The 72,089-nt window shown below is 39.0% G+C and overlaps 1 protein-coding gene across 1 annotated transcript; it reads left to right on the plus strand.

The window, feature by feature from the left end:
- The first annotated feature begins 16,358 nt into the window (after nucleotides 1–16,358).
- LOC113301882 (probable receptor-like protein kinase At1g33260) lies at nucleotides 16,359–18,348 on the plus strand. Its single transcript, XM_026550724.1, has 2 exons — nucleotides 16,359–17,403; nucleotides 17,498–18,348. The coding sequence occupies exons 1-2, from the start codon at nucleotides 16,947–16,949 to the stop codon at nucleotides 18,127–18,129; spliced, it is 1,089 nt and encodes a 362-aa protein (XP_026406509.1). The 5' UTR covers nucleotides 16,359–16,946; the 3' UTR covers nucleotides 18,130–18,348.
- The last annotated feature ends 53,741 nt before the right edge of the window (nucleotides 18,349–72,089 follow it).

The raw sequence follows: 72,089 nt of genomic DNA on the forward strand, positions 1-72,089 counted from the left end.
TGCAATCAATGTTAGCTTAGTAACAAAGCATTCAATATTCACCGTTAGATGAAAACCTGATTAGATTCAAGCTAATATCTTTCAACCGTTGGATCGAAAACTTAGCTTGTTACACACAAATGAAATGCACGATTTTAGGGTTGTGTAACCGTACCCAAACATGTACATTTGTTGTTTCAACAGTAGTAAACCAAATGGTTAGCCATGTGAGCACTTTCATATCAACTATATTCTTCTTCACCATAACTAGTTCAAATGACTCAAATAAACTAGTTAGAGAGTTGTTCAATTGTATAAATCTTATATAACTATACAAGACACAATCGAAGCAAAAACGATTTGATTCACTCGAATCGATTCATGAACTTTATAGTCACAGTTTGCAATTTGCATTCCTTAGTTAATATAAATATAAGTTCACAAATAATCGTCTTTAGATATGACCAACTCAATTACGCGGACTTAAGTTCCCGGAAAGAGTTCACAAACTCCAGCAGATATTCTCGGGATGAGAACCTCCGCCAGTTCCGGACTGGGTTCGTGGACTGAGTTCACAGCTCTTGTTCAGGTTTTCCTGATCAACAAAGTACACATACTTTGGTTCAAGGAATAAGGACTTATACATATATGTGTTGCCACATAATGCTTATATCCAACATTGATTATATAATATAAACTCTCATTTCAATCACAACATTCTTAGAGGATGTTATATAGTTGTTACTCACAAACCATTTTTCGTCAAAGCCATTTTCAAAGTGATTGAAACATAACATGACTTTCGTCACTAGGTAAAGATGAACTTGGCCAAAGCGAAATCTTACCAACACATATTTCGAGAAATAGATAACCGAGATAAACTCGGCTCTAAATAGCAAATGTGTATAATCAAAGTCTAAATAGCAAAATGACTTTTGTCTCAAGATAGGAGATAGAGTAGATAGACTTTTGAGTGATATATAAGTTCAAGTCTCCACATACCTTTTAGTCGATGAAGTTCCACCAGTTCCTTGAGTAGTTCTTCGTCTTGTATGATGATCGCCATGGATTTCTTGATCTCAACTACACTTTCTATCCTAGTCCAAGACTTAGCTATAGTAGATTATGTTAGAGCATTGCTCGGTCGAACTCGCATGCATTGCTATCTCAAGCATGTTTGTCAATGTTAGTGATCAAAACTATAATTCTTGATTTATAGTCTACTATATCTAAGGACTCAGACTAGGATAGAAAGTGTGGTTGAGCTCAAGAACTCCATGACAATCATCATACAAGACGAAAGACTACTCAAGGAACTGGTGGATGTTCATCGACTAAAAGGTATATGGAGACTTGAACTTCTCTATCACTCAAAAGTCTATTTATCTCCTATTTTGAGACAAAAGTCTTTTTGCTATATAGACTTAGATTATACACATTTGGTATTTCGAGCCGAGTTTACCTCGCCTATCTATTTCTCGAAATATGTGTTGGTAAAGCTTTCGTTTTAGCCAAGTTCAGCTTTACCTAGTGATGAAAGTCATGTTATGTTTCAATCACTTTGAAAATTGCTCTGACGAGAAATGGTTTGTGAATAACAACTATATAACGTCCTCTGAGAATGTTTCAATGATTGAAATGAGAGTTTAGACTATATAACCATTTGGAGGATATGAGAATTGTTGTGGAAACACATATATGTATAAGTCCTTATAGCTTGAACCGAAGTTTGCGAACTTTTTGATAAAGGAAACCGGAGAAGTACGTGAGCTAAGTCCGCGAACTCAGTCCACGAACCCAGTCCGTGAACTGGCGAAGTTCTCAAACCCGAGAATTTCTGCTGGAGTTTGTGAACTCCATCCGCGAACTTAAGTCCGTGAACTTGAGTTGGTTATGTCTAAAAACGATGTTTAGTGAAATTATATTTATAAACTAAGGAATGCAATTGCAAACCATGGATATAGAGTTCATGAACCGATTCATATGAATCAAATCTTTTTTGCTTCAATTATGTCTTGTGTAGTACATAAGATTTTTTTGCAATTGAACAACTCTCTAACTAGTTCATTTGAGTCATTTGAACTAGCTTGGTGAAGAAGAATATGGTTGATATGAAAGTGATCATATGACTAACCATTTTGTTAACTATTGTTGAACCAACTAATGTACAAGTTTGGGTACGGTTACACAAGCCCAGGAACGTGCATTTCATTTGTGTATAAAAATCTATGTTTTCGATCTAACGGTTGATAAATATTAGCTTGAATCTAATCAAGTTTTCATCTAACGATGAATATTGAATGCTTTGTTACTAAGCTAACATTGATTGCAAACCCTGATTTGAAAAACTATATAAGGGAGAACTCTAGCAACTGGGAAACCTAATCCCCACACACTCTGTGTGATACTAGTTGTGCTAAGCTAGAGTCAATTTTCCTTTAACCTTTGGTTTCTTCTTCTAAACAAGGTTAACAACTTAAAGACTTCATTGGGATTGTGAAGCCAGACCGATACTACTTTTCTTGTAGTTGTGTGATCTGATCTTGCTATTTATATCGTACGAGTACAATTGTAATAATTGCCTTGAGATTTATATCTCCGATAGGCAAGAAAAAAGTAATCACAAACATCTTCGTCTCATCGTTTGTGATACCACAATATCTTTTTTCGCTGCGTCGATTAAGACTATTGTGAGGTGATTGATAATACTAGGCTGTTCTTCGGGAATATAAGTCCGGATTATCAATTGGTCCCTGTTCACCTTGATTTATCAAAAGACGGAACAAAACTCATAGGTATATTCGTGGGACACGGGGATATTCCAAAGGCCATGATAAAATTAAGGCCAAACTCTAATTCTCGTATAATTGGCTATGGCCAAGTGATAGACATATTTTTGTGTCTAAGTTGTCCTCAATTTCTTTGTACTTATTATGGTGTTTTGTGTGTTTGTAGGTGTTTTTTTTGGAAAATTCGGCTCGAAAATCACTAGGAGCACCCCCGGAGGACATTTGATATACGGACCCCGGATTTGGCTAAGGTCACCCACGGCTATATGTAGCCAATTTTATCCACGACACCCATCTCCATCTTTTGAATTCTGAAAAAAGGCGGGAAAACATGGTTCTCACCTGAAGAATTTTCGTTCGAAATTGGAAGGCATTGTAGAGAGACTCAATGGCTCAGATTGATGGGGGGGGGGGGGGGGACTCTATTAAGGTTAACAGGCAGGATATGGTTGATTTCGTCGGTTGAAATTGACTAGATAACTCGCAAGAAGAAGTCAGAGCAACACGTACACCGTAAGAGATATTCACGTGATTACAACAAATTTTACGTGTGCTTCTCGTGTTTGGATACCACTTGGTCTCTGAAGAAGCGTGGAGAAGTCAAATAAGGAAATTTCAGAGGCAGCAGACCTGTAGGAGAAGGATTTTTGAAAAAAAAATATTCCAAAAATATTACCCTTCACTGCCGAATAAAGAGATATTACTGTGAGTTATTACAGAGGATTTTCTTCGCCTATTGGGTATAAATATCATCCTGGGGTAGCAGAGAAGGAGCACAGAGAGTTTGGGAGAGTTTAGAACACCACAGTGCAAAGAAAAATCGAGTTGCAGAGCTACCATTTCTGCTGCTGCGTAGCTGAAGAACACGAAGAACAGACCAACCAAGACAGTCGTTTATCAACAGTGTTAATGACACAGAGGCGTGGGTCTTAGAAGCTACAACAACAACGACAGTTTCCTTTTATCATTCTCTGTAACAGTGTTTTGCAACAATTAAAAACCTTGCAAACACCCGATTTTCATCATTTTCTCTCCATTTCATCTTTGTAAACAATTTTTGAAGCGATGAACAAATATTTTGAGTGTATTTACACAATTATAAGCTAAACCCATCCTCTGGGGCGAAGGAGGAAGCTATTTCACCAATGAAAAGTGGTAATCTCTAATTTATGCAATTATTATATGATTATTTGCCTTGATAAATAAATTGATAAAATGGTTTTTGTTAAACAAATGTCATTTCAATTGATGGAGCATGCTAGCCTAGGGTTTTGATGTCCCATACTTCTACAATTTTTATTTCTAAAAAATCAACTATTGCAATATTAAGAATCAATTTGAATGCATGATTTGCATGATTATAATTAGAGAATATAAATCACTTTGATATTGTTAAATAGTGGAATCCATAGCCCCAGTCTTCTCCATATTTTTCATATCACTTTTATTTAAGTTTGCTATATTTTTAGTCTTAAAATTAAATCTAGAATCTTTTTCTTTCACAATTCTCAACGAACCTATTACTACAACATCATTGAAAAATACCATCAATTTTTGGTGCCGCTGCCGGGGACTTGTCTTTAGGCTAGAGTTTTTAGATTTTTTTTTTAAGGTTTTTATTTGTTCTTCTTTACGTTTTTGGGTTTTTGTCTTTTCCTTACAGATTTTGGAATTTGGAGCGAAAGAAAAATTTGCCAAAGCTTTTGGTGAATACTTAAAGATTTAGAGTAAAAGCAAAGCGAAAGGAGCGAAAGAAAAGAAGAAAAAAATTAATTAAAAAAAGAAAAAGATAGAGAGAGATAATTTTATTTTGTTTTTATTCTTTAGAGTTATTTATTTATTTATTTCATTTTTTCAGACTTTCCTTTTCTTTTGCACTATGTTTTTGGACTTTGGACTGTGGACATTTGGGACCTTTTTTTGTTTAACCCTACGGAAGGGTAGTTTAAACATAAATTGTTTGCAGAGAAGGACGACGATTACGATATCGCCTCGGCCCCTCGGGTTCGTACATCACATAGGAGTCATGGCCCGAGTCGATTTCAGCGGTTCATCCCCCGTCTGGAACGGGAGGTAAGTTTATCTAAACACCCGCGAATCCCCTGTCAGCGGGTTTACAATATTACTTCGTTTGCATATATGCTGAGGAATTGAAAACGGCTGCTTTAATTTCCTAGTAAAGGGAAAGCACTGGCCATACAAGATAAGGGTTCGATTTCATCACCGTTCTCTTCTTGCCCGCTTTAGGAAAACGAAACCAAACGCGAACCTAAGCTTAAAATACTGACTAGAACGAGACCGATAGGGTAACGAGCTTAATAGGGAAGTCATTCGAAAAATATTGGTTACTATTTTAAGCATACTTCGAAGTTCATGATAGGTTCTGTGAGTTGAATGCGCCGCCTTGTAACGCCGATGAGGCCTTGGGTATCAAAGCTCCACTGATCTTCCCTCGTCTCTATTCAACTTACTTTAACTCAGACTGATTCCAGAGAGTTTTCTTAAATTGTAACGAATCCCATTTCGAAGGATTAGAAGCTGGTCTAGAAAGAATCTAAGTAGATCCATCATGCTTTTTGTTTGCTAGAAATCAGTAGGTTTGCTGTGGTGGAGTCAGCCTTGTTTGTGTTTGCATAGAAACCCTTCCTTTTAGGACTTTTCTTTTTCTTTTTGTTTTTTCTAGTGTATTCCCGAGGTCATTAGAGAGCGGGCTTGGAAAAGAAACACTCTAGGTTGTTTGATTAGCGACAAACCTAGTAGTTCTTCTTGTGAAGGAGGAGAGCTCGAAGACTCTTCTTTTGAGAGCCCTGTCTTTGGAAATTTCAGCTTTGAAAACTTGACAATTAGTGAAGAAAGTACTCCTAGTCCTTTGGTAGTGCCAGAAATGGCAACTTTGAAAGCTTATTAAACCCAACTAGGACCTCTCTTCCGTCTTGTATCAAGTTAGCTGAAACCGAGGCAAATTATGAACTCAAACCTGGGACTTTACATACGCTCCCGATCTTTTTAGGAAAAGAAAATGAGAACCCCTATTTTCATGTTAGGGAATTTGAGGAAGTTTGTAGTACTCTGAAAATTAAAAACCTTATTGATGATGCGTTGAAACTTAGGTTATTCCCCTTTTCCTTAAAAGATAAAGCCAAATCTTGGCTGTATAGTTTGGATTCTGAGTCAATTGAAACCTATTATCAACTTACATCTGCCTTTATACAGAATTTTTTCCCAAGGCACAAAACATCGTCTATTAGGACACAAATCTGTACTTTTGCTCAACAAGAGTGAGAATCTTTATATAGGTATTTAGAAAGGTTCAATGACTTAATATCTCAATGTCCTCATCATGGTTTAGAGAAGGTTAGGTTAGTTCAGATCCTCTACAAGGGTTTAGATTATTCAACAACAACCATGGTTGAGTCCTTATGCACATGTGGGTTTGAGAATAAAACTGTTGATGAGGCGATAACATTTTTGAATGTAATTGCCGATAAGACCCAACAATGGGAAAATAGTAGGGAACCCCAGAAAACAATTCTCCTAAGTAGAGGAAATGTCAATAGGGTAGAAGGATCTTACGAGTCAGATGCTAAAATAGCATCCATATACAAAATGTTATAAGCCTTAGAATTAGGTCATTATAGTGGTAATAGTGGTAGAATAGAGCCTTTTTGGGAAGGCCATACTGTTGAGGAGCAAGCCAATGCTCTTTATAACAACACCTAGATTCGATAACCGTCAGAAGTTTGACCCATATTCAGAAACATATAACCCTGGCTGGAGAAACCATCCCAACCTTTCTTGGTATAAGGGCCAGAATCAAGGTCAGTCTAGTAACTCTCAGGTTCCCCCAGGTTTTGGCTATACTAAGAATCCTTCAGCTCCGACACAATTTCAGAACCCTTCGGATAAGAAGATTATGAGTTTAGAAGAGTCTCTTGCTTTGTTAACTCGTAACACTGTGCAGTTTCAGCAATCTATTGCTCAAGGTTTAGAAGAAAATAAGAGAATAGGTCAGGCTAACTCTCAGGCTATTTCCGAGTTGAAAACCCAGGTTAGTCAGATAAATGAGTCTTTAAGAGAAAGAGGTAAGTTTTCTAGTCAAACTCAACCCAACCCTAGAGGAATTAATGAAATAGGTGAAAGACCATCCGGTCATGTAAATGCTATTAAAACCCTTAAGAGTGGTAGAGTGATAGACAACAAGGTTTCCATGCCTGATAGTGAACATGTTGTAGTTCACCCTTCTGAACCAGAAACCGAGGAGACTGATAGAGTCTCTAAAGAGACCAATGAGGGTCATATTGAGCCCGGCTTTGTTCCTAGAGCCCCATTCCCACAGCTCCTAGTTCCAACTAAGAGGGATTCCACCTTTAATGATATATTGGAGGTTTTTAAGAAGGTAACTATCAACCTTCCATTATTAGATGCAATTAAGCAGATTCCCGCTTATGCCAAGTTCCTTAAGAATATATGTACGCGAAAGCGAAAGCTTAGTGTCCAGAAGAAAGCCTTTCTAGCTAGTCCAAGTTTCTCATTTCGAGGAAAAGTTTCGGTAGGAGAAGGAAACAACTGAGGGATCCGAATCGAACCTAAATGGGAATGACATGAAAAGTATTTTTCAAAACCTATCATTAAGGGCATGATGATGATATACGAGAGCACTTCACTCGAGGAAGCGTAAAAAAGCGCTAAGCAGCCCCGTCCAATCTGGCCAACCTTTCGACTTGGGACATAGACCGCAAGATCAGCAGAAGGGGCCTGCTGATAGAGCTAGGTGGAGAGGCGATACCAATTATCAGGTCAGAGAGACGCCTGGCCCAGATTAGGCAGGAACATAACTTAGTGAGACACTTCCTTTATCATTTTACTTTATGTCCCCGCGTATGGAATAACCTTCTTTATATTCATCGGCAAGCTAGAAAAACCCTTTTAATTTATTAAGGAAACGGAAAGTTCCACACTTATTACCGTGACATCCTCGCCACCATAAGCTAGAGCATTAAGAGCATAGTCACAACAGGTACAATTTCCCATATTAAGTAACGGTAGCAATGGCTCTCTGCTAGTGCTTATAATTGGTATTTCCATTATTCAGAACACCACTACTCCTAAGTATAAAGACCCAGGGTCCCCTACCATTTCTTGCACAATAGGTAAATACCGTGTTGAGAAAGCCTTGCTTGACTTAGGATCCAGTGTGAACTTACTTCCATACCATGTGCACTTTAAGATAGGACTTGGTGAGATGAAACCTACCCAGATAACACTTCAGTTAGCTGATAGGTCCGTTAAAATTCCTCGTGGTGTAATCGAGGATGTTCTTATAGAGGTCGACAATTTTATATATCCAGTGGATTTTGTTATCCTAGATACCCAACCTGTCCCCGACCCAGAGAACCAAATACCAGTGATTTTAGGTCGCCCATTTTAAGCTACATCCAATGCGATCATTAACTGTCGAAATGGTATTATGAATTTGTCTTTTGGTAATATGACTATTGAGCTGAACATTTTTAATAATAGTAAGCTACCCTCTGAACTAGATGACTCGAACATAGAAGATGTGAACATGATAGGAACATTAGTCGAGGAGTCATTACCAAACACTTTGTTAGAAGACCCATTAGAGAAATGCCTAGATCAGTTTGGGATTGATTTTGATGACGATAATGTGATTAATGAGGTGAATGATTTGTTAGACACTAATAATGGATGGAAATATAAGTTCGAACCACTACCAATTTCTAAGTCTACCCTAGTTCCTTCGTTAGAAGAGCCTCCTAAGTTGGACCTAAAACCATTACCAGATATCCTGAAATATGTGTTTTTAGGCACGTCTGAGACTTTACCTGTGATTGTAGCATCCGACTTGGATAGTGATCAGGAAAGTAGGCTAGTAACCGTCCTTCAGAATAACAAGGAAGCTTTAGGATGGACCATAGCATATATTAAGGGTATAAGTCCTACTGATTGCGTGCATCATATCTATTTAGAAAGTGACACCAAACCTTCTAGGGGATGCAACGTAGACTAAACCCTAATATGAAAGAATTAGTTCGAACCGAGGTTCTTAAGCTGTTAGATGCAGGCATTATCTACCCTATTTCAGACAGTAAGTGGGTCAGCCCCGTTCAGGTTGTTCCCAAGAAATCCGGTATTACTGTAGTCCTGAATGATAACAATGAGTTAATTCCAACCCGAGTGACCACGGGTTGGCGTGTCTGTATTGACTATAGGAAATTGAACAAGGTCACTATGAAGGACCACTTTCCCCTTACCTTCATCGACCAAATGCTATACAGATTAGCTGGACGTAGCCATTACTGCTTTTTAGATGGATACTGCGGTTATAATTAGGTTGTCATAGCCCCAGAAGACCAAGAGAAAACCAATTTTACATGTCCCTTTGGTACCTTTGCGTATAGACGCATGACTTTCGGGCTATGTAATGCCCCTGCGACCTTTCAGCGTTGTATGCTGAGCATATTTTCTGACATGGTAGAACGGTTCTTAGAGGTCTTTATGGATGATTTTTCAGTGTTTGGTTCGTCTTTCGATGAGTGCTTGCATCATTTGTCATTAGTTTTGACTAGGTGTAAGGAAAAGAATTTAGTGCTTAATTGGGAGAAATGTCACTTCATGGTTCGTTCAGGAATTGTTCTAGGGCATATCGTATCTTCGAAGGGTACAGAGTTAGATAGAGCCAAAGTTGACCTTATTAAAACTTTACAGGTCCCAAAAATCGTAAGAGATATTAGGTCATTCTTTGGGCATGCAGGTTTTTATCGTCGATTCATTAAGGATTTTAGCTTGATTTCTAGACCTCTCTGCAATTTGCTTGCAAAAGATGTTAAGTTTGTCTTTGATGATGCTTGTTTAGAGGTTTTTGAGAAGCTTAATACGTTACTTACTACCGCCCCCATAGTCCAGGCACCCAACTGGAACCTACCCTTTGAGATCATGTGTGATGCTTCAGATTATGCTATTGGTATTGTGCTAGGTCAGCGAAAAAACAAATTACTTCATGTGATTTACTATGCTAGCAAAACTCTGAATGATGCCCAGTTGAACTATACCACTACCGAGAAGGAACTGTTAGCCATTGTGTTTGACTTAGACAAGTTTAGACCCTATCTCTTACGTTCTAAGATCGTAATATATACTGATTATGCTGCTTTGAAATATATTCTATCTAAAAAGCATACGAAACCTATATTGATTAGGTGGATCCTTTTGTTGCAATATTTTTCTCCAGACATTAGAGACAAAAAAGGTGTCGAAAATGTAGTAGCAGACCACTTGTCTAGGCTAGTTGTTGATTCCCCTCCTATAAGGGATGGCTTTCCTGATGAACAACTGTTCTTTGTTACCCAATTACCTTGGTATGCAAATATAGTGAACTATCTTATTACTGGTCGAATGCCCCAACATTGGGGTAAACAAGATCGTTCTAGGTTTTTAGCCGAGGTGAAGCACTTCTTTTGGGATGATCCTTATTTGTTTAAGTATTGTCCAGACCAGATTATTAGGAGATGTATACCTGAGGACCAGTCCAATATTATTTCCTTTTGTCATGATCATTCTTGTGGGGGTCACTTTAGTGCTAAGAAGACCGCTGCTAAGATATTGCAGTGTGGATTCTATTGGCCTTCGTTGTTTAAAGACTCCCATAGTCACTGTGTTACTTGTGAGCGTTGCCAAAAATTAGGAATCATTTCCCGTAGGAACATGATGCCCTTGAACCCTATTTTAGTTGTTGAGGTCTTTGATGTGTGGGGTATTGACTTTATGGGTCCGTTTCCTAATTCTTTTGGTAACTTATACATCCCTGTTGCTGTAGACTATGTCTCTAAGTGGATTGAGGCGGTTGCGTGTAAAACCAAATACCATAGGGTTGTGGTTGAGTTCTTGAAAGATAATATACTTACACGTTTTGGTACACCGCGTGCTATAATTAGCGATGGAGGGTCGCACTTTTGTAATGGACCTTTTAGGCTTTTGATGAAGAAATATGGTATTAAACATAAGGTAGCTACCTCGTATCATCCACAAACTAGTGGTCAAGTAGAGGTTTCCAATAGGGAGATAAAACGTATATTAGAGAAAACAGTTAATCCTAATCGGAAAGACTGGTCGTCTAGGCTTACTGATGCCTTATGGGCTTACTGTACTGCGTTTAAGACCCTCATTGGAATGTCACCTTATCGACTTGTGTATGGAAAGGCATGTTACTTACCTGTTGAGTTAGAACATAGAGCATATTGGGATGTTAAGAAACTAGATTTTTCACTCGACAAGGAAGGAGCCCATAGGAAACTCCAGCTCAATGAGTTGGAAGAAATTCGTAGAGATGCATACGATAGTGCTAAGGAGTATAAGAACAAAATGAAACTTGTGCATGATAAGAATATTTTAAGAAAGTCATTTTCTCCAGGTCAAAAAGTTCTTCTGTATGATACCCGCTTGCATCTTTTCCCTGGGAAGTTACGTTCTCGGTGGACGAGTCCTTTTTATTGTTCGCACTGTCTTTCTTCATGGAGCTGTTGAGATCGAGACACCGGATGGTAGTAGTTCTTCGAAGGTTAACGGTCAGAAATTGAAACCCTTTTTAGAGCCCTTTCCTACAGGTGATGTTGAGGAGGTCCCTCTGGAGGACCCTGTTTACCCTTGATTGACCATCGAGGCGATTGTATGTTGTATATTAGTTTTTGATTTCTCTCTTCACCCAGGTACTATCTTTCCGACTTCTCTCTTTACTGATTACTCATGTTATTTTACTTTTTGGTATTGCTATTTCATTGAAAACATTGAGGACAATGTTAGATTTAAGTTTGGGGGTGGGGAAGAAACTTTTTGTTAGCTTTTAGTTGCAATAAATAAACTCCAGAGCCTAGAAATTTATGCTTATTAAGGTTGGCAGTAACCAAAATAAGTGGATGGGAACATCTTGGTTGTAGGAGTTGAGGAACCAATCTGATTAGATGGAAACATATAAAGAGTCTATTCATAAAAGCACAGAGCTCAGGTGTTAGAATTAAAAAAAAAACATGGTAGTTTCGCCATATCTCGTTGAATCCTAATCCCTTCTGTTTTTATTTCTTAAGTGATTTGGTGGGGCAAACGATTCAACTTGTTACCATTGCTAGGTGAAATAGAGTGATTGAGATACCAATAAAATAAAATAAAAAAAAAGAAAAAAATTTGAGACCAGACCATCAGACCAACCGGAATAAATTCAATAAAGTCGACCACTGGTGCCCTTGTATATGCGAGTTGTGTTGACCTAGAGTTAGGTTTATCGACCAGTAGTCCCCTTGTATATGCCAGTTGTGTTGATATTATTCAGACCGGTATCTCAGTCCATTAGGATAGGTTCATCTTGGCAGAGGCCTTCATACAGATATGGGAAACACCGTTCACTTTAAACCATCGATTTTTTCTATTTATCAATCTTCTTAATCTTTCCATATGATTGGTTGACTCTGGTTATGATGTCCAGAAACTATCTGAGTAGAGCTCTGTCACTTATATATGAATTTTAGTATGCTGAGTGCAAACTCGTGTACAACAATTGGAATTTCGCATCAGGGTACTTCCTCCTGAAGCCAATGAGAGTATTCCAACCAAGGAGATTCTTTAGTGCCTTCCAAGGTTCTTTGCAGATAGCTAGGGTCTGGAGTAAAGGTTTTGTGGGTACACCTCTGGTAAACCCTCCGGAGACAACACTCCGCCGCTAGGGCCACCTAGCGGTTTAACGGCTTGCTGCACGTGCTAAGTGTAGTCATTTTATTTTCTAGATTAGTTTTGCTCGAGGACTAGCAAATAATAAGTTTGGGGGGTATTTGATAGACACATTTTTGTGTCTAAGTTTTCCTCAATTTTCTGTATTGTTGGTACTCGATTTTATACTTATTATGGTGTTTTGTGTGTTTGTAGGTGTTTTTTTTTGGAAATAAATATTGTTGGAAAATTCGGCTCGAAAAATCACTCGGAGCACCCCCGGAGGACATTTGATATACGAACCCCGGATTTGGCTAAGGAGCACCCACGACTATATGTAGCCCAATTTTGTCCACAACACATCTTCATCTTTTGAATTCTGAAAAAAGGCGGGAGAACATGGTTCTCACCTGAAGAATTTTCGTTCGAAATTGGAAGGCATTGTAGAGAGACTCAATGGCTCAGATTGATGGGGGGGACTCTATTAAGGTTAACAGGCAGGATATAGTTGATTTCGTCGGTTGAAATTGACTAGATAACTCGCAAGAAGAAGTCAGAAAAAACGTACACCGTAAGAGATATTCACGTGATTACAACAAGTTTTACGTGTGCTTCTCGTGTTTGGATACCACTTGGTCTCTGAAGAAGCGTGGAAAAGTCAAATAAGGAAATTTCAGAGGCAGCAAACGTGTAGGAGAAGGATTTTTGGAAAGAAAATTTTCCGAGAATATTACCCTTCACTGCCGAATAAAGAGAGATTACTGTGATTTATTACGGAGGATTTTCTCCGCCTGTTGAGTATAAATATCATCCTGGGGTAGCAGAGAAGGAGCACGGAGAGTTTGGGAGAGTTTAGAACACCACAGTGCAAAGAAAAATCGAGTTGCAGAGCTACCATTTCTGCTGCTGCATAGCTGAAGAACACGAAGAACAGACCAACCAAGACAGTCGTTTATCAACAGTATTAACGACACAGAGGCGTGGGTCTTAGAAGCTACAACAACATCGACAATTTCCTTTTATCGTTCTCTGTAACAGTGTTTTGCAACAATTAAAAATGTTGCAAACACCCGATTTTCATCATTTCCTCTCCATTTCATCTTTGTAAACAATTTTTGAAGCAATGAGCAAATATTTTGAACGTGTTTACACAATGATGAGCTAAAACCATCATCTGGGGAGAAGGAGGAAGCTATTTCATCAATGAAAAGTGGTAATCTCTAATTTATGCAATTATTATATGATCATTTGCCTTGATAAATAAATTGATAAAATGGTTTTTTTTAAACAATTGTCATTTCAATTGATGGAGCATGCTAGCCTAGGGTTTTGATGTCCCATACTTTCGATCTACAATTGTTATTTCTAAAAAATCAACTATTGCAATATTAAGAATCAATTTGAATGCATGATTTGCATGATTATAATTAGAGAATATAAATCACTTTGATATTGGTAAATAGTGGAATCCATAGCCCCAGTCTTCTCCATATTTTTCATATCACTTTTATTTAAGTTTGCTATATTTTTAGTCTTAAAATTAAATTTAGAATCTTTTGCTTTCACAAGTCTCAACGAACCTATTACTACAACATCATTGAAAAATACCATCACCAAGTTGTGCCTTAACCGGCCGATACTGAGCTATTACCAAAGGTATGTTGGCTCAACCTCCATAGATGACCGCAAACATGCTACAATGTTGTACACGTGTCTAAGACGCCCATGGCTAAGATGATATCCAACTATTTTGGTCTCAATCATCGTGAGTAGCTCTGAGCATGTCACGCCACTTTCAAAGCCGCAGCTTGCTAAGATAATCTCATCGCCACCTTAGGACCAAAACGTGCCAAACGCCACGGTCCAGGATATGCCACAACGTCTCCAATGAGTCACGGCTTAACTGGTTAAGACCGTGGCCAAGTTATGGCCCCACCATTCCTATCTCATCTACCGTAGCTAAGGCCGAACATATTAAATCCGCAGCTTACCAGGTAAGCGCTAGCACTATATTAGGCCATGCCATGACAAACCCTAATGCCATATTAGGTCACGCCACGCTATACTACGCCAACGGCCATGATAACACCTAATTTCAACTGCTGCAGCTCATGCCAAATATATTAGGCCATTTCTGGGATCTCAATCTACTAGGTTAATTTCAACGCCACTATAGGCTAATGCTAAACCTTAGCGATACTTTTTAGGTCACACCGGTACTTCCTATTTTATACCCATAATTAAGCCATAGTGTATCGTGCTACATGTCATGCGACTATATATTTAACACCTCAATACATCATGCTAAGATCGTGGCCTAGTCATGGCATGTCTAATTAGGAAAGAGTAGACATACTATGCTACTTTTATGTCATTGGCATGCCATGCTTATCTCTGGTACTATATCCAACTTTGACGTGCCAAGCTATCTTCTAACACCTTAATAAGCTATGAGCATGCCGCGATACCCTAGTTGGCCATGGCTAAGTTTTTTCTACAACAACATCATATAAACTCGATCAAACATGTCTATAAAACATGTGGCATATAAACGACCATGATTTGGCTAAAGGAAGATGAAGTCTATGACTCCATTAAAATTCTTATGAAACATCAAAATACGTCACATTGAGGGATTCTTCATGGGGTATTGATCTGGTGGTTTACAACAAAATGCAGCGTGACAACACCCATGGTGAGATGTTACTAACAGTGGTGACGATTATAGAAGCTGGGGAGATAATGGATGCGGTGAAAAGGGTTTTCCAGAAACTTCCCTAAAATATCTCACCTTACCTCCATCATCTCCATATTTCCTATCTCTCCACAACCTCACTACCTCCACTACTTACGAGAAAGGCAGTGTGTATTCCAAACTAGTCTAAATAGGCCACTTAGCCTATTCAGAAGATAGAACAAGCTTACAGTACCCAAAAGCTCTATTATTCTTCATAGTTCAACACCCAAATACACAATTCAATACCACTGCAATTTCTTTAACTCTTCTGCTTCCCTCCCCTAAGATCAACCCATGTTCCTCTCCTTTTGACCGAAGCAGGACGGAACAGTTGCTTTCGTGGTTTAGGCTTGTTTTGTTCGATTTTGATTTTCGAACCTAAAGAGAAAGTACCATGGTGGTGCATTTATATTGGCTAGAAGTAATTTTTAGGCCTAACAACCCTGTGTTACATGATATTATAGTAGTACGATAAGACCATTTTAACTCAAGCCACTTGTAATTGATAACGTATGTAGCTCTTGTTAATTTGTGTGATTCTAGATACTTAGTAGCTCTTGTTAATTTGTGTGATTCTGGATGCTTTGACAATTCGTGAATCTGGGACCATTGGAATAATTAGTTCTACAATTCAAAGAGACGTATTTATATAGGTACGGTTTGATTGTTCTTTTAAGGGAAGAAATGTGGACAATTAATTCGAAGGAACAAGTCTTGTGCTGTACCGGACAATCCAGGTTTTTGTTTAACAATGTGTATGAATGGTCATTAATAATCATAACATGTTGCAGTTGTAAATAATAATGTCATTTGGTACGGAGTAATATTTGACCATATCGGGTAACTATGGAGTAATTTTTAAAAAACCGGGAGAAGTTTTACCCCAGTTTTTCCTCGGCGGATGTTGAAAAAGAACGGGATGCGTCATCTGAAGGTGAGGGGATGGACGGTGTCCGTCCTTGTCTCTCTAGCTTTATTTTTCTTCGAAAGTGTGGTGAGGGATGGGAACCAGGCCCCATATGAAGGTGAGGGGACTACTTTACTGTCTTTCTCTCCAGTTGTTCAAGTATTCTGTGAAATTTACTTTTCTTTTGATGGTGTTATGTAAACGGTGGTATAAGTTTGTCACGGTGGCCCTCTCCCTATTGTCAAATTCCAAGTCCTTGGGCATTCTCTCCATGTTGTATTAAAAAACTCGATGGCCTTCTCTTCTTCTTCTTATTCTCCTCTACCAAACTATACTTATAGTAATAAGAAGGAGAAGAACTGGTCTAATCAGCGAAACCAAGATAAATATATCTCAACACCACAAGGAGGAGGAAGAGGAGCAAAACCACAATCAGCATTCAGTTGTTCTGGATTTGCTCCTGTCTGTAGGTGCTTCTCATCGCGGTGGTCAACCTTGTTCTTTATATTCTTATCGTTTTCTTCCTCCTACTTCCTCAATCCTCACCTTCTGTGCTGCTTCTAATCCCATACCCACTCCCCATTCGAACACCAACATCATTACAAGTATTAGTATTAATCCATCTCCATCTCCATCTCCATCTCCTAGTACTATAAAAGCAGAAGAGGGAATACATCAACAAGGCAAAGGAAGAAAACATATCACCAACCCGAACAACAAGAACAATCACAACAGAGGATATCAAAAGAGGAGGAGAGTACTACTCATAACACTAAGCGTTCTCGTTCCGGTTGTTATTTGCTTATTTTTATTAACTATGGCCTGCCTTGCATTCCTGAATTTCAAAAGAAGATCAAAGAGAGTTGAAGATTTCCAGGATCATCAACCTGGTACCCCTAGTAGTATTTGCAGTACTAGTAGTTTTGGTAGCAGTAGTTCTCAATCAAAGAAGATGATGAACCACAAAATTAACAACAACAAGATGTTTTTCAATAATCCAGCAGCTGGTTCATTAATAGCATCATCTGTACCCAGGAGATTTACGTGGGAAGAGATTGAGGGTCTCACTATGAATTTCTCTTCTCGTGTAGTCGGTGAAGGAGGTTTCAGCACAATTTACCTGTCTCATTTCTCTGATTCCATTCTTGGTGCTCTTAAGATTCATGGTGGTAACAGTGAGCGTCTCAATCGTATGTTCAAACAAGAACTCGAAGTTCTCCTTCACATCCGACACCACAATATCGTTAGCCTCCTTGGCTATTGCGATGAAAAAGGTCAGTTCCCAGTTCCCCGCTCGTTCATGAATTTTGTCTTAAAATTATTAAAACTCTGAAAATTGTGTACTAAATTTTTCTTTGGATTTTACAGAAGAAGGTGCTTTGGTATTCGAATACATTCCGAATGGAACTTTATACGATAAACTCCACCACGGAAATGAAAAGGAGGTACTATCATGGAAGAGTAGGATGTCCATCGCATTTCAATTAGCCCAAGCAATTGAATATCTACACGAAGAATGCAAACCACAAATAGTACACGGCGACATTAAATCTTCAAACATTCTACTCGACGATCAACTCAATCCTAAACTATGCGATTTCGGATTCTCTAAAATGGGATTTTCTTCGACTGTCATTAAGTCATCAATGAATCCAATAATGGGTTCTCCTGGTTATATGGACCCACTCTACTTAAGAACAGGAATTGCTTCCAAGAAGAATGACGTTTACAGTTTTGGGGTAATAATTCTGGAACTAATTACAGGAATCGAGGCATTCTGTTCAGAGAAAGAACAGTTGCTGACTTCAGTTGCAGGTCCAATAATTAGAGACGCAAATAAGGTGGCAGAAATGATGGATCCAAGAGTGGCAGGAGATTTGGTGCAAGAAGAAGCTAAGATCATGGCAACCATATCGGCGCAATGTTTAAGACAACAGAGTAGTTTGAGGCCTTCTATGTCTGAGATTTTGCATACCATGAGAGACAAAATCTCCTTCTAGTTCTTGATAGATAGCTAGCTCATGAAATTGAATAACTATACCAAATTACATGTGTGCAATTACTGTAAATTTTTCCAGAAATGGGTTTAGCTTTGTGCACAGTAAATTTTTTTTATACCGCCCTATATACATTGAAGAAGCAAACAAAAAAAGAAAAAAAGGTTTTTTGAATCAATTGGAGAGCTGAGGGGTAAACTTGATTATCACCTCTGAGTTTCTTAATTACTTTGTTAATACAATTGAAGAGAGTATGGTGTATCATCTTAAACTAATTCCATTTTATTTTTCATTTGGAAATTTAAATTCGTCTCTCTACCCCCTGCCGTCCCACCAGAACCATTCTCAAGAATTAAAATTACCATGTACACATCCTTAGTCTCACAATAGACCTTTTCTTCCCCTTTTTGCCGTCCCACCAGAACCACTCTCAGGAGAACAATTCCATTAATGGGATTTATCAAAATACAGAGTAATACCGCGGTTTAACAGTGAAACATTGCTCTGATGCCGAGCTAACCCTTGTCCATGGCTTCCGTAAACGTTCGTGATGCCGGGTAGATTTGTAGTAAAACCATTGGGGGTGGGCAGATAGAAACAAAATGAGCTGGGGAAGTCAAAAAGGGTAGGCAGATGCATGCAATCAAAAGAAGAAGAAAGAAAGGCAAAGCGAAGTGGAGCAGCTCATCAGTGGTCCACTCCATCCCAGTAGATGCAGCAGAGTCAGTCTGGGCCATGCATACATAGGTATAAAGGGATCATGGTGCCCTTGACAGTAGGGAGGGAGTAGTGGAGGTGGATTCTGAATGCAGGCACTGAAAAGTCAATAATAAGCAGTGAATGAGTGAGTGTGTCTTGCAATAGTAGTAAAGTATATGTACAATCAATGGCTTTTTTCAATGATGATAGAAGTAGTCTAGTAGATTGATTGAATGATTGTAATAGTAGCATCTGATGGTGACTTGATCTGGAAGTATTCAACAGAGAGTGACAACTCAGAGAGACCCCTTTTCCAAGCTACATTATCGGATTTCCAAGCAAAGCAAACTAACAGCGCAAAGCAAAGGCAGTGAAAAAAAAAAGTAAAGTAAAACTTAAGGATATGTTAAATAATTAACAAAAAAGAAAAGAAAAGGTTTCTTCATCCATTGAAATTCGATCATAGTCTTCTGCATGTTCTCCATCAACAACAAGAATATCTTATAATAGAGTTGAATTGAAACAGTAAAAGTAGCTTTAGTTTACTGGGGATGAAGACCTTTTAGTATAGATCGGTGATACTTTGGGTGTGATGTTGAAACTTGGATGCCAAAACGTGCCTGCTTGATGATTCGGTCACTCCAGCTAACCAGTGGAGCCCCTACCCGAGATCATTTACAGATGGCATAGATGCAGATTCAGACTTCCTAATTCCTCCTCATGGTCTAATTCCATTGAAGGGGAGATATGATAATACACTACTTAACAACTAACAATCTACATCATGACGTCTTTGAAGTTTTAAATTTAGATTTGACTTTGTAACTAAATGTTAGTATTTCTCAATAATACTTATTATGATTAGATTAGACGAAGAAGAAGAACCCATTCTAACAGCCTCCCATGTCTTATCGATCGATAAAAACGAAATCACATCCACCAATACCCACGGTAGATACGATGCAGAGTGTTTGAATAATATGCACCAGCCTATCTAATCTGTGGGGGTTGTGATTAGTTACAACATTAATTGGCATTTTTGCACTACTTCGTCACTAGCTAGATATGCCGTCTAACCGTATATGGACAACTAACTAGCTCGGTTGTTAAAAGTTCATTCTCATGGATAATTGCAATATATATATATATATATATATTCATTACTTATACTCGTAGCTCCATCAACAAAAGAGAAATTAGTAATGATAGAAATATTATGCAAGTCCAATTATAAGTTGGACGGACAACCTCCATGATCCACATGATGATGGCTGGCACTATAGCGCATAAAAATGCGAGTGTATGACGGGAAGGGTGGTGGGAATAAAGGAGGGGGCACCAACTATTTAGCAGGCTTTTTTTTCCTATAAAGTTAATAATAATTAATCAGAAAGTTGTTAAACATAAACCAATTTCTAAAGCTTAAGTGGGGGAATTAATAATGAGATGCTATCACGTGAAATGAATTCTAATGGCCATGTGATTTGATCCCATTATTTGTGATGGTGAATTTTGGGACTACTTGTCATTTTATTTTATCTTGTTTCAAAACTGTCTACAGCTAAATTTTGGTTTGTATGAGCAACAAGGTTGTCATGATCATTGAGCTGCACAGCTCCTCTTTCAACCCATTTCAACAGCTAACAATAAATCATCCTAATAATTGGTTGACAATAATGATGTTTTAAATAAGTAATGACATTGTGTTGTGAGTAATGTAAATATTTTGGTTATTATAACTGTATGTAATCAAGTTAATGAAATCAGAATTAACAGCTAATTACAAAACTTAGGGAAGGAATGTTGGAGCACAATCTAGATCCTAACGGAATCAAAGGAATCTGGATTTATATATAAAGTTATAACTTAGTTAGGCGTAGATTACACGGTATCACATTTATTTTTGTTGTCCAATATACTCTTTGATTAGATTTAATTAATCCCATTTGATTTGGAAGAAGTTGCAATCATCGACACAACGAGAGAAAAGAATTAAACTGCCTCGAGTACTTCTACCTACTAACATTATGCTGATGGCAAAAGTATAGACAATTTATTACCAAGTCCAACATACACAACCAGTTCATTCGTATTGCAGATATTTTCATGCCAACTATTGTGTGACCAATTAATGGGGATATAATTGGTGTTTTTTCCCCTAATGGTGGACCAGGTACCCCTCCTGCTGCATTTCCCTTGCTGTATTCTGTTGTTGTACCGTTGTATGGAAAACGAGAGTTTGTCCAAGCATTTCGAGAATAACTTAGTTTAAAGGTTTGTGAACACGTAAATCACGAATGCATCTATATGTTCATAAACAATGTTCGCATTCTATACACATGCTCGCACTGATGAGACGATTGTATTGATTTCTTGGCTCAAAACCTTCGGGTTTATCATTGCCTCGTCTAATATCATCTCCAGAGGCGTTCACATAGAGGAAGATAAAGAAAACGAAGTGTAAAAATAATACTCGTGGAGTATGAAATGGATGTAAAGTGCTGAAATGTAAATAAAACTGGGATTTATGTGGTTCAGCACTAAGGCCTACATCCACGGGGTTGTCGTTTACACTATGCATTTGATGATTACAGAGGTAGTCGAATGACTTTGGAGTTTACATAGGTCTGCGAATTTTAAAAGGTAAACTTACACTAACAACTCTTCTCTCTCGACTTCCCTCTAAACCTCTCTCTCTTTTTCGATCCCCTCTCTCTTGGTAGAGAGGGGGTATTTATAGGGTTAGAGTGTGGGACCCGTTTCTGAGAGCCGTTGGAACCTTATCTTCTTGTGCTTTGTGTCCATCACGCAGGGGTCTTCGTTCATTGCTTGATCACGCAGAGTCATCCTCGTTCGTTCCACGGGTTGATCGACACGTACACTGCTCAGAGTGTTTAATGCGGGTAGTTGAGACGCATGCTCGTGTCAGACAAGTGTCTTCTACCCCTGTCACGTCCATGTCAGTCAACCTTCTCTTCACCGTTGATCTTGGCTTCTTTTGGGGATGAGATAAAGCAACTCTTCGGGAGTTATTTGGTGCTCCGCAGTACACCGTGCTTTTGGTACATCCTTTAACTTCTGCCCTTGGATTTATTTGGGCGAAGATCCGACGTTGACAGGATGGGCTTCTTGGCTGTGGGCGTGTGTCTTCATGTTTTGATGACTTGGTCCGCATGCTCTCCACATATCTTCTCACATACACGTGTTTGATGATAAAATATGTACACACAAGGTCTATAATTCTCAAAGGTAACTCATTGCGAATGTAGAGTTTGGAGTGGATAATGCATGGCAGTTGTCTACTTCTGCATTATGGTGAGACAACAAGATAACTGTTGATAAGGTGTAATTCACATTTATGGACATACAAATGACATACAGATTTCTCATCTAATGTCATCTTACAAAAAAAACAAAAAAAAAAACCTGAAAAGAGTATAGCATTAGGCATTCTATGTGAGCGTCCTAGCCAATAGTAGGGGACATTCATGGTTGTTTGATCCCCGAGGCCCACCCCACTGCTCCTTCAACAATCGCAATGTTATACCTCTTTCTATATCGCATATAGTTGTCCTAATAATTCTTGATAATAATGATGGTTTATATGGCCGAATATTGCAGAAATGGCATGTCACTAGGGAAGCTGAGGGATTGGGTTGTGGATCTGTCAATACAAACAAATTTGGGACATAACAACCCACGGAAGATTACCCTTTCTTCCCTTCGTGCGCATCCGGTTGGGTGGTTTTGGGAGAGCTAATCCGCACCGTTAATTGGAGTTATTTTTAGAAGCGAAGAAATGCTACACATAAAAGGCTCCACATTATTATCCTGGTTTGATTGGGGTATACTCAGATTAATTGGAGTATACCTAATAAGACAAAATCCGGATCATTATGAAGTAAAACACACCACCCCTTAACCAGTTATTTTCAAAATACCTAATCTATCTTTGTATAATTAACACTAAGAATGTGTTTAGGTTAATTAATTTATTTACTTAATTAGTTGAATTAAAATTCTCAAATTAGGTATTGTTTGAATTGAATTCATGGATTATGTGTTATGATTTTTGATGATTTTTTTTTTTTGAGATTTTTTTTTGTGACGGAATTGAAACCACACTAGCCAAACACTTCTACAAAGGGGATTGCAAAGATGCTGAGTGAATTCATACTCAAAATTACAGAAGGAATTAACACTTTTAATTCTGAAAATATGAAAAGTCGGCAAGGTCGACAAACAAATACCCTACCGACTATGAAAAGTCGGCAAGATCGACAAAACAATACCCTGCCGATTATAGGATTTTTGACATACAAAGAAGGTGTTACAAATGCATGATTAGTCAACAAGGTATTAATTTCATAACCAGCCGACTAAACTATAGTCGGCAAGGTATAAGGATGAATACCGTGCCGACCCTGTAAATGCTAATTTCAGAGATAAAAAGTCGGCAAGGTATAAGGATGAATACCGTGTTGACCCTGTAAATGCTAATTTCAGAGATGAAAAGTCGGCAAGGTTGACAAAAAAAATACCATGTCGATTAGTATTAGTCGGCAAGATTGACAAAAAATACCTGCCGACGTTTGGTAAAAATGTTGAGTCATAAAGGATTTGAGATTCGGTATGATTTTGTACCCAATCTCAAAACCCGTATGATACACATTTTTTTTTTGAATAAGGAATGGTTATATTAGAAAAGAAAAATAATTACAAGACTAGGAACAGTGCATTCACAAAATTACATACGGATGACTGTATCCCAATGAAATAAGACCTGATTTACAGAAACGGATTTAAACACATCCTTATCCAAAAACCAAAGAAAAATAGTCTGCTTTATAAGCAAAATAAGTTCCTCAACTTCCATAGCCCTACCACCAAAAGCCCTGTTATTCCTTTCCTTCCAAAGGTGCCAAAAAACAGCATAAATCACCTTCCACCAAATCTCCCTACATTTTCCTGTAAGATTATTGAGTTTCCAAGCCTCAAAATGTTTCTTCATAGTATTAGGCAACCCAACAAATCTTGAACGCATTAAAGAAATGCGACCAAACTTCAAAAGCATATGGACAACACAACAAAAAGTGATCACTAGTTTCTTCATCCCTTTTACAGAACAAACACTTATCATCTTGCATAGTCACATTTCTATGTTTAAAATGCTATAAGATGGCAAGGAATCATGAAAATTTGCCAAAAACATGAAACTCACCTTATGTGGAATGTTTTTCTTCCATAAAAACCTCACGAAGTCGCAATCTTCAGCCTCATCCAATTGAAGTTCATAACATTTTTTCACCGTAAATTCATCTAAAACATCAACGGTATCTTAATTTGCATTTAGGCTATGGACATGCCCCAACTGATTCCACAATAAGTCTCACTCCAATTGTTCCTCCATATACAATCTTCTTCTTGTAAGGCACTGTAACCTACTATTCACCACCATCTCCGCAACAAAAGCTTGTTTTCTCCTACAAACCTTGAAGATGGCCAGAAATTTATCCTTTAAAGGACCTGAAATTGTCCATTTATCGTACCAAAATCTAGTAGATTTTCCATTATTCAAAACAAAAGTAATATGTTCATTAAGAAAAGAGGAAAAACATAAAATATGTTTTCAAACACTCTTTCCTTGTGGCTTACCATCATCCGTAGGAAGGAAAATATCAACATTATTATTAAACTTCTGCTGAACAACTTTCCTCCATAAAGCCTTATTCTCTTTCGAATATCTCCAAATCCACTTCTCTTTTAACGCCTTGCTAGTGCATCTTAAATTCTCCACCCCCAAACCACTCAAATACTTTGGTCTACAGATTTTAGTCCAAGAAACTCAACACATTTTCCTCCTACTTTCATTAGAATCCCATAAAAAGTTCTGTATCAACCTAGTTATTTTCATCTCCACACTAGCTGGCATATTGATAAGAGACAAGAAATAAACCGGCAGACTAGAAAGACAACTTTTGATAAGCACCAACCTTCCCGCCTTATTCAAAAACTTCTTCTTCCAAGTTGTAAGATTCTCCTCCATTCTTGGATCATATCCTCCCATACAGAAGCGCATCTAAAAGTGGCACCCAGCGGTAACCCCAAGTACTTGATAGGCATCTTTTCGATCTTACATCCCAACTCCATAGACAAATCTCCAATAACGTCATCTGCCCCAACACCAATCATGGAACTCTTCTCCAAATTCAGCTTCTTTCCTGTCAAGAGCTCAAAAGTAGTGAGAATAATTAAAAGTCTTCGAACCTCCTCCACATTTGTATGATACACATTTTCATTTTCTTCTCGATTTTTTTTTGTTTTTTTGATTTCATAGTTAGAGTTTTGGAAAATGATTTTGAATGGATTTTAGTCGGCATGGTTTTTTTTGGGTAATTTGGTCTTTTAACACCTTTTAGACACCCCTTAGCATACTAGATTTGATGGATTAAATTTGGTATACCCCAATTAATCTGGGTATACCCAATCAAGCCGGGATTATTACGTGCACAAATTCATTTGCGCAATATTATGAAGGAATATGTGATAATTAAATCACAGCACATCCGCCATAGTTTTCTAGTACTCTCCTGATTAGTTTCCCTTCGCTTTGGAGGGTGTCGGATAAGTTAGAATTTAGCTTTACACGAAGACTCTTCAATAGATTTATGGAGAGGAGTGTTGGAAAATAATATTTTTTATTTTTAAGTTCTTAACTAAATGCAACAATTCTTGTCTTTTTATTTAAACAAAAATTCTACTAGCCTCATATCGGGGAGTTTCCAATTTTGAATTGTTTTAAGAGACTATATAAACCTTTTAATCCCACATCGGGGAGTTCCGCTTCTCAAGTTATATTAGTCAATTATACAAACAAGTTTTTATCGTACTTTTAAGTAATCCAAGGGAAAAGGGTTTCTTTATATTTTAGAGAGACACGATGATTTTTTTTTTATTGTTTTCTTAAATGTTCGCGGTTTTTCTAAATAGTTTTTTCAGAGTTGCCAAGCTCAAGTTGAGAATCTATTACGTATGCTAGTAGTGTGCTTTATCCTGAAGACATCCGCCCTGTGGAGGCTATATCATCACTTTTGGGTGTAGCCGGGAGCTAATGTCTTAAGGACAACGTGTTGAACACGCGACTCACTCTGTTTTCCAAAGTTTTTCCATGTTGCTGTTGCGGAGATCTGAGGAGCTCATCCTTTTTGTCAAATCAATCACTTTCATTACAGAGGAGCTAAGTATCAATAACTTTTGTTTTATTTGATTTTTCCTTATCTTTGATTATCACACCCAACAATCTTAAGACAATATGATTTGTAATAATCGAAAATGGTTGACTGGTTTGCAAATCATTGATGTTAGTACTTTATTGGAAAACCGAGAATGTTAACTGTGGAGTGAATATCAAAAATGAATTTTTGGTCAGCTGTAGAGTTTCAAATATATCTCTTAACTTAGAAGGAATTTCAATGAACCCTTTTGACATGATATAGTAGACATCCTGATAGTTACCCACATAAAATTTCAGAATTTTTTGGAGTTGTAAAAGTATTTTTTTGATATTTTACAGAACAGAAAAACGTTCCTGAAAAATTCTGAAGAGTAGAAAAATGTTATTGACTAAATTAGTTTTTCTGGGGTAACCATAAGTTTTTTAAAATGGTGATTCAAATGAAGTTTATAGATACATATGTTATCTTCATAATTCAAATTTTATTTTCCGATCTGGAACTAAGGTTTGTGAGGATCTAAAGTTTGTGAGATGTGATATTTTAGGTGATTGAGAAATTATTGTATCCCTAGTCAGAGTATAAACGAAGATTGTGACATGAAACTGGAAAGGGACATGGCTAACAGGAGCATATGGATGAACACAAGTCTTCCAAAGATGACAAAGGTGAGAACATCAAACACAACTCCAAGCGTAGTCTTCATAAGAAATGTATGTTTCGTAAACCTGAATCTAGCATTATTTTAATTAAAGGTGATTGTTATGTTTCTAAAATTCCTGACTACACAAAAGTAAATTATAGAAAATGTAAAATCCTTATTAAGTAGAAAGTTAATGCTAGTTAATTGAAACAAACTAAAACGAGTTCAGTGACATGATGTCAGAAGTTATTTTAATAACCAATGTGAGAGACTAGTGGGTGGTGAAAAGACGAGGGTACCCAAATATACCTCAATCTAAAACTTTTCCACCTATAAGTCCTTTCCCCGAAAGTGATTGTATATGGACTGAGCCGAGACAATACAAAAACGAAGTATGTTTACTTGATAAAAGGTTCGGACTTAACCAAACACAATAGGATTACTTATCAAGTAAATAGGAATTAAAGTTTGTGTATTTTACTTTAAATTATAATAAAAACAATTACAATTGCGGAAAATAAAACTAAATGACACAGCAAGATTTTGTTAACGAGGAAACCGCAAATGCAGAAAAACCCCGGGACCTTGTCTAGAATTGAATACTCTCAGGATTAAGCCGTGATACAAAATCAAACCAACTTCGTATAGTTGAGACCAAGCAACTAAACTTATAGTTCACCTAGTTCTGTCTGTATTTCCACGCCTCCGACCTGTAATAAGTCACGTACTTGGAACAATTACTTTGGTTCGTATTCCAAACAGTAAAGGAACAACAAATCTGTTTGGTATCAAATCTTTTCAACCAAGTGATATGAGTTCGACAAAAGGCTCTTCTGTTTATCTCAATAAACTCCTTTGTCAGGTTCTTAGATCTATCTTATTATCAACTACCAAAGTAATTATTAAGATTTTGCAATCAATACTTTTAATCACAAAGAATTATATTGATGCCGATCTACACAACTAATCAATCTAATCTACCACAAGGATAAACCGATTATAGTTGGATCCTCTTTTACCGAAACAAGTATTGTGCACACCAAAATTATGAACCCAAATCAGAAATCTTCAAAGTCTTATTTGTCTTCAAATCTTCTTAGATCTTCAATAAACACCTGCACACAATCAACTTGAATCTCTTGTGATCAATCACGCGCAGAACGGTGTCTGTTAACAATAGATTAGCACAAGACGTCTTTAGATCTACAAACAATATAAAGATCCCCGTCGAGACTTCGATTTAGTTTGAGTGAATCTTATACCATAAGACAAGATTCTCAAGCATAAACAAACTAGGTGCAATCAAAGTTCAACCACCATTAATCAATCAAATCAATCGAATTAAAAAGATAAACCGCAATTATCTAGTTTCCCACCAACGGTACTAAAAGAGCTTATCAATCCCAAATAAGTCTTTAAACTAAGAGGACATAAGAGATTTCGCCTAATTAGGTTACTCTCCTCTCCGAATAGGAGGCTTCATCAGTAGCAGCACAACTGAGATAGTTTTGTTGTCTCTGAGGATTAGTTTGCTCGAAATGCAAACTTTCATATTTATAGACCAAGGAAGTTTGGACACCACGAAATTTACAAGAGCAAAAATATTCTCAAGATATGCAATATATTCCAGATTCGGTTTCCATAATTCCTGGAAATTCTTTGTCCAAATATTGACCGAAAATCTCTTGGAAAATCTCCAACTAGTAAATGCACATTACTAATTTTCATTTTCCTAAAATAATATTAAAAACCTTAAATAAAAGATTCTCAATTTATTTTATTTGATCCGGGATTTTCCTTTAGCTATTAAGGAATAACTTTGAACAATTAAAGATTAGCGTTACTGCACATGTTCAAAGTATGTCGACATCCTTACTTTGTAAGTCCTCTTTCATACTTAAAATCTTGAAACCGATTTGCCACACTTCCAAACAAGTTTATAATTGGTTCATCTAACTTTCAAAAACTATGTGATTGATCAAGAACACTCAATCACCAAACATGGGTTTCACGGTTCTACCAAAACAAGTTTCGATTCCACCTCCATGTGAGTACTTTGCATAGTCACGCTAGTTACCAAAATTAGGTTGAATAGGTACTAGGATCAGTTCCCCACATATATATGTGATCTAACTTTTACTTGCTGCACATGTCCATAGGATCGGTTCCCCTTTGCCTAAAAACGTGTTGCACATGTCCATAGGATCGGTTCCCCTTTCTACTAAAAACTTGCTGCACCTCATACAAATATCGATTCCCTTTTGTGATAGGTTTCACCTCTTACTAGGATCGGTTCCCCTTTACCCAGAGTCGGTCATACCAATAACACAAAATCGATCATACCATCTCAGGTGATTACTTAAGATCGGTTTCACTAATAAAAGTCATACCAATACAAAAGTCAGACCTTTGTGAATACTTTTACCAAGAACATAAATAAGTCATGAGAGGTTATACTAATCACACATATTGGTAGTTCAAAAAATATGCAACGAATAACAATACCAACAATGCTTGACGATTTCTCTTTCGATTCACAAAACAAGTTCATGAATTTACTTCCTTAATACAAATATAAAACATTATTTCCTAGGATGAAATCTTCACCTTATACCTATACATAATCACAATAGAATTCAGACGATTATGTCGATGTCTTATCTACAAAGTTTAATAGTTAAGCAATAAACCTCGTATTGTATTCCTTAATACTATGTCTAACTAGAGGATAATCATTCATGCTTCGCAGTTTTGTTTTCAATATGCACGACTTGAAAGATACGTTAGGGAATGAAACAATTCAAGTCAAATATCACTAACTTCAAGTGGAAGGATGATGTTGTCGTTGTAGCTCCTTGCTTCTTCACTTCTTCAAGTCTTCGCAATACTTGTAATGTCTCATATATCCTAATACTTTCAAGCTAACTTATACGAAGTTGACTCTAGTACATAATCAGACGACTCTTTAAATGAGTTTTGACTCACTAAAATATGACGACCAAACTTGACATAACAACGCTTGGTGGGTTCAACCGAGCTATGCTCTAACAATCTCCCCCTTTGTCACTATTAGTGACAAAACTCTTACATCATATGGATAAACAAATTACAAGAATTCATTACACGTACGCTTGATTCCCGAATTCAACATCACAATAACCTGTATACATTCAATCCATAAATGCCGTTGTTTACATTATAATAACAAAGCTAATACTCCCCCTAAAGGTAAGATAGGTAGATTTTCAATCCGCACGTCTTTGTTATTTCTTTGTAGTCCATATAACTACAAGTATCATATGATATGCTACTCCCCCTTAGTCTATGCTTTCACTCTTTCGTTAGATAAACGTTTAAGCACCAATGTACTTTCCCTTAGTAATACCAATCAATATAAATAAATACCAGTATCACTTGTTTACTCCATATATTTCTCCCCCTTTTTGTCACAAAATGACAAATAAACGAAAAAATAAAGGACAAACCGAAAGGATCTTACAAATCTCTAAAGACTTGCAACCTATAGAGTTAAGCACGAGGGTTCCACACACCATTTTTGATAATCAATATCAAAACCGAAACTACAAAGTAATTTTATTTTGATATGTTACCAAGGAAACAATTGCCCGAAATAATTTTCCCTAATAATTTAGCAAACCAAAAAATCAACTAAGCACCTTAGTTCATTTGCTAAACAGATTGTACAAATACAATCGCTTGTTCGATAAGACCAAAATAAAGATAACCTTATTTTTCTCATCAGGTTCTAGTTATCCATATAACTTAGACCTTTAAATTTTAAACAAGACAAGTACTAGGTTAGTTAACTAGCATTTCTTGTTAAGGCATTCATTAGACTTGAATAACCGAAACCTCCTCTTTGATAAGTCTAACTAAGATCAGAATTAACTTAGTTTCTCTTATCCGGAATCGAATTGGACTAAACAATTCATCCCGTAAACCTTTTATTTCGTTAAGCCATAAACAATTCATACAAACCAAATAAATCAACTTGCATAATTATTCGCCTCAACCGGAAGCAATTGAAACAACATAGACATTAAAGCACCGCAATAAAGCAAGATAACAATATTTTTTCTTAACTGGAAACAATTGAATCACACACACATCCATACACAAATAACGGAATAAAACATCAATTGTACCGAAATTTTGTTAAGCAAAAGCAATAAATATACGCAATAAAATAAGGATTTTCTTAAACAGGAAAACGATTAACTAACAAACTCGTTACCTCAAATTTCGCATCCTCTTCTCCAATATGTTTGCATCTTCTTCCAGGGATAATCGATATCGAAATATCATTATGTTGTCATCCTTATGCAAAACAAAAGAATAACCACAACCAACCTTTACCAGAGAAAGGTTGAAAACCGGTTTTTAACTATTGCATGCAAAAGTTGAAAACCCCGAAACACATATGCTTTTATGCTAAACCAAACGATTCAACATATTGTGACTTTTTCACATATTATTTCTATCAGAACCCCTCATGATCCTTTGATAAAGCCTACCAACATGGGATATAACTTAATCCTGCTAAACCAAAAAGTTACCCAAACCATAAGGGTTCACAACATTATGAGATCGAATATCAAGGTAGTAAAACTGAAATCAAACATCCCATAAACATGCATAGCAATGACATAAATCATTCAAGCACAAGCTATGTAAATCAAAAACTAACACCAGAAAAATTATAAATCAAATAATTTTATCCATAATAAGATAGTTTTATTCGTAATAGACTTTATTGAAATAAATCAAAAACAAATGTCTATTCTTCAGCAGATTTTTCAAAGATCATCTTCAATTTCCTCAAATTTTTTAGGATCTTCATCAATAGCATCTCGAATGATATCTCGGATTCTGCACATAGTACCTTGATTATGTTCACAGGATAAAGCATTAACCTTTCGATTAATATTTATAGCATACTCCTTGTTACCGATTCCAAGTTTAATCAGCTTTCTTTGGTTACGGTTAACAGTTCTTACTAGTGCTTCCTGTCTATGATGAGTTTCGATAGTACCGAGGAGGACTTGTCGTAGATTGATAATATTAACCTTAGCATCCAAACTGTTTTGGACAAGGAGATGAGTCACATCTTCTTTTTCTTTTTATATATCTTTATAACCAGATTTCTTGAAGGTATCATCAAGATGAACTGTTTCCTTAGAAGTCATTCCACTCAAGGCTTTCAGAAGTTTTGCTTGAGATCTGGTTTGAGAATACATCCTTTAGCATAAGTTCTCAGACACGCTGAGATATATACTTGAAATACCTTTAACACATACCAAATATAGATATCAGCCTTAAATAAATAATTCTGATAAGATTTGAAAGAATTTGTCGCATCTAATGTGTTACAAATTAACATCTTTCTTCGAAAAGAAATTATCTTTCTAGATCTGTATCAAGAGATACATTTATCTCGGAAACTTATCCTGTTTTACACAAGTTGTTTGTAATACAACTTTTCTACACATAGATCCATAAAATTGCATCTTTATGTAGGTTGTGTAAGATCTCTATGTTGAATAAGAGAAGTTGTCAGGATATAGAATGCCCGGGTGTATGTGCTTCCTTACATCCGAAGATTGGGCATTGTAAGGATGCACATTCCAGTGCGGTTAAGCACTGGGATGAAGAAATTCCTCATCAAATACCTCTTGAGGAGATCTTCTCCCTTTTTGAACATCATCATGTTTCTCTTCATGGGTTTTGAACCCATCCTATTTTTTAGAAAAATTGCGAGATGTAATATCCTCGATTACATCTTGCGCCCAGGATGGTGTGTTCTTTGAGCTTGAACCCGTGTGGTCTAGATATGTCAGTCGACAGTTTGCTAATGTCTCTTGTTCAAGACATTCTATGTGTCCTCTTAAGGTATCTATTCCTTGTTGGATTTTTTTTTAAACATCAGTTTAGATATACCTCTTGACATGTTACAGTAAGAAGTTTCTCAATAAGTATCTTATTCCTTATCTGTGAGTGTTCTAGCGATTGATTAAGAATTTCACACTCAGTATTCTGTTGATGAACTTCATTGCACAAGGCCAATTTTTGTTCCATATAATCTGCCAGATTATTTTGAAGACTGAGTGTTTCTCGCTTTCCTTCACATATTCTTATATTTAGTTGAACAATAAGTTTTGTGACATCATCTAGACTGTCAATGGTTTTTCCCTTTTCTGCATATCTTTCAACATGTTTGAAGAATCTTTCTAACATTTTACGAAAACCTGAACTTGGGAAGTCTAGTGAATCTAATCTCTTTTTAGACGATTTTTCACTAGAGATTGGAGTTGGATCCAAAACATGTTTAAGTTTCGGATTCATTCTTTTTTGATCAGGAACCTGATTCACAATCAAGTTATCAATCATATACTTTTTCTTTGATTTTCAAAAAGACTTTCGAGACCAATTTCCATTGACCTTCTCGGAGATATTATTCTCATTATCTTGACATACGCTAACAGAGTTCTTCATAAGTTTAGATTTGCTTTTTTTATTTTGACTCATATCTTGTAGGTTGGATCGCACCAAACACAGATTGTTAGATCTTTTCGTGTTTGCCTGCTCTGATACCAATTGAAAAGACGAGGGTACCCAAATATACCTCAATCTAAAACTTTTGCACCTATAAGTCCTTTTTCCGAAAGTGATTGTCTATGAACTGAGTCGAGACAATACAAAAAATCGGTTCACACTTATTGCGATCGTCTATGGATACGAGATCGAGACAATACAACAACGAAGTATGTTTACTTGATAAAAGGTTCGGACTTGACCAAACACAATAGGATTAATTATCAAGTAAATAAGAATCAACGTTTGTGTAATTTACTTTAAATTATAATAACAACAATTATAATTGCGGAAAATAAGAGTAAATGACACAGCAAGATTTCGTTAACGAGGAAACTGCATATGCAGAAAACCACGGAACCTTGTCCATAATTGAATACTCTCAGGATTAAGCCGCTATACAAAATCAAACCAACTTCATATAGTTCAGACCAAGAAACTAAACCTATAGTTCACCTAGTTCCGTCTGTATTCCCACGCCTCCGACTTGTAATAAGTCACGTACTTGGAACAATTCCTTTAGTTCGTATTCCAAACAGTAAAGGAACAACAAATCTGTTTGTTATCAACTCTTTTCAACCAAGTGATGTGAGTTCGACAATAGGCTCTTCTATTTATCTCAATAAACTCCTTTGTCAGGCTCTTAGATGTATCTTATTATCAACTACCAAAGTAGTTGTTAAGATTTTGCAATCAATACTTTTAATCACAAAGAATTGTATTGATGCTTATCTACACTACTAATCAATCTAATCTACAACAAGGATAAACCGATTATAGTTGGATCCTATTTTACCGAAACAAGTTTTGTGCACACCAAAGATTATGAACCTGTTTTGGGGTAAAAACTGATTCTGCTGTTTTTGGTAAATTTTGGGGTGTGTTGATGAGAAACGAATTCAAACCCTAAACAAATGCACTGCACGGGAGTACTTTTAGATTCGAGAGATCAATATATAAGACTCTGTCCTAAACCAAGAAATGGTCGTTCCAGATTCAATTCGGTCACAAGGTGAAGGAGAAAGGTTGATCTTGGGGAGGGAAGCGGAGAAGGTGTTTGAGATCAGAATGTTGAATTATGAAGGTGTGGTTGTTTTATGACTTGTATCAGAAAATGGTTTCTGGTTACTTGTGTTGATAACGCTTGTGTCATCTGTCCGTTTGAATAGGTTGAAAACCTATTTATACAAGTCATTGAGCGCACCTGATCTCTTTGGAAGTTAAGTAGTGGAGAAGTGGGTTTGTGCGGAAGGTGGTGATCATCATGTTTCCATTATGAGGGAGGAATGATCAGACGTTCACCCACAGTTAACCGTCCGTCTTTCCTGACACTTTCTCGTAATGAGCGCGCTGCACGCCTCACGCTGTAAACCACCAGACCAATACCCCAGTGAGCATCCCCCAGTTTGTGAAGTGTTTGATGTCTCGAGTGGATCGAGTCGTGCGACTCGCCGCTGAAAGCAGCACACAGTGCTTTTAGGTCAAATAATAATTTATTTGTAAAATCGATATTTATAAATCATTGCTTATAATCGATGTATGTAAAGCATCGCTGTTTTTGAGCTCGATCGAATCAGTCATGGATTGAGCGTCTTAAAAGTAGCATGACCGGCCATATTTGGGTAATCGTTTGAGGACCCTATGGTCGAGCTGTCACTTGGTCGATCGCTCCCTATGGAGGAGGGATGGCCGGTGATCACAATGCTACTTTGCTAGTTTTCTAAAAATAAATCTACACCATCCAACTAGGCTGGCGAAGTTGGATGAACGAGATGATTTGCGGCAGCCATATACTGTCGTTGACGCAACTTTAGGGTTTAGGAGTCGAGTGGCCAACCCACTTTTGGGCGAGCGATTCGAGGCACTGAGCGCTAGTTCGAACAGGTTGATCGACCATGTGCAAAGATGGGTTGCCGGTGAGCATGTTGACATCTCTTAGGACATCTAAAATTAGATCTAAGCCACTCTAATCAGTTGGCGAAGATGGATGGTTGTGCTTGTTTTGCGGCAGTAATATGTTGCCGCAAAGCAATTTTAGGGTTTTTCAAATAGCGGGTTCACCTTACTTTGGGCAAGCGATTTGATGCTCTTTGGACTTGCTCCGGACAGGTCGATCGACCAAGGGAGAAGTTGGGCCGACGGTGAACACATTGGCACCTCTTTGATCTCTCGAGATGCGATCTAAGCCGTCCAACTAGGTCGGCTAAGTTGGACGGATACGATGAGTTTTGAGACCGTTTTTGCCGGTCTTAGCTCGTTTGATCTTATATTTTATACAGCGCGAACACCCATGTTTGGGTCGGCGTTCTAAGCACTTGTGAATGAGAAAAATAGGACTCGATCGACTAGGGCACTAGTGGGCCCGCCGGTGGTCACTATGGTGATTGCCTAGTTCTGGTAGGAGTAGTCTAAGCTTTTTAAATCGCGCAGCCAAATCGTGTAGCCGTGATTATTTATGTGGACAGTATGGATTTCCCTTAAGGAATTTAAACATGTTCGATCGAGCTATCCTTTAATTACAAGTGCGTCGACACGAAAATCTCTTTGTTAGAGGACGATGCAGCCTGTGTGAGTATTTTCATGCAGATTATCAACACTAACACTTCGGGAGATTCACGCTACTCTGCTGAGAGTGAACATTTAATCGTCATTCCATGTAAATATTGGGAGTTCGGTTGGGAACATATCATAGGAAAATATCAGGCAGGTCAATGCATTAGTGAGTAATTCTGGTGTAAAATAGAATTCAGAGAATATTTGGGATATGCACCACTCTGAGTGAATTACACACATATATATATATATATTTATTTATATATCTGAATATATTGAATTGCTCAATACATACGTGAGCGAAGAGGTTTATGCACTCATCACCTTCAGATGACTTTCGTTCCTTTGCAAGATGACATCGCATTAAATACAGGGTTTGACAATTTTGACTCTGAACTAAAAACCACCATCAACATTAAGTCCCCTGCTTAGCACGTAATGGTGACGCTATTGTGGGGTAAGCAATCGATGGTGATATACTAAACGCAAAAGAAATGAGAAAGATAAGGTTTACCAGGAGGAGTTTGATCGATCACCAACAAAAGGTTCGTACGGCGGACGACATCGGCGCGACCATGGCGTGTCAGCGGGTCCGGATGCCTTTCGAACCAAATAGGGAATCCTTCCTTCGTTAGGACTCTGCAAAGTGTGTGGGGTATAAAAGGGCGTCGACCCCTTCCCCCTCCTTCTTTATTCGCTCGTTTTTGCTTCGTACGTAGCATCTGGTATTCGTCTATTGCTTATATTATCAATCCCATTCCAATCGTCCATCGATAGCAAGGTAAGAGCTTCTTCGTTCCCTTTCCTTATTTTACCCTTTGCGAGCATGAACTCCAACCGCTTGCATTGCTTTCATAGTTTTGGAATTTTGTTCAATCCTGAATAAATCTCCTTTTGTTGACAGTGTTGAAGCGAGGATAATCATCGTTAGTAGTAGAGGTGATCACAACAACAAGATCATAGTAGGTCAGCGAAGTATTTGTGGTAAGTGCCGCTGCTCGTTACCCTTCCTCTTCCTTTTTCTCTTATCTTTTGTTGGCTTCACTTCTATGTATTCACGTTAGCAGCAAGGGCGTGTCAATCGAGACGACCAACAGAAGGAACAACAGCAATACGAGGAGGCTGGCATTATTCAGGTATGTACTCCAACGTCTCCTCCTTATCTCAGATTTTTTTTTCTTGCGTGTTGGTGTGAACCCTAGCAGTAGGTATAGCTTCCATGAACCCGAGAAATCTTCCCAATATGACTAATCGCTCTTTGTAGGCGGTATTAACAATACCATTGGTAACAAAGTAATCAACATCACTAGCAAGATGAACAGAGAATCCACAGGCGATTGCCGCTTGTTTGCTCCCCCCTTTTTTGTGCCAAAAACTAGCTTTAGCTTTCAACCTTGGGTGTAATACCCATGGTGGAAAATTTTCTTTTGTTCGAGGGGCATAAGTCCCCACTCGAGCTAGTTGTAATTGCATACCGGCCGTGGGCGTGTATCCCGCGGCCAAAGACCTTGCTGCGGGCGTAAACAGTCCGTGTGTGTATACTTCGCGGCCGAAAATGGACGGAAATGAATACGGCTCCTCCATTAGTTTGTTATCCACATGATTCGATCTCTGAGCTTTGACCATTGGTTGCATCGAATTCAATAAGGAGTTGTGTATATGATTCTTCTTTTTAGCGTGAAGTAGTAACTCTTTTCCATTGTGCTTCATTATAGTTATTTGAAAGTGAACGTAAGGAATTCTAGTTAAGATGTCACCTGAAAATACTTCTGTCGCCAAGCCAGGAAGTGCTAGCTATGCCAAAGATATTCCAAATATAGATTATGAGCTCTTTGTCGTGCCTTATCTGAACGTTAGGACTCATCCTGGTCATAAAATAACCCTCCTCACAGGTTCAGAGAATGAAGAGGCTACTCCGTCAGTTTGTCCGGCGCGTGTGATGAGGTTCTGTCTCCAAAAGAAAGAGTATCCATCTTCTCCTATTAATTTCAAAATTTGTCACACTCCACTGTGCTCTTATGAAGGATGGATGAGGCATATGCTGAGCAATGAATGCATCAAGAATAACTTGACTAAAGCGCAAGTTGTTGAAGATGTGATGGCGTCTGCAACACTTCATATTAGGAAAGATGTTTCGGGTTTAATCACTTTCATTTCTCGATGGTGTCCTTCCGTGCACACGGCCATATGCAGATGGGAGTAGATGACCATCTCTTTAGAAAGGCGTAGCCACTTTGTTGAGCCTTCCAGTTGCGGGAAATCTTCACTTTGTGTTTGTCCGCTCAAGAAGAGGTGATGTTCGACGCTCTAGTTAAGAAGGCAGAGGGATATAATCAGAACGAATGTGATGAAAAATGTTTTTATACTTGGTGGGTGTCTGAATGGTTTCCTACGCGACCGAAAGAGGGCCAGGTGTTGGATGATGTACTCAGTGTTGTTGCGTTTTTATCCCTGTGGATGTCTAGAGATATTTTTGATGATGGCTCTGGTATGAAGACCATAAGAGAGAAACTCATTATGTTTGCTATTAAGCTGGCGCAAGGCATAGTGTTTCCCCTAGGTAGCTTGTTCCTTGGGTCTTTGTACTCTCATCTGGATTCCCTGGCATCAGACATGTACATTTCCAATGGATATATGAAGGTGGAGTCACACATTCACATTGCTTTTCTCCAGGCATACTAATGGGAGCACTTCAAAGGTTATGCTCCTGTCCCTATGGTTTCATTTTCCAGTTTATATGGAGGTTCCAGAATACTTCGTTGGCAGAAGAGGCGTCCAAATCCCGGGTTGAAGCTTATCCATTTTCTCGATAATGTGCACGCCATAGATTTTAGTCCGTGGGTACCGGTTCATTCTTCTGTGGTCCATCAAAAAACCTTTGTCGTTGTTCCTGATACAGTGTTGCACACTGGAGAGAAAATAAGCCTTTGAGAGATCATATTTATGCGAAGATGCACGCCAGGATATGTTTCGTCCTTCTTTAATGAATCCCTTACTGTAGTTCCGTATAATATAGACATGGATGCTCGTCACATGGGATTTGATCAGGGTATTCTGTTTTGTCGTCCTAACATACCTACAACAAAGCTTTTGCTGCCTGTTTTTGATACTAACCTCTTCGCCGCGAAGAAGAGCCTTCCATTCTTGCTCTTAGGAAGAAAACCAGTGGCTACTAGAAAATATAATGATTTCTGGAGAGAAGAGCTCCTAGCTTTTCAAGAGTTCACTGACGAAGTTGTGGCAGTTACGCTTGACATGCCTTCCCCTGAGATCTTTAAACAACATAAGTTGTTGAAGCATCTTTCCTCAGGTAAATGAACCCGCAGTTCTAAACAAGGTGAGCGCAGTCCCCAGGAGAAAGAGGCGCGGTCAAAGAAACGTGCAGGTGGCGCTCGAACGACTCCGACTGCTCCGGTAATTTTCAACTCTTCTAATATGCAGGTGCGTAAGTGCCTTTTCCCAAGAAGTCTGAATTTTTGTTTTGAAGCAGTCTTGCCGGATATTTTTCTTTCTTTGGAATCAGGGTTTTAAGACTGTGAACGCCTTTATTAGACTCGCTCGTAGCCACGATATGGTATCTTCAAAGGATAAGTCCGGAGATAGCAGATCTTAGGATGATGTTGAAGATGAGGAAGACTCGGGATCCGACATCGATGGAGGAAGCACCTCTAAACGTGGTAGGGAATCCAATTGTCCCAGCGAGCCGGAAAATGAACTGGTATGTCTTCTACACACTTTTTCTTTCGAAGATGATTCACTCTTTTATGTGAAATAAACATTAACCAGTGACTTTGAAGGGTGAAGACATAATAGAGAATATTTCTGCCCCTCCTGATGAGAACAGAGACACGACGTCCATGGTTGTAGATGCGGTTGTTCCCGAAGAAACTCTCGGAGATGCTACGGAATTGGTTGTCAATTATTTAGCTGGAGCCATTTTTAACCACCCATTTAATGCCCCTTACACAGATCATATGTTTGTTGGAGGATTTAGCGTGTCGGCTAAGTATGCGGAGTTATATAACAAGATATGGAAGAAGCACGGTCACATTGCCACTTTCAAGAAGATTAAGAGTCGCTTTTCATTGGTTAAGCGCGTTGAAGAAGCCCTATCTTCCATTCATGATATGTGCGGCGTGAATGGACGCACCGTTTCTGAGGAGGTAATTGAAAGCTGGGAATTCCATCGAGACGTGTTCGTGAAGTATGAGTTTAACGCCTCTTGGTTCTGTGAAGGATTTTCTAAAGTCCAAGAGCTGCAAGGCGAAATGGATGATGTTCCCTCCATGGACTTCATTACTCAGCAAGAGGTAGAAATCGAGAGATTGTCCCAGGAGTTGAAGTTGAAGCAGACTGCTCTCCAGAACATGAAAGACGCTTATGCCAAGACGGACGAGTTGTTGTTGGACGATTTCCCTTGAATAATTTATGCTTTCTCCTTTATCTTTAGGTGTCTTTGAGTGACGTGAGGAATTCCTTTCATGGTTTTTTTTTTTTTGGTTTTGAATTTAGCAAGTGATTGCTTTCTTTATGAGAACATTTTAATTTGTTTTTTAGGATAATTCATGAGTAGCTTTTTTCAAAGGAATTATGCTTGGCTCGACTACTCAGACTGAAATTCTAATTTTTGAATGCAAGTAATGCAACCTAGAGAAATTGTGCACGTTGCATAAAAATTGCAAACGTCGCACGAAAAAGGAAAACATGCAGAGGAAAATATAACATGGAGATTGAGAACGATAGGCTTTGTTTGGGAAGTAAGAATCCCCTTTGACATCTCAAATAAAAGGCATGCTCAGAAAGACCATCTAATTCTCTGGAAAGGATCGATTGAAACCCCATGTTATATTTTCCTCAGCTCCTTGTTGTTTGAAGAAACCCTCCACTTCAATTGGTCTTTTTTCACGAAAAGCGGGATCATCGTACATCGTGAATAACCAAATTCCAATTGAAATGAAATCTTTAGGAGGAATCAATGAAATAGTAATCAATGAAACGACATCAATTCAAATCTTGGATCGCGCTTCGTAATGACTATAAGTCTTTTTAGGACAGAGATTCATTACCAAGTCTAATTAGTGGAGTTCTTTCTTTCGTTAGTTGGGTTGAGTTCGTTCGGACATGATCCAGCCGCACCTTCCAGTACGGCTACCTTGTTGCGACTTCACTCCAGTCATTAGCCCTACCTTTGGCATCCCCCCCTTGCGGTTAAGGTAACGACTTCGGGCATGGCCAGATCCCATAGTGTGACGGGCGGTGTGTACAAGGCTCGGGAACGAATTCTCTCGAACCTTTCTTAAGACTACCAAGCCCACTCGAATGAGTTCTACGATAGAAGCTTTCGACGTAGACCCTGGGAATTGAAACATAGCTTGCTAGCTTTGGAACGGTTCTAGACCTGAGAAGCCTCAGAACTTTCTTGTTCGGAAAGGAAGAAACTCGACTGAATGGAAGAGGAGTGGAGAGAAAGCCAAAATTCTATGAAATACAAGATGCTCATTGAATGGTAAGAACCTAATTTTCTTTTTACGCCGCGATATCCTTCTATCCCTCTGTCGATCCAAGGCTTATCTACGCTAATTCTAGGAGCACAGGGAACTCCTAGGAATAGCGGAAAAAATTGACTGAGTCTTCGTTAAGGAAGGATCCCATTTCACTCTCGATAAGAAATTTATCCGGGTACAGCTACACCACCGACTTCAATATGGTGCCAATCCCACCTATAAAAGAGCTGCGCGTCCCCCTTTCAGGTCAAGAAAATCCAGTACCTCTTGGTCGTGTGAATATCTGAATAGGACGAACCGACCCCGTGGATATCTTTGCTTCGGAACAAAATAATTAGAATTAGGTTCCATTCTTTTCGGCGGCATCATTCCGCATTCGCGGCGAGTGACGTGCCACAATCCTATTCAACATTTTGGATCTACATAGTCCAAATCCCATAGCACTGGCGATGTCTCCGGCAGCAGAATCTGGCCCAGGAACGGATCTACTAACGAAGTTTTCACTTTAAGAATAAAGAAAGCAGTAATTCGTGGGGCATAAGACCTATGACACAATCAAACCCGAACGAACAAAATGTTGAATTGAATCGTACCAGTCTTTACTGGGTTATTACTCATTTTTTGGCGATGCCCACGTAATGGATTCCACCTTGACTCTTATTATACGACGATACCGCATTTACAAGCAAGAACTGAATTCTTTGCAATGGGTAGTTGCAACTCCGGAAAATTGCATCCAATAAATCTTTTCTTACATAGAGTCATCGACTACTAGCTCCTATGATTCGAATACACATCAATTTTCGATCCCCACTGTTGTCCGCTACATTTAAAAGGGTTTGAGGTTGAATCATATCATTATTTTTTATCGTTTCTTTCAATGCAAAGAAAGGTCAAAAATATGGAAGAAACAAGTCTTTCCACGACTCTACCACCCGGTCAATTATGTTCCACCCCGATCCTCTGGTGGACAATTAGCTAGAGCAGCAGGTGTTGTAGCGAAACTGATTGCAAAAGAGGGTAAATCGGCCACATTAAAATTACCGTCTGGGGAGGGAATCGTCTCACGCCATATGTACTAAGAAGGACTATGTCCAGGGGACCGCCGCCCCGCCACAAGGTACATCTCGTGCCTATGGGCCGCTATAACTATCCAAGAAGACACTCGAAACTGGAACGAAATATATAGTTTAATTTAACTTTCGTTAAAAGCGTACTTCTTTTATTTTGATCAAAGCAAGATGTTGCGAGAGGTCGTCAAGTTTACACTTCCTGGCATATGCCATCATAAAGGTTACCCGGGTACATCAATATTACTTAACACCTAGCCCAAAGTTGCTTTCCCAGATCACTGCACTACGTATCATCCTAAAGTTTTAAAGCATGGGATGGCTCAATCAGCACTTAGACCTCCCTGACTTGACTAGTATACTTTCAGGCAGCCCCGCTTTGAGGGAGAGGCCGAAATTAAGATAGCCTTCAGGGACATGATTTGGATAGGACGTCCGTGTTAGAGCACCAGCATGTACTCTTTTGAGATAACATTTGGTCTTAGGATTGGTACTGACCAGTTTCTCGAGAAGAGATGGGAAACATGTTCAATCTCATTTGATTGAATAGTTGACTCAGCTCCTTGTTGTTTGAAGAAACCCTCCACTTCAACCCTCTTTTCTTGGTTGTATAGAACGGGTTTTTCTTCGAATCCTTTCAGTTCAAGGAATGGATTAGTAGTACAATAATAGGAGTAGATAGTATTCGACCAAACAAGATATCGGATCGAATCGATATTGATAGACCGAGTATCTGTTGATACGAAGTAGTCCGGCGATCCCTACGATCCGAGTCTGAGCTGTTGGAATTGAAATAAGTTTGGCAGTGGATCACTAAATGGTGGATCAGGATCCCGTAAAAACTTCTTTCGAGGAATGGGCAAGACCAGGTCATTTCTCAAGAACAATAGCTAAAGGCCCTTATACTACCGATTGGATCTGGAACCTACATGCCGGTTGGTCCACCAGCTCTTGAATCATTACTCCGTCTAGGTCGAGAACATTAGACACTCTGATTTTCCAAACATGGGATTCCTTTAATCGCAGATTAACTATACGGACTCGAACCGTAGACCTTCTCGGTAAAACCCTTCCCGATATCTCCCAAGGAAAATACCGAATTGGATCCCAAATTGACGGGTTAGTGTGAGCTTATCCATGCGGTTATGCACTCTTCGAATAGGAATCTATTTACTGAAAGATCCTGGATTTCGTGCTTTGGTGGGTCGTCCGAGATCCTTTCGATGACCCAAGAGAAGGTCACGGGGAGACGAGCCGTTTATCATTACAATAGGTGTCAAGTGGAAGTGCAGTGATGTACGCAGCTGAGGCATCCTAACAGATCGATAGAAGTTTTTTATTGGATTATGATTCAAAGAAGGAAAAAGAATAGAATAATCGTTCTATGATCAAAATACCACCCCGTCCGTTTTCATATTTCGAATTGGTATCAAACGGGAACTACGAGTGGAAAAAGATGGATTGTTTTGTGAAAGAATTTTTGGGCCTATAAAAAGTGGAAAGCAGCTCCCATGTCAATAACCTCCATTCCTCTCTTCAGACCATCTGTAGCACTCATAGCTACAGCTCACGAGACAAAAGTGGTCCCACTTTTTCCTCGTAGTAGAATAGAAGCTAGAAAGTCAATTGGGAGAATGCAGATATCAAACAAAGGCTAGTCTATGCGCCTTCTTTCCTATAGCTTCGCTCAACGCCCCCTATTTCCAGGAATTAGTCACTTCAACAGTCTTTGATGGTTATATAGGTATCCAAAGTACAAATGAGATGGATGTTTGTTGTCCCAACCATTCTTGTTAGTTCCGATCCCTGAACTCAATCACTTGCTACCGTTACTCTTCAGTTTTCTGTTGAGGTCTATCCCGTAGAGGTACTCAAATTGGATCAGTGATTGCTACGACTTGTCCCGCAGCAGTACCTTGACCAACTCCGGGTCTAATAGAAGCAAGCCCTACGGCCAATCCAGCAGCAATAACAGAAGCGGCAGAAATCAGTGCCTTGCAATCCAGGGTTCTGTACCAACATTCCAATGTCTTTCTCGTATTCATTAGACCTGTCCAATACTCAAGTCTTTCTAGTATGAGCCGCTGGGCGCTTCGAGAACTATTCCTAATTCACCGGTTGAAGCCTTATTAATGGTTGAACGAGTCGACTGTCCAAGAATTCCTTTAGGGAAGAAGTTTACTTGCTTTCGACTTAGAAGGTTAACGGCGAGGTTCAAACGAGGAAAGGCTTACGGTGGATACCTAGGCACCCAGAGACGAGGAAGGGCGTAGCAAGCGACGAAATGCTTCGGTCGGAAACCCGGAGACGGACGACCACGGTCCCAACCTTACCAGCACTGGAGGTTTACTAATCAATGAAAGCCCTACTTTTTATGATGACCTGGTCGCGAGAGTACGTACCCCCTTTGATCCATCCTCGGAATCACCTACTCAAAGGACAGGCCTGACGGCAGGCGGTGGACTCTTTCAGGGAAGAAGGGGTGCTAAATGATGGTATGCAATATCGGTCATCCATAGACCCCCTGTTACTGGATCTAATCCTCCACGAAAAGTAAGTCTCTTTCTAGTTGCTCTGGAACAATTAGGAGATTCTCTAGAAGAAATACGGGGTTCTGCTTCTGGTGGCAACATTCTATTGGGTGGTGGTCCCTCGAATTGACATAGAAAGTTCATGTTCGGTCGAATCTCAAAATCCCATGCTTTCCGTTGGTCAACAACCAACAAAAATAGCTATAAACAACTTACGGTATACGGAGCTGTTCTCTCCCTCTACTCAATGACTGATTCATCATATGGGAAGGTACGGAAGAGCACTCGGCCAAGACTCACCAATAAGGTAACTCCACCGTATGTTTTTTGGATCAAATCCGGTGAAAATTCTCCATTCATGTCCTTCCAGTTTTGGGTAGAAACATGTGATATTTTAGTAGGTAAATTAACGCCTCAGATGACGAAAGAATCATCATATGCCCCGGAATATGAATGAACAATTCAGAAAAAAACTTTTTCTGTGATATTCTAGTTTGACTTCATTCTAAAAATGGGACGCGTGCGTCGAGTCCCCAGCAAATTTCCAAAAGATTTCTCGTACAAATAATTGTTTAACGAGACTTACTTGTTGACGAGGTTCCAGCGAACGAAATTGGGCTCTCCCAGACAATTGCTTAAAGTCCAAGTTGTGACCTAAGTTATTGTAACACACCTCTGCTAATGACCTATGCTAATGAAAAGTCCCCAGCTAATTCGATCTCTCCTGTGAAACTACGCACGGTGGCTTGTGGAGAGAGGAAAGATTCCCAGTTCGTAGGCGCAGCTCCCCTGAATTAGTTTTCTCCCAGACAATGCATTTCAGGCCATTGCATTCACTGGTGGGGTGATGGATGAATCTGTGGTAATGGAAATATCTTGGATCAGTCATCTCCTGATCAGTTGGTAGACGACATACAGGAGGTAGTTGAACTACTCCGTCTTGCACCCAAACTTCTAGCAGCTCCAGAACCTTCCTCATAGGAAATGGGAAATGCGAGTACCCCGGGTATAGATTTTCTTGTGTTTGCAGATGTTGTCGTGAGAACTCTTGTGGGATTTGATACGGGGATCCTTTCGAGAGCGAAGTTGAGGCGTGAGAATGTGTCGACATAGACGCAGATCACTTAGCTGGGCGGTTTTGCTGAAGCGCAACTTCTCTCGAGGGCCCTGCATCGATGACCACAGCGCTGCGACGTGGTTGAACCGAGTATCGTTCATTAGTGAAGCTCTTGTCTCCATGGGGGTCTTGGAAAATTTCCCCTTCCTTAGGAGCTTCACTGCTCGGTAAAGTCAGGGCAGTCGTGGCTGCGGATTGTTGAACAGCTGTCTGAACTTCCGCAAGGGACTTGAGATATATAATCTCCAACAGAGTTTCGTAAGACGGTTCCTTGCCCTTATTCTGCGGACATTGTGATACTCCTGATGAGTTATTTTCCTTGTGAAACTGCTTCGGCTCTTTGTTACCGGCTAGATTTTGTTGATCGTTTCCTTTCTGTTCATGTTCGATGCGATTACGTATTCCTTCTACATCACTGTTGGCGGAAACACGGACTTCAGATAAAGATCCGATGTCATATTTATCGTTGATGGTATTCTCCGAGCGAACGCTTGCTGACTCCTTCCACAACCGGTTTACTATACTCCTTAAAAGAAAGAGCGTCTCGTCTTGCCGTCTTGCGATTTCAGCCTGGTTTGCAAGGACATCTTCTAATATCCTAGTCATGCCTTCCATGGTGATTGTGCTTCAATCGTTTACGGCTTTCAGATAATTTAGTTAGTGGAGATACATCACAGAGTGGAAGTTGAAATTGGTGATTGAAATGAAATCGGGTTAACGAATGTGTTTAGACCTAAGATCCGCTCTCTTAAATTTGAGAAAATTGAAATGAAGTTGAAAATTGATCTTGCAACCGAGAGATCAATATCCCACTGTGGTCGCCAGTTGTTTTGGGGTAAAAATTGATTCTGCTGTTTTTGGTAAATTTGGGGTGTGTTCATGAGAAACGAATTAAAACCCTAAACAAATGCACTGCACGGGAGAACTTTTAGATTCGAGAGATCAATATGTAAGACTCTGGCCTAAACCAAGAAATGGTCGTTCCAGATTCAATTCGGTCACAAGGTGAAGGAGAAGGGTTGATCTTAGGGAGGGAAGCGAAGAAGGTGTTTGAGATCAGAATCTTGAATTATGAAGGTGTGGCTGTTTTGTGTCTTGTATCAAAAAATGGTTTCTGGTTACTTGTGTTGATAACACTTGTGTCATCTGTCGTTTGAATAGGCTAAAAACCTATTTATACAAGTCATTGATTTCACCCTGATCTCTTAGGAAGTTAAGTAGCGGAGAAGTGGGTTTGTGCGGAAGGTGGTGATCATCATGTTTCCGTTATGAGGGAGGACTGATCACACGTTCACCCACTACTCTCATTACTGCTAACCGTCCGTATTTCCTGACACTTTCTCATAATGGGCGCATTGCACGCCGCACGCTGTAAACCGCCAGATCAATACCCCAGTGAGCATCCCTCAGTTTGTGACGTGTTTGATGTATCGAGTGGATCGATTCGTGGGACTCGTCGCTGAAAGCAGCACACAGTGCTTTTAGGTCAAATAATAAATTATTTGTAAAACCGATATTTAAAAGTCATTGCTTATAATCGATGTATGTAAAAGAATCGCTTTCGAATAAGTAGCTGAAAATAATCGATGTTTTACAAGCATCGCTGTTTTTGAGCTCGATCGAATCAGTCACGGATTGAGCGTCTTAAAAGTAGCACGAACGGCCATCTTTGGGTAATCGTTTGAGGACCCTATGGTCGAGCTGTCACTTGGTCGATCACTCCCTGTGGAGAAGGGATAGCCGGTGATCACAATGCTACTTTGCTAGTTTTCTAAAAATAAATCTACACCATCCAACTAGGCTAGCGAAGTTGGATGGACGAGATGATTTGCGGCAGTCATATACTGTCGTTGACGCAACTTTAGGGTATAGGGGCCGCGCGGCCAACCCTCTTTTGGGCGAGCGATTCGAGGCACTGAGTGCTAGTTCGAACAGGTCGATCGACCATGTGCAAAGATGGGTTGCCGGTGAGCATGTTGACATTTCCTGGGCCATCTAAAATTAGATCTAAGCCAGTCAAATCAGCCGGCGAAGATGGATGGTTGTAATTTTTTTGCGGCAGTAATATGTTGCCGCAAAGCAATTTTAGGGTTTTTCAAACAGCGCGTTCACCCTACTTTGGGCAAGCGATTTGATGCTCTCTGGACTTGCCGCGGACAGGTCGATCGACCAAGGGAGAAGTTGGGCGGACGGTGAACACATTGGCACCTATTTGATCGCTCGAGATGCGATCTAATCCGTCCAACTAGGCCGGCTAAGTTGGACGGATACGATGAGTTTTGAGACCGTTTTTGCCGGTCTTAGCTCGTTTGATCTTGTTTTTTATACAGCGCGAACACCCATGTTTGGGTCGGCGTTCGAAGCATTTGTAAATGAGAAAAACAGGACTCGATCGACTAGGGAACTAGTGGGCTCGCCGATGGTAACTATGCCGTCCAACTAGGCCGGCTAAGTTGGACGGATACGATGAGTTTTGAGACCGTTTTTGCCGGTCTTAGCTCGTTTGATCTTGTTTTTTATACAGCGCGAACACCCATGTTTGGGTCGGCGTTCGAAGCATTTGTAAATGAGAAAAACAGGACTCGATCGACTAGGGAACTAGTGGGCTCGCCGATGGTAACTATGATGATTTCCTAGTTCTACTAAGAGTAGTCTAAGCTTGTTAAATCGCGCAGCCAAATCGTGTGGCCGTGATTATTTTTGAGACTGATATGTGATAAGCATGTATATGTTACATTTTATACCCATATTTATATTAGCTATGATACAATATTTTCGTTACTAATAATATTTTAGTGCTTTTGTAGAAAGTACAAGTGAATTTGATCATCCAACGAATAAACAACAAAATGTGAGACTTAATGGTGTTTGCGACGAAAATGGAAAAATGTGGTTAGTCTGGTACTTGATGAGTGCTAAAAAGTGCATATTTCTATATATTTTTCTTGGCATTTAACTCATCTTTTGTGCATTAATTCTACATTTTATCCCATATTCTGTATTTTCATTGTTTTCAAGAATAAATATTTTTATTAATTAATTTTGTATTTTTAGGTACTAAATAAAGCTTGGATGAATTACGGAGCAAAAAGAGCATAAAAGTGGTGGAAGCCAAGAGGAATCACACAAGGAAGCCGCGAAGAATGTTGTGCACAAGACCAAAAGGCTAGAAGTGGGCTTGAAGAGGAAGAATTGTTCTTAAAGAAGATATGGGCTTGGCATACCCAAGTCCCAAAACCCTCATCCAAATCCATTTCCTATATCCATACCCGTTTCCCTTTCTAGCCGTCAGATTGGATCATCTCAGCATCCTACGGTCGCAGCATCGCCAGTACATCAAAGTCTGAAGCTTCTGTCTAACACTACAACACCTAACTCCATCTTGAGCCGTCAGTTTCGTTGTATCGGGCATCCAACGGTCGCTCCCCGCTTCCTTCCATCTCGCCGTTAGATCGATCCATCATCTTCGCATCCAACGTCTCATCCTCGCTCTGCATCAACAATTGCTAAACCCGCTCAACACCCAAGAACCCAAATCTATTAACCCAACCAAACACACCTTTCTTCCCAAAACCATCGACTCCATCTTCTCCATTCCTATACAGACGCCATACCACCACCATCTCCACCACCTGCTCCTCCACCTGCTCTCCCAACTGCTCTGCCACAACCATCCTATCTCACCATACCCCAAACCATCATTACCACCTAGCCCCCTATCCTCCTAGCCGAGTTGTTCCATCAATCTCACACTCTTCCTCTCTGAACCCTAGAGTGTGCAGTTGATGACACAAATCAAGCTAGAAACGTAGCAGAAGCAGGAGGAAGAGAAGATAAAGCATGGGTCGAGCTGAATTCGCAAATGGGTGAGAGAAATTGAAAATCCTCAAATTTTAGGGTTTAGAAATTAGGGATTTGATGTAAGCTATAAATAGAAACTGATGTAGAATGTTTAAAGTGTTCTTGGGTTAGCCGAGATACCCCCTAATTGGGTTAATTTTAATTTCAATTTCATGTTTAATTTCAATTTCAATTATACTGTCAGTACTTGTTCTTCAATGTTAAACTCTGTTCTGATGTTATGTTCATGTTCTTGTATATGTTAATGTTCATGTAAATAACCATGTTTGTTATGTTCTAATTCACCACTAGGGTGAGAAGACAACTGAACTTTGTTGGTTAGCCATTTGGGTTAGACCCTGTTGAGCTCAAAACATTTAGGTTAGTAACATTCCAAAGGTTCACTGGCTTGTGATTAGTGGTGCTTTAAACAGACCATTAATGCTAGGAGTTAGTGATAATCTAAGGGATTCACAAAGCCATATTAGTTAGAGACCTAGACCCTAAATGACCTGTGATTTCCTATGCTTTAGTCATATAGGCAATGCTAGGGGTTATCCAAGGACTTTAGGTAGTTAACTAGCCACATGACAGGGATGTAACCAAGGTGAACTAGATAGGTGAAGGAGAATTCTCATCCATCTTCATACACTTCCATCTTCAACTGTTTTGCTTGTTTTCTGTTTTCTTTCATTTTTTTTACCTTCATTGCTCACTGTTTGTTTTCCCCTCATGCTCACAGTGGTGTCTTAACACCACAATCTTTACTTGTTTCACTCACTGTTTACTGCCCCCATTCATCTCTCATACATCAGTCCATTCAGCTCCATGTTAGCTTAGGAAGCAGCTAGAGAAGCTAGAAAACAACATTTGCTCCCCCTTGTCCCTGTGGACTTTCCCTTTCTTCCCATTCTAGCTACAATTGACCCTGTATACTTGCAGGTCAATTTGTAGGTTGTTTATAAAACCCACCAAGTTTTTGGCGCCACTGCCGGGGACTCGGTTGCGGCGCATATGTTGTTTTTATTTCCTTGCTCATTTCCTTGCTGCTGCTCTTAACTTGCAGCTGCACTTGCATCATTTGCTGTTTACATGGCATTCTTGATGTTTACATCTTTATCTAGTTGTTGGCTTGCTGTTCTTGCACAACATCAGAGCATCTTCTTGCCTGTTGCATTAGTGCACTGCTGTGAACTGCTTAGCCCATTTGCACTGCCTCTGACGTTGCTGGTGAACTGGTGGAACTGAGGCTATTACTCTCCCTGTTGCTGCCTGCTGCTGCCTTCTGCACCTGTTGCTGTTGATTTGCTCCTGCTGCAAAGCCCTGAGCTGGTGAGCCTGCTGAAGACCAAGCCCAACAGGACTGTGCTGCTGAGGAGAAAATCACAAGCCCAACTGGGCCTGCTGAAGTTGCTGCCAAGCTTAACAAGTTGAGCCAAGCCCAACTGGGCCTCAACAAAGACAAAAGCTTAGGATGATCCAAAGCCCAACTCGGCTTTTGCAACCAAACTGAGCAGCTGGGCTGTGCTTAAGCAAGTAAGCCTAAACCCATTAAGAGAACCCAACCTGTGGGCTTCCATTTTTAATTTGTGGGCTTGTAATAATTTTTTCCATTTTTCTGTTGGGTTTGTAATTAATTTCTTGTGGGATTGTTTGTTTAATTGCTTGTGGGCTTGTGGTGTTAGATTGATTTGGGCCTGTAGTTTTAAATTAGAAAAACTGAACTTTTAAAAGCCCAACTGGGCCGCAGACCAAACAAGCAACAATTGGGCTATCTCAAAAGCTACATTGGGCTTCAGTTTGCATACACATTGTGGGCTTGTTCACCTTCCCTTGGCAAAGCAATTTCTCCCACCAATGTGGGCTTTCTCCCAATACTAAAACCAAAATTTTTGCTCCCAATTAAAAAAACCAAATTTTTCCCAAAAATCCAAACCCATTAAAAACCAAATTTTGGGCTTTGTAACATAGTTACTTAGCTTTTGAGCCAAATCATGTCTAGATCTTGGTCTACAGTTGGGGAATACAACAAATCCCTTAGAGAACTTGCGTATGGACATACTCCACGTTATGAACCTCCCATAGACCATGATGTCAATAGTTATAGGAATTATTATGGACATTTTCAAAGTCCCGAGCCTCAATCCATGAACCCTAATAACTATTCACACATGCATCATTCATCACAACGTGAAAATGAACATTTTGCTACTGCCTCACTCACACAATCATCACTGATCGATCAATTAGAAGCTCGAATCGCAGCTTTAGAAATGCAATCACATGAGGAATCTGTCACATCTAATTTTCTTAGGCAACCTGAAATCTATGCATGTCCCGCATGTGGTAGTTTAGACCACCCTGTTGAGAATTGTCATATTTTGCATAATTTTAGGCAATCTAGAGAAAATCCAAGGTATGAAATGCCCATAAATTGTGAGAATGGTAGTCATTGGGACCATAATCAATCCTTTGAGGGTTGCGATCAATATTTTGTAAACCCTAATGACCATGCACACATGTACCATTCACCACAATTTGAACATGAAGAATTTTGTACTCCCATGAATTTAGACTCCACCACAGAAGCTTTCAGACTCAGTGAGCAAAACTTTGATAGATCTACATCACGAATTCAGGCATGTTTAGATCAGATTTTGCTTCACCTACAAAAGGAGGAAATTCATGAGGAAATGTATGTTGTCCCTAATGAAGTGTCTAGTCCCATTCTTGTAAATGATGTTGAATATGAACCTAATTTAGAGGAACATGAATCGACTAATGACACCACCACTGTTAATGAGGACCAATATGCATGCTACCATGATGATGATTATGATGATTATGATGATATGTTAGAAGAACATGAAAATATTGTGGAACCTGTTGGTTCAAAAACATATGGCTTCTCGCCCTCGACCTTCATGAATGTTGTTCTTTCTAATACTCATTGTAATTCATATGATTTTGATATTGACATGGGATTCGTACAATTATTCTGTGAAGATGAGCATGACATAGGAATAGTTGAATCTTCTGTAGACACTAATGTTAATATGCATGAAAATATATTTGATGTGTCTGATTCTCTACCTAGGTCACATTGTGATATTTCTCCTGATTTGCCGATGCATGAGAATAAATCTGTTGATGTTGATGACTCTGATTGTGATCTTGCCAATTTGTTTGATGATTGTGAGCATGTTGTGACACGTGTAGAAGACTTAGGAGATGTTGATGTGATTAGTAATGATGTGCCTATCGTCCTACATAAGTCACAATCTGATGGCCTTCCACCCAACCTAGATTTGGTTTGTACCCATATTGTCAAACCGATTTTCTGAGAGTCCCTAATCTAGGTTTGGAACTGTGTGCTTCCCAAGTCCTTTTGGACTATTTTGCATCTAAGTATAATATCTTTGAGGAGCCACAGTTGGAATTAGCATGTTTGCCCGTCCCTAGCACAGTTCATTTCGAGCTAGACCTTGTGCATGATGAACCCCCAAAACTGCGAGATTTTGTTTCCAAAATTTTGTCCGTTGAAAAATCCAGGTTTGGGGGTAGCTCATTTTGTTTCACAGTTTCACTTGCGTTTCTTTCCTGTTATATTTGTGTGAAGCTGTTGAAACCTCTACACTTCGTCTTTTGGGTTGATCCTCAACTCTTTAGATTATTGGTGTATGGTGAATTTTTTGTACATAATCCAGTAGATAAATTTTAAAAAAAAAAAAAAAAAAACCTTTTGTTCCTTTTGTATATATTTTGCTAATCCAATATGATCTCGGCTGACATATGTTGGATTCTTGCCTTGAATAACGGAGTTCTAATCTTGCTTTCGCCGAAATCGGGTATTCTCTTTCCTTTTTCTCTACTCAGCATGATCCTCTTCATATGTTGTATTATAATATTGTTCATATTTTGAAACATTGAGGACAATGTTTAGTTTAGGTTTGGGGGTGAAAAGTAGATACTTTGATAATATGCCATAATTGAAAAAAAAAAAAAAAAAAAGCAGAACTCCTTCTTTTTGAAAAAATTTAAAAATTCCAAAAAAAAAAAAAATTAAAAAAATCATAAAAATGGAGCTCATTTACCTTGAAATGTTGACTCTTGTGCAAATATGTTTTTATTAGGAGTCTTAGTCTAGATATTTAGGCACCCTGATTCTAGCACAATTCACATAGTGATAAGAAACTTGCACGCGCACGATCTACCAATACATGTATAGCCTCATCCTTGAGGTGTTCTATCGGAAGTTTTAGTTGCCAATCACTTTAGAATACTGAACGAAACTTGACTAGCTTGTTCTTTGGTTGGTTGGGATAGAAGGTGGAGGTTACATTAAGAAAAACAACCATCGAATTTAACTGGGTGCATCAAAAAGGGCTACCTCTTGCAAAGTGTCATGTAATTTTTTGTTTCTTTTTTATGTATCAAAAGTGTTCCTGTTAAAAAAAAAAGATATATTCAGAAAAAAAAAATAAAAAAAAAAGAAAAAAAAAAGAAAAAGAAAAAAAATAAAAAAAATGATATATTTATTAAGAAAAAAAATCAAAAAAAAGAAAAAAAGAATCAAGTATTTATCAATTCCATCCTCTCTTGTTCCAAAAATAAAAAGAGAGTAGTCAATGTAAATAAGAGTCATGTAAAGAGTCATCTTTTGTGTTTTATTGTAATAAGCAAGGAAGGGTGTATGCTATTGATGTACAACGCGAGTAATTGTGAAATACCTCCAACTCATTCACAATTCTCGTAAAGTCCGGACAACTAGCTAGATGTCGACCTTGGTTCTTAGCCTGAGAAACTATCTCTTGGTGATTAGTAGTCATAACATACGATCTTTCTTTACACATGTGTAGATACACTTTACACTCTTATCACATGTCTTTATTTGTTATCAGTGCTAGGATTGTGCCTTTGATAGCTAGATTGACATCTCCATTTTGCTGTGAGCTTAAACTGTCTTGCACATGTCACATTTCATGGAATCTGAGCTTATATTTTGTCCTAGAACTTTGTAGGTACGTTCTAAGCAAACCTTCACGAGACTTCACTCGTCCACTAGGGACACTTAGTGGTTTAAAAGGCTTAGTGCATACGCTAAATGCATTCGAGAAACCAACGACAGTGGTATAGGTAGGATTTCCTTAGTTTTGTTTTACTTGAGGACAAGTAAAATTCAGGTTTGGGGGTATTTGATGAGTGTTAAAAAGTGCATATTTCTATATATTTTTCTTGGCATTTAACTCATCTTTTGTGCATTAATTCTACATTTTATCCCATATTCTGTATTTTCATTGTTTTCAAGAATAAATATTTTTATTAATTAATTTTGTATTTTTAGGTACTAAATAAAGCTTGAATGAATTACGGAGCAAAAAGAGCAGAAAAGTGGTGGAAGCCAAGAGGAATCACACAAGGAAGCCGCGAATAATGTTGTGCACAAGACCAAAAGGCTAGAAGTGGGCTTGAAGAGGAAGAATTGTTCTTAAAGAAGATATGGGATTGGCATACCCAAGTCCCAAAACCCTCATCCAAATCCATTTCCTATATCCATACCCGTTTCCCTTTCTAGCCGTCAGATTGGATCATCTCAGCATCCTACGGTCGCAGCATCGCCAGTACATCAAAGTCTGAAGCTTCTGTCTAACACTACAACACCTAACCCCATCTTGAGCCGTCAGTTTCGTTGTATCGGGCATCCAACGGTCGCTCCCCGCTTCCTTCCATCTCGCCGTTAGATCGATCCATCATCTTCGCATCCAACGTCTCATCCTCGCTGTGCATCAACAATTGCTAAACCCGCTCAACACCCAAGAACCCAAATCTATTAACCCAACCAAACGCACCTTTCTTCCCAAAACCATCGACTCCATCTTCTCCATTCCTATACAGACGCCATACCACCACCATCTCCACCACCTGCTCCTCCACCTGCTCTCCCAACTGCTCTTCCACAACCATCCTATCTCACCATACCCCAAACCATCATTACCACCTAGCCCCCTATCCTCCTAGACGATTTGTTCTATCAATCTCACACTCTTCCTCTCTGAACCCTAGAGTGTGCAGTTGATGACACAAATCAAGCTAGAAACGTAGCAGGAGCAGGAGGAAGAGAAGATAAAGCATGGGTCGAGCTGAATTCGCAAATGGGTGAGAGAAATTGAAAATCCCCAAATTTTAGGGTTTAGAAATTAGGGATTTGATGTAAGCTATAAATAGAAACTGATGTAGAATGTTTAAAGTGTTCTTGGGTTAGCCGAGATACCCCCTAATTGGATTAATTTTAATTTCAATTTCATGTTTAATTTCAATTTCAATTATACTGTCAGTACTTGTTCTTCACTGTTAAACTCTGTTCTGATGTTATGTTCATGTTCTTGTGTATGTTAATGTTCATGTAAATCACCATGTTTGTTATGTTCTAATTCACCACTAGGGTGAGAAGACAACTGAACTTTGTTGGTTAGCCATTTGGGTTAGACCCTGTTGAGCTCAAAACATTTAGGTTAGTAACATTCCAAAGGTTCACTGGCTTGTGATTAGTGGTGCTTTAAACAGACCATTAATGCTAGGAGTTAGTGATAATCTAAGGGATTCACAAAGCCATATTAGTTAGAGACCTAGACCCTAAATGACCTGTGATTGCCTATGCTTTAATCAGATAGGCAATGCTAGGGGTTATCCAAGGACTTTAGGTAGTTAACTAGCCACATGACAGGGATGTAACCAAGGTGAACTAGATAGGTGAAGGAGAATTCTCATCCATCTTCATACACTTCCATCTTCAACTGTTTTACTTGTTTTCTGTTTTCTTTCATTTTTTTTACCTTCATTGCTCACTGTTTGTTTTCCCCTCATGCTCACAGTGGTGTCTTAGCACCACAATCTTTACTTGTTTCACTCACTGTTTACTGCCCCCATTCAGCTCTCATACATCAGTCCATTCAGCTCCATGTTAGCTTAGGAAGCAGCTAGAGAAGCTAGAAAACAACATTTGCTCCCCCTTGTCCCTGTGGACTTTCCCTTTCTTCCCATTCTAGCTACAATTGACCCTGTATACTTGCAGGTCAATTTGTAGGTTGTTTATAAAACCCACCAGTACTTCCATACATCAGCAACCACAATGATGAAATGTGGTTGACCTGGTATTTCCATGTATCAACAACCACAATGATCAATTATGCTGGCATGATATTTCTATATATCAGCAGCACTGATTATGCTGTCCTGGTATTTCCATGTATCAGCAGCCGGGTTGGCCTGGTATTTGCATGTATCAACAACCACAATTATGAAATGGAGTTGGCCTGGTATTTCCATATATCAGCAAACACAATGATGAAATGAGATTGGCCTGGTATTTCCATATATCAGCAACCACAATGAAAAAATGACAAAATGTAGCTGGCCTGGTATCTCCATATATGTCAGTAGCATAAAATTGTTTCATAGGCGAGGCACAAACGCAACAAAGGAATTGAAATCAAAATGGGGTTGGCACATGCAAACTGAAAATGAGAAGTATTTTATCTTTCTTACTTTATTACAACTATATTCCACCGGGAAAGATAATTTATTTGCCATGTGAAGAATTAATTGAGGAATATTTACACGTGAGATTATTTAGGAAATAAAATAATTCTTTCCTCATTTGGGAGATTTTGGAAATAAGGAGAGTTTATTATTTCACTGGAAGAACGAGTTGGCAATACTATTTGGGGAAAGATACTGATGACGACATCAACTTGTGTGCAAGTATTTGATGAGTGCTAAAAAGTGCATATTTCTATATATTTTTCTTTGCATTTAACTCATCTTTTGTGCATTAATTCTACATTTTATCCCATATTCTGTATTTTCATTGTTTTCAAGAATAAATATTTTTATTAATTAATTTTGCATTTTTAGGTTGTAAATAAAGTTTGGATGAATTACGGAGCAAAAAGAGCAGAAAAGTGGTGGAAGCCAAGAGGAATCATACAAGGAAGCCGCGAAGAATGTTGTGCGCAAGACCAAAAGGCTAGAATTGGGCTTGAAGAGGAAGAATTGTTCTTAAAGAAGATATGGGCTTGGCATGCCCAAGGCCCAAACCCCTCACCCAAACCCATTTCCAATATCCATACCCGCCTTCATCTTCAGCCGTCAGATTGGATCATCTCAGCATCCTACGGTCGCCTAATCGTCGGGCATCAAAATCTGAAGATCCTGCTTCACACTACAACACCTAACTCCAATCTGCGCCGTTCATTTTGATGTATTATACATCCAACGGTCGCTACAAGCTCCCTTCTATCTCGCCGTTAGATCAATCTATCATTTCCGCATCCCACGGCTCAGCTTCGCGAATCATCGAGACTTGATGCAACCGCTCAACACCCAAGCACCTAATACCTATACCCATCAACCAAACACTCCCCTCCTTCTTCTCCATCGACTTCACCTCCCTCACCTCCGTCTGCAACAGCATCACCTTCACCACCAACTCCGCCAACTCCACTGCCTCAACCACCACAATCAACCACCAAAAGCCATCATGGCTATCCCTCACCGAAACCCATCATTCCCCTAAACTTCTAGCCATCTATTCTCTCGATTTCTTCCCTGATTTCTCTCTGAAACCCTAGGTAAAAAATCAATAGAATAGGTCGAGTTAGAAAAGCAATTGGAAGGCATGGAGAGGAGCAGGAGAGTCAGAAGAAGAATGGGTCGAAGGCTATGAAGCAAATCAGAGAAGTATGGGTAAGATTCAACAAACCCTAATTTACTGTTTTTGGGGATTTGGGGAAAACTTGTGTAGAACCCTAATTGAAGCTTGTAACTATAAATAGGGGATGTGTGGGAGGATTAGAACTTATGCCTGGACTAGCCAGTGCACCACCAAGAGGACTGGACTAGCCAGTTCCTCAATTGTTCATGTTATGTTTTTGCTTCACTTTCAAATTCAGTTTTATTTTCACATATTCATCATGTTTTAATTTATCACTTGCTAAGGTTGAGATGAAGCTTCCATGCTCATGCTAGTTGGTTAATGTGTAGACAATGTTCTTGTGTTCTGAAACTGTGTAGGACAGTTATAATTTAAGCATTTCATCACATTGCTCTCACATTGTATGTCAAGCATACATTGTAGTTAGGATAAACCTGTGATTGATGGTGCTGCAGCTCATGATTAATGTTTATTGTTCAAACCTTAGACTAGTTGTGCTCTAATCAGACAGTTAGTGCTATGGAAGAACATTTTAGCTGTAATTAGATTATCCTTTAGGAAGGTTTAATCATCTAAGTGTCTTATCTGCGGGTAGTTGCAGTGTGAGAGCCCCAATTACTACAAGGACTAGACTTAACTTAGTGACCCTAAATCCTTCTCTTAAAACCACCTCTTTGATAAGCAGCAGGCTCGAACCTCCACTGCTATCTAGATAGTTAGCTGAGGCTAGAATCTCACTAATATCTAAACAAGGGGCAAGAACATGAGTTAGCATTGAAAATTGACTTAGCATAGGTTAGAGGTGGAATCAAAAGCCTTAGTGATTAAGCCTAAAGTCACTGTTTCTTTCCCTCACTGCCTCACTGCCTCACTACAACTGTTTTACTTTGTTTCTTTGGCTCTTTACTTCACTGCCTTAGGCTCATTGCCTTTGTCCCTTTGCTTCATTTTCACTAGCTCAGAACTATCTAGGAAACTTCAACTCACACACACCTTGTCTTTGTGGATTGACCCGTATTTGCATTGTTCTACACCTCGACACCGTCCATTGCGGTTATAATTTGTAGGACCTTTTAGAAGCCTACCAAGTTTTTGGCGCCGCTGCCGGGCACTTGGCATTGTGTGGTTGCTGTTTTTCCTTGCTTTCTTTTGCTGCTATTCACTTGCATATCTTGTATTTAGTATAATCATTTAGTGTAAGCATTTATCTCATCATAACTTGCATTTTCATCTTTGCATAATTTTTCATCTTTGCATCATTTTCCCTTGCTGTTCTTGCTGTTCTTGACAGGTTCTGTTGAGCTTTCCAGGTGCTCCTGTTGCTGTGCTGTTGTGACTCTGTTTTGCTTGCCTGAGCCCTTGCTGTTGCTGCTGATTGAGTTGCAGCTGGGCCTGCCACTTGCTGCTACTTTCTTCCTCTTCCCTGTGCTGCTGGCCTGTGCAGCTTGCTTCTGTGCTGAACCTGTAGAGCTGCTGCTGCCAAGCGTGCAACATTGCCCCTGTTCAGCTACTGCTTGTGGTGCTGCTGAACTTGTGGTGCTGCTGAGTTGCTTCTCTTGCTGCTACCTCCTGCTGGAGCTGCTGTTGCTGCGATCCAAAGCCCAACTGGGCTTTTGCAACCAAACTGAGCAGCTGGGCTGTGTTTAAGCAAGTAAGCCTAAACCCATTAAGAAAACCCAACCTGTGGGCTTCCATTTTTAATTTGTGGGCTTGTAATAATTTTTTCCATTTTTCTGTTGGGTTTGTAATTAATTTCTTGTGGGCTTGTTTGTTTAATTGCTGGTGGGCTTGTGGTTTTAGATTGATTTGGGCCTGTTGTTTTAATTAAAGAAAACTGAACTTTTGAAAGCCCAGTTGGGCCTCATATTTTAGTTAGTAGCTAGCCAAAGCCCAACTAAATTTCTGGGACTGTGGGCTTAACATCCATTTGAAAACTAAACATTTACACTGTGGGCTTGACCCAAAAACAGAAAACGTTTTCAAAGCCCAGTTGGGCCTCGACCTTTGGCTATTTAAGAGCCCAAATTTCAAATTTTTACCTGGGCTTGTTTCTGAACTGTGGGCTTGAACCAAAGTTCAAGTGGGCCAAAATTTCAAAATTCCAAAAACCAACAGTGAGCTTTACTCACCAGCAGTGGGCCTGTTTTTCAAAAACGTAGCTGGGCTTCGCAAAACCCAACAGTGGGCTTGGTCTCCTTATCCCATTAAAACCAAATGTTTTTCTCCCATAAAAACCAAAGTTTTCCAAATGTTTCCCTAAAAACCAAAATTTTTCTTTTTCCCATCAAAACCAAATGTCTCCCGACAAAACCAAATTTTTCCCAAAAAGTCCAATCCCATTAAAAACCAAATTTTCTTGTATAAAATCTAGTAGATAATTTCTTAGTTAAATCTTTTGTTTCTTTTGTATATATAGTGCTAATCCAATATGATCTCGGCTAAAAAAAAATGTTGGATTTTTGCCTTGAATAACGGAGTTCTAATCTTGCTTTCGCCGAAATCGGGTATTCTCTTTCCTTTTTCTCTACTCAGCATAATCCTCTCCATATGTTGTATTATAATTCTTTACATCTTTTGAAACATTGAGGACAATGTTTAGTTTAGGTTTGGGGGTATAGAGTAGATACCACGATCACATGCCATAATTGAAAACAAGAACTCCTTCTTTTTGAACTCTTCCTTTTTGAAAAAAATGAAAAAATCAAAATAAAAAATTAAAAATTGAAAAAAACATAAAAATGGAGCTCATTTACCTTGAAATGTTGACTCTTGTGCAAATATGTAATTATTAGGAGTCTTAGTCTAGATATTTAGGCACCCTGATTCTAGCACAATTCACATAGTGATAAGAAACTTGCACGTGCACGATCTACCAATACATGTATAGCCTCATCCTTGAGGTGTTCTATCGGAAGTTTTAGTTGCCAATCACTTTAGAATACTGAACGAAACTTGACTAGCTTGTTCTTTGGTTGGTTGTGATAGAAGGTGGAGGTTACATTAAGAAAGACAACCATCGAATTTAACTGGGTGCATCAAAAAGGGCTACCTCTTGCAAAGTGTCATGTAATTTTTTTGTTTCCTTTGTATATGTATCAAAAGTGTTTCCTTAAAAAAAAAAAAAAAAAAAACGATGTATCTATTCAAAAAAAAAAAAAAAAAAAAAAAAAAAAAAGAAAAATCAATCAAGTATTTATCAATTCCATCCTCTCTTGTTCCAAAAATAAAAGAGAGTAGTCAATGTAAATAAGAGTCATGTAAAGAGTCATCTTTGTTGTTTCATTGTAATAAGCAAGGAGGGTGTATGCCATTGATGTACAACGCGAGTAATTGTGAAACACCTCCAACTCATTCACAATTCTCGTAAAGTCCGGACAGCTAGCTAGATTTCGACCTTGGTTCTTAGCCTGAGAAACTATCTCTTGGTGATTAGTAGTCATAACATCCGATCTTTCTTTACACATGTGTAGATACACTTTACACTCTTATCACATGTCTTTATTTGTTATCAGTGCTAGGATTGTGCCTTAGATAGCTAGATTGACATCTCCATTTTGCTGTGAGCTTAAACTGACTTGCACATGTCACATTTGATGGAATCTGAGCTTATATTTTGGCCTAGAACTTTGTAGGTACGTTCTAAGCAAACCTTCACGAGACTTCACTCGTCCACTAGGGACACTTAGTGGTTTAAAAGGCTTAGTGCATACGCTAAATGCATTCGAGAGACCAGCGACAGTGGTATAGGTAGGATTTCCTTAGTTTTGTTTTACTTGAGGACAAGTAAAATTCAGGTTTGGGGGTATTTGATGAGTGCTAAAAAGTGCATATTTCTATATATTTTTCTTGGCATTTAACTCATATTTTGTGCATTAATTCTACATTTTATCCCATATTCTGTATTTTCATTGTTTTCAAGAATAAATATTTTTATTAATTAATTTTGCATTTTTAGGTTGTAAATAAAGTTTGGATGAATTACGGAGCAAAAAGAGCAGAAAAGTGGTGGAAGCCAAGAGGAATCATACAAGGAAGCCTCGAAGAATGTTGTGCGCAAGACCAAAAGGCTAGAATTGGGCTTGAAGAGGAAGAATTGTTCTTAAAGAAGATATGGGCTTGGCATACCCAAGGCCCAAACCCCTCACCCAAACCCATTTCCAATATCCATACCCGCCTTCATCTTCAGCCGTCAGATTGGATCATCTCAGCATCCTACGGTCGCCTCATCGTCGTGCATCAAAATCTGAAGATCCTGCTTCACACTACAACACCTAACTCCAATATGCGCCGTTCATTTTGATGTATTATACATCCAACGGTCGCTACAAGCTCCCTTCTATCTCGCCGTTAGATCAATCTCATTTCCGCATCCCACGGCTCAGCTTCGCGAATCATCGAGACTTGATGCAACCGCTCAACACCCAAGCACCTAATACCTATACCCATCAACCAAACACTCCCCTCCTTCTTGTCCATCGACCTCACCTCCGTCTGCAACAGCCTCACCTTCACCCACCAACTCCGCCAACTCCACTGCCTCAACCACCACAATCAACCACCAAAAGCCATCATGGCTATCCCTCACCGAAACCCATCATTCCCCTAAACTTCTAGCCATCTATTCTCTCGATTTCTTCCCTGATTTCTCTCTGAAACCCTAGGTAAGAAATCAATAGAATAGGTCGAGTTAGAAAAGCAATTGGAAGGCATGGAGAGGAGCAGGAGAGTCAGAAGAAGAATGGGTCGAAGGCTATGAAGCAAATCAGAGAAGTATGGGTAAGATTCAACAAACCCTAATTTACTGTTTTTGGGGATTTGGGGAAAACTTGTTTAGAACCCTAATTGAAGCTTGTAACTATAAATAGGGGATGTGTGGGAGGATTAGAACTTATGCCTGGACTAGCCAGTGCACCACCAAGAGGACTGGACTAGCCAGTTCCTCAATTGTTCATGTTCTGTTTTTGCATCACTTTCAAATTCAGTTTTATTTTCACATATTCGTCATGTTTTAATCTATCACTTGCTAAGGTTGAGATGAAGCTTCCATGCTCATGCTAGTTGGTTAATGTGTAGACAATGTTCTTGTGTTCTGAAACTGTGTAGGACAGTTATAATTTAAGCATTTCATCACATTGCTCTCACATTGTATGTCAAGCATACATTGTAGTTAGGATAACCCTGTGATTGATGGTGCTGCAGCTCATGATTAATGTTTATTGTTCAAACCTTAGACTAGTTGTGCTCTAATCAGACAGTTAGTGCTATGGAAGAACATTTTAGCTGTAATTAGATTATCCTTTAGGAAGGTTTAATCATTTAAGTGGCTTATCTGCGGGTAGTTGCAGTGTGAGAGCCCCAATTACTACAAGGACTAGACTTAACTTAGTGACCCTAAATCCTTCTCTTAAAACCACCTCTTTGATAAGCAGCAGGCTCGAACCTCCACTGCTATCTAGATAGTTAGCTGAGGCTAGAATCTCACTAATATCTAAACAAGGGGCAAGAACATGAGTTAGCATTGAAAATTGACTTAGCATAGGTTAGAGGTGGAATCAAAAGCCTTAGTGATTAAGCCTAAATCACTGTTTTCCCTTTCCCTGCCACTCTCTACTTCCTCACTGCCTCACTGCAAACTGTTTTACTTTGTTTCTTTGGCTCTTTACTTCACTACTTAGGCTCAATGCCTTTGTCCCTTGCTCATTGTCACTAGCTCAGAACTATCTAGGAAACTTCAACTCACACACACCTTGTCTCTGTGGATCGACCCGTATTTGCATTGTTCTACACCTCGACACCGTCCACTTGCGGGTTATAATTTGTAGGACCTTTTAGAAGCCTACCAAGTTTTTGGCGCCGCTGCCGGGCACTTGGCATTGTGTGGTTGCGTTTTTCCTTGCTTTCTTTTGCTGCTATTCACTTGCATATCTTGCATTTAGTATAATCATTAGTGTAAGCATTTATCTCATCATAACTGCATTTCATCTTTGCATAATTTTTCATCTTTGCATCAATTTCCCTTGCTGTTCTTGACAGGTTGTCGTTGAGCTTCCAGGTGCTCCTGTGCTGTTGTGCTTGTTGACTCTGTTTTGCTTGCCTGAGCCCTTGCTTGTGCTGCTGATTGAGTTGCAGCTGGGCCTGCCACTTGCTGCTACTTTCTCCCTTTCCCTGTGCTGCTGGCCTGTGCAGCTTGCTTCTGTGCTGAACCTGTAGAGCTGCTGCGCCAAGCCCTGCAACATTGCCCCGTTCAGCTACTGCTTGTGGTGCTGCTGAACTTGTGGTGCTGCTGGAGCTGCTTCTCTTGCTGCTACCCCTGCTGGAGCTGCTGGAGCGCTGTTGCTGCGATCCAAGCCAACTGGCTTTTGCAACCAAACTGCAGCTGGGGCTGTGCTTAAGCAAGTAAGCCTAAACCCATTAAGAGAACCCAACCCTGTGGGCTTCCATTTTTAATTGTGGGCTTGTATAATTTTTTCCAGTTTTTCTGTTGGGTTTGTAATTAATTTCTTGTGGGCTTTGTGTTTTTAGAAGATTGATTTGGGCCTGTTGGTTTTAATTAAAAAAACTGAACTTTTGAAAGCCCAGTTGGGCCTCATATTTAGTTTAGTAGCTAGCCAAAGCCCAACTAAATTTCTGGGACTGTGGGGCTTAACATCCATTTGAAAACTAAACATTTACAACTGTGGGCTTGACCCAAAAACAAAACGTTTTCAAAGCCCAGTTGGGCCTCGACCTTTGGCTATTTAAGAGCCCAAATTTCAAATTGTTACCTGGGCTTTGTTCGAACTGTGGGCTTGAACCAAAGTTCAAGTGGGCCAAAATTTCAAAATTCCAAAAACCAACAGTGAGCTTTACTCACCAGCAGTGGGCCTGTTTTTCAAAAACGTAGCTGGGGCTTTCGCAAAACCCAACGTGGCTGTGGTCACTATCCCATAAAAACCAAATGTTTTCTCCCATAAAACCAAAGTTTTCAAATGTTTCCCTAAAACCAAAATTTTTTCTTTTTCCCATCAAAACCAAATGTCTCCCGACAAAACCAAATTTTTCCCAAAAATCCAATCCCATTAAAAACCAAATTTTCTTGTATAAAATCTAGTAGATAGTTTTCTTAGTTAAATCTTTGTGTCTTTGTATATATAGTGCTAATCAATTGATCTCGGCTAAAAAAAATGTTTGGATTTTTTGCCTTGAATAACGGAGTTCTAATCTTGCTTTCGCCGAAATCGGGTATCTTTTTCCTTTTCTCTACTCAGCATAATCCTTCTCCATATGTTAATTAAATTCTTTACATCTTTTGAAACATTGAGGAAATGTTTAGTTTAGGTTTGGGGGTATAGAGTAGAGACACGATCAATGCCATAATTGAAAACAAGAACTCCTTCCTTTTGAACTCTTCTTCCTTTTGAAAAAATGAAAAAAAAATTAAAAAATGAAAAAAAAACATAAAAATGGAGCTCATTTACCTTGAAAAATGTTGACTCTTGTGCAAATATGTAATATTAGGAGTCTAGTCTAGATATTTAGGCACCCTGATTCTAGCACAATTCACATAGTGATAAGAAACTTGCACGCGCACGATCTACCAATACATGTATAGCCTCATCCTTGAGGTGTTCTATCGGAAGTTTTAGTTGCCAATCACTTTAGAATACTGAACGAAACTGACTAGCTTGTTCTTTTGGTTGGTTGGGATTAAGGTGGAGGTTACATTAAGAAAGACAACCATCGAATTTAACCTGGGTGCATCAAAAAGGGCTACCTCTGGCAAAGTGTCATGTAATTTTTTTGTTTCCTTTTGTATATGTATCAAAAGTGTTTCCTTAAAAAAAAAAAACGATGTATATTCAAAAAAAAAAAAAAAAAAAAAGAGAAAACAAGAAAAAAAAAAAATCAATCAAGTATTTTATCAATTCCATCCTCTCTTGTTCCAAAAATAAAGAGAGTAGTCAATGTAAATAAGAGTCCTGTAAAAGAGTCATCTTTTGTTGTTTCATTGTAATAAGCAAGGAGGGTGTATGCCATTGATGTACAACCGAGTAATTGTGAAACACCTCCAACTCATTCACAATTCGTAAAGTCCGGACAGCTAGCTAGATTTCGACCTTGGTTCTTAGCCTGAGAAACTATCTCTTGGTGATTAGTAGTCATAACATCCGATCTTTCTTTACACATGTGTAGATACACTTTACACTCTTATCACATGTCTTTATTTGTTATCAGTGCTAGGATTGTGCCTTAGATAGCTAGATTGACATCTCCATTTTGCTGTGAGCTTAAACTGACTTGCACATGTCACATTTGATGGAATCTGAGCTTATATTTTGGCCTAGAACTTTGTAGGTACGTTCTAAGCAAACCTTCACGAGACTTCACTCGTCCACTAGGGACACTTAGTGGTTTAAAAGGCTTAGTGCATACGCTAAATGCATTCGAGAGACCAGCGACAGTGGTATAGGTAGGATTTCCTTAGTTTTGTTTTACTTGAGGACAAGTAAAATTCAGGTTTGGGGGTATTTGATGAGTGCTAAAAAGTGCATATTTCTATATATTTTCTTGGCATTTAACTCATATTTTGTGCATTAATTCTACATTTTATCCCATATTCTGTATTTTCATTGTTTTCAAGAATAAATATTTTATTAATTAATTTTGCATTTTAGGTTGTAAATAAAGTTTGGATGAATTACGGAGCAAAAAGAGCAGAAAAGTGGTGGAAGCCAAGAGGAATCATACAAGGAAGCCGCGAAGAATGTTGTGCGCAAGACCAAAAGGCTAGAATTGGGCTTGAAGAGGAAGAATTGTTCTTAAAGAAGATATGGGCTTGGCATACCCAAGGCCCAAACCCCTCACCCAAACCCATTTCCAATATCCATACCCGCCTTCATCTTCAGCCGTCAGATTGGATCATCTCAGCATCCTACGGTCGCCTCATCGTCGTGCATCAAAATCTGAAGATCCTGCTTCACACTACAACACCTAACTCCAATATGCGCCGTTCATTTTGATGTATTATACATCCAACGGTCGCTACAAGCTCCCTTCTATCTCGCCGTTAGATCAATCTATCATTTCCGCATCCCACGGCTCAGCTTCGCGAATCATCGAGACTTGATGCAACCGCTCAACACCCAAGCACCTAATACCTATACCCATCAACCAAACACTCCCCTCCTTCTTGTCCATCGACCTCACCTCCGTCTGCAACAGCCTCACCTTCACCACCAACTCCGCCAACTCCACTGCCTCAACCACCACAATCAACCACCAAAAGCCATCATGGCTATCCCTCACCGAAACCCATCATTCCCCTAAACTTCTAGCCATCTATTCTCTCGATTTCTTCCCTGATTTCTCTCTGAAACCCTAGGTAAAAATCAATAGAATAGGTCGAGTTAGAAAAGCAATTGGAAGGCATGGAGAGGAGCAGGAGAGTCAGAAGAAGAATGGGTCGAAGGCTATGAAGCAAATCAGAGAAGTATGGGTAAGATTCAACAAACCCTAATTTACTGTTTTGGGGATTTGGGGAAAACTTGTTTAGAACCCTAATTGAAGCTTGTAACTATAAATAGGGGATGTGTGGGAGGATTAGAACTTATGCCTGGACTAGCCAGTGCACCACCAAGAGGACTGGACTAGCCAGTTCCTCAATTGTTCATGTTCTGTTTTTGCATCACTTTCAAATTCAGTTTTATTTTCACATATTCGTCATGTTTTAATCTATCACTTGCTAAGGTTGAGATGAAGCTTCCATGCTCATGCTAGTTGGTTAATGTGTAGACAATGTTCTTGTGTTCTGAAACTGTAGGACAGTTATAATTTAAGCATTTCATCACATTGCTCTCACATTGTATGTCAAGCATACATTGTAGTTAGGATAACCCTGTGATTGATGGTGCTGCAGCTCATGATTAATGTTTATTGTTCAAACCTTAGACTAGTTGTGCTCTAATCAGACAGTTAGTGCTATGGAAGAACATTTTAGCTGTAATTAGATTATCCTTTAGGAAGGTTTAATCATTTAAGTGGCTTATCTGCGGGTAGTTGCAGTGTGAGAGCCCCAATTACTACAAGGACTAGACTTAACTTAGTGACCCTAAATCCTTCTCTTAAAACCACCTCTTTGATAAGCAGCAGGCTCGAACCTCCACTGCTATCTAGATAGTTAGCTGAGGCTAGAATCTCACTAATATCTAAACAAGGGGCAAGAACATGAGTTAGCATTGAAAATTGACTTAGCATAGGTTAGAGGTGGAATCAAAAGCCTTAGTGATTAAGCCTAAAGTCACTGTTTCTTTCCCTCACTGCCTCACTTCCTCACTGCAACTGTTTTACTTTGTTTCTTTGGCTCTTTACTTCACTGCCTTAGGCTCATTGCCTTTGTCCCTTTGCTTCATTGTCACTAGCTCAGAACTATCTAGGAAACTTCAACTCACACACACCTTGTCTCTGTGGATCGACCCGTATTTGCATTGTTCTACACCTCGACACCGTCCACTTGCGGTTATAATTTGTAGGACCTTTTAGAAGCCTACCAAGTTTTTGGCGCCGCTGCCGGGCACTTGGCATTGTGTGGTTGCTGTTTTTCCTTGCTTTCTTTTGCTGCTATTCACTTGCATATCTTGCATTTAGTATAATCATTTAGTGTAAGCATTTATCTCATCATAACTTGCATTTTCATCTTTGCATAATTTTTCATCTTTGCATCATTTTCCCTTGCTGTTCTTGACAGGTTCTGTTGAGCTTTCCAGGTGCTCCTGTTGCTGTGCTGTTGTGACTCTGTTTTGCTTGCCTGAGCCCTTGCTGTTGCTGCTGATTGAGTTGCAGCTGGGCCTGCCACTTGCTGCTACTTTCTTCCTCTTCCCTGTGCTGCTGGCCTGTGCAGCTTGCTTCTGTGCTGAACCTGTAGAGCTGCTGCTGCCAAGCCTGCAACATTGCCCCTGTTCAGCTACTGCTTGTGGTGCTGCTGAACTTGTGGTGCTGCTGAGCTGCTTCTCTTGCTGCTACCTCCTGCTGGAGCTGCTGGAGCTGCTGTTGCTGCGATCCAAAGCCCAACTGGGCTTTTGCAACCAAACTGAGCAGCTGGGCTGTGCTTAAGCAAGTAAGCCTAAACCCATTAAGAGAACCCAACCTGTGGGCTTCCATTTTTAATTTGTGGGCTTGTAATAATTTTTTCCATTTTTCTGTTGGGTTTGTAATTAATTTCTTGTGGGCTTGTGGTTTTAGATTGATTTGGGCCTGTTGTTTTAATTAAAGAAAACTGAACTTTTGAAAGCCCAGTTGGGCCTCATATTTTAGTTAGTAGCTAGCCAAAGCCCAACTAAATTTCTGGGACTGTGGGCTTAACATCCATTTGAAAACTAAACATTTACACTGTGGGCTTGACCCAAAAACAGAAAACGTTTTCAAAGCCCAGTTGGGCCTCGACCTTTGGCTATTTAAGAGCCCAAATTTCAAATTGTTACCTGGGCTTGTTTCTGAACTGTGGGCTTGAACCAAAGTTCAAGTGGGCCAAAATTTCAAAATTCCAAAAACCAACAGTGAGCTTTACTCACCAGCAGTGGGCCTGTTTTTCAAAAACGTAGCTGGGCTTCGCAAAACCCAACAGTGGGCTTGGTCACCTTATCCCATTAAAAACCAAATGTTTTTCTCCCATAAAAACCAAAGTTTTCCAAATGTTTCCCTAAAAACCAAAATTTTTTTTTTCCCATCAAAACCAAATGTCTCCCGACAAAACCAAATTTTTCCCAAAAAGTCCAATCCCATTAAAAACCAAATTTTCTTGTATAAAATCTAGTAGATAGTTTCTTAGTTAAATCTTTTGTTTTTTGTATATATAGTGCTAATCCAATATGATCTCGGCTAAAAAAAATGTTGGATTTTTGCCTTGAATAACGGAGTTCTAATCTTGCTTTCGCCGAAATCGGGTATTCTCTTTCCTTTTTCTCTACTCAGCATAATCCTCTCCATATGTTGTATTATAATTCTTTACATCTTTTGAAACATTGAGGAAATGTTTAGTTTAGGTTTGGGGGTATAGAGTAGATACCACGATCACATGCCATAATTGAAAACAAGAACTCCTTCTTTTTGAACTCTTCCTTTTGAAAAAAAAAAAAATCAAAATAAAAAATTAAAAATTGAAAAAAACATAAAAATGGAGCTCATTTACCTTGAAATGTTGACTCTTGTGCAAATATGTAATTATTAGGAGTCTTAGTCTAGATATTTAGGCACCCTGATTCTAGCACAATTCACATAGTGATAAGAAACTTGCACGCGCACGATCTACCAATACATGTATAGCCTCATCCTTGAGGTGTTCTATCGGAAGTTTTAGTTGCCAATCACTTTAGAATACTGAACGAAACTTGACTAGCTTGTTCTTTGGTTGGTTGGGATAGAAGGTGGAGGTTACATTAAGAAAGACAACCATCGAATTTAACTGGGTGCATCAAAAAGGGCTACCTCTTGCAAAGTGTCATGTAATTTTTTTGTTTCCTTTTGTATATGTATCAAAAGTGTTTCCTTAAAAAAAAAAAACGATGTATATATTCAAAAAAAAAAAAAGAAAAAAAAGAGAAAAAAAGAAAAAAAAGAAAAATCAATCAAGTATTTATCAATTCCATCCTCTCTTGTTCCAAAAATAAAAGAGAGTAGTCAATGTAAATAAGAGTCATGTAAAGAGTCATCTTTTGTTGTTTCATTGTAATAAGCAAGGAGGGTGTATGCCATTGATGTACAACGCGAGTAATTGTGAAACACCTCCAACTCATTCACAATTCTCGTAAAGTCCGGACAGCTAGCTAGATTTCGACCTTGGTTCTTAGCCTGAGAAACTATCTCTTGGTGATTAGTAGTCATAACATCCGATCTTTCTTTACACATGTGTAGATACACTTTACACTCTTATCACATGTCTTTATTTGTTATCAGTGCTAGGATTGTGCCTTAGATAGCTAGATTGACATCTCCATTTTGCTGTGAGCTTAAACTGACTTGCACATGTCACATTTGATGGAATCTGAGCTTATATTTGGCCTAGAACTTTGTAGGTACGTTCTAAGCAAACCTTCACGAGACTTCACTCGTCCACTAGGGACACTTAGTGGTTTAAAAGGCTTAGTGCATACGCTAAATGCATTCGAGAGACCAGCGACAGTGGTATAGGTAGGATTTCCTTAGTTTTGTTTTACTTGAGGACAAGTAAAATTCAGGTTTGGGGGTATTGATGAGTGCTAAAAAGTGCATATTTCTATATATTTTTCTTGGCATTTAACTCATATTTTGTGCATTAATTTACATTTTATCCCATATTCTGTATTTTCATTGTTTTCAAGAATAAATATTTTTATTAATTAATTTTGCATTTTTAGGTTGTAAATAAAGTTTGGATGAATTACGGAGCAAAAAGAGCAGAAAAGTGGTGGAAGCCAAGAGGAATCATACAAGGAAGCC

The sequence above is a fragment of the Papaver somniferum genome, chromosome 8, assembly GCF_003573695.1.
Source record: "Papaver somniferum cultivar HN1 chromosome 8, ASM357369v1, whole genome shotgun sequence".
Taxonomy (NCBI): domain Eukaryota; kingdom Viridiplantae; phylum Streptophyta; class Magnoliopsida; order Ranunculales; family Papaveraceae; genus Papaver; species Papaver somniferum.

Coding starts and splice junctions, on each gene's coding strand:
- LOC113301882 (XM_026550724.1), top strand. CDS start 16,947: ATGGCCTGCCTTGCATTCCTGAATTTCAAAAGAAGATCAAAGAGAGTT. Junction 17,404..17,497: donor TGGCTATTGCGATGAAAAAG/GTCAGTTCCCAG, acceptor TGGATTTTACAG/AAGAAGGTGCTTTGGTATTC.